At 53.3% G+C, this 69,937-nt stretch overlaps 1 protein-coding gene across 1 annotated transcript; it reads left to right on the top strand.

Annotated features, from left to right (window-relative positions):
* Nucleotides 1-16,328: 16,328 nt before the first annotated feature.
* On the top strand, nucleotides 16,329-69,723 carry FUBP3 (far upstream element binding protein 3; the record flags this gene model as incomplete). The annotated part of the gene is made up of 19 exons (XM_080709047.1): nucleotides 16,329-16,412; nucleotides 34,074-34,179; nucleotides 46,060-46,093; nucleotides 47,894-47,943; nucleotides 48,497-48,568; nucleotides 49,692-49,749; nucleotides 51,734-51,896; nucleotides 53,749-53,847; nucleotides 56,912-57,016; nucleotides 58,969-59,071; nucleotides 59,707-59,807; nucleotides 61,441-61,582; nucleotides 65,040-65,200; nucleotides 65,762-65,835; nucleotides 66,036-66,116; nucleotides 66,225-66,301; nucleotides 67,908-67,979; nucleotides 68,652-68,779; nucleotides 69,343-69,723. 19 exons carry the CDS (start codon nucleotides 16,329-16,331, stop codon nucleotides 69,349-69,351), a joined length of 1,719 nt encoding a protein of 572 aa, XP_080565173.1. The 3' UTR covers nucleotides 69,352-69,723.
* Between the last annotated feature and the right edge of the window lie 214 nt (nucleotides 69,724-69,937).

Raw genomic sequence — 69,937 nt, 5'->3', positions numbered from 1 at the left:
AGCATCGGAGCCTGCAGTGAGACACGGCCAGTGCTGGGGCCTCCTAACCCGGAAACGGAACCTGCCGAGGGGTTAGGCCGGTGCTGGGGCCAACAAGGCCAGCACTGGAGCCTGCCGTGAGGCTAGGCCGGTGCTGGGGCCTCCGAGGCCAGGATTGGAATCCTGCCAAGGGTTTAGGCCGGTGCAGGGGCCAATGGCCAGCATCGGAGCCTGGCGTGAGGCAAGTTCACTCCTGTGGCCTCCAAGGCCGGGACCAAAGCCAGCTTAGGGGTTAGACCGGTGCAGGGGCCAGCGAGACCAGAACTGGGGCCTCCCATGAGGCAAGGCCGCTGCTTGAGCCAGCGAGGTCTGGATCAGTCCACTGAGTAGCCAGGCCACTACTGGGACCATCAAGAGTGGGATCGGTACTTGCAACGCAGCATGCACAGAGAAATATCGCAGAAAATATAAATCAGACGCTTCTCTTAATCAGCAATAACTAGGAGGAAAAGGGCAACAGGAAGAGGTTGAGCTATAGAAAGGGCCCTATAGTGAAGCAACTAATGTGACCAATCAGAGGGTATGTAATACTGGAGGACGGAGCCTCTTTAAAACGCAGGAGGTACATAAACAAATGTATCAAAGTAAATCACCAAAGAAGCGTGGGATGGAGGGAGGGGGAGGGAATGGGATGGGGGCTGGAGGAGGGCTAATTGGATGATGTGTGCTTGTATATCCTCTCAAGTCTTGTACTCCAATGTGATTGATATATGACTACAATGCACCAATTTAAAAAATAAATTAATTTTTAAAAAAAACGATAAAGAGGCTCCATCCTCCCCTATTCCATACCCTCTGATTGGTCACCTTAATTGCTTCACTATAGGGCCCTTTCTATACCTCGACCACTTCCTGTTGCCTGTTTCCTCCTAGTTATTGCTGATTAGGGGAAGCATCTGGTTTTAATTTTCTGCGTTATTTCTCTGTGCATGCCGCGTTGCAAATACCGATCCCACTCTTGACGGCCCCAGTTGTGGCCTGGCTACCCGGTGACTGATCAGACCTCGCTGGCTCAAGCAGCGGCCTTGCCTCATGGGAGGTCCCGGTTCTGGCCTCGCTGGCCCCGACACTGACCTAACCCCTCAGCTGACTCCGATCCCGGCCTCGGAGGCCCCAGCACCGGCCTTGCCTCACAGCAGGCTCCGAAATTAGCCAATGGCCCCGGCATCGGCCTAACCCCTTAGCAGGCTCCGATCCAGGCCTCAGAGGCCTCAGTAGCAGCCTTGCCTCACGGAAGGCTCCGATGCTGGCCAGTGGCCCCGGCACCAGCCTAACCCCTTAGCAGGCTCTGATCCTGGCCTTGGAGGCCCCAGCATCGGCCTTCCTTGCGGCAGGCTTGGATCCTGGCCTTGCTGGCCCCAGCACCGGCCTAACCCCTTGGCAGGCTCCGATAACGGCCTTGCCTCACGGAAGGCTCCGATGCCGGCCATTGGTCCCAGCACTGGCCTAACCCCTTGGCAGGCTCCGATCCCGGCCTCGGAGGCCCCAGCACTGGCCTTGCCACACGGCAGGCTCCGATCCCGGCCACGCTGGCCCTGGCACCGGCCTAACCTCTCAGTAGGCTCTGATCCCGGCCTCGGAGGCCCCAGCACCAGCCTTGCCTCTCAGCAGGCTCTGTTCCTGGCCTCGGAGGCCCCAGCATCGGCCTTGCCTTGCGGTAGACTCCAATCCCGGCCTCACTGGCCCCAGCACCGGCCTAACCCCTTGGCAGGCTCCGATCCTGGCCTCGGAGGCCTCAATAATGGCCTTGCCTCACGGAAGGCTCTGATCCCAGCCTCGCTGGCCCCTGCACTGGCCTAACCCCTCAGCAGGCTCTGATCCCGGCCTCAGACGCCTCAATAGCGGCCTTGCCTCACGAAAGGCTCCGATGCCAGCCAGTGGCCCCGGCACCGGCCTAACCCCTCAGCAGGCTCTGAGCCCGGCCTCAGAGGCCCCAGCACCGGCCTTGCCTCACGGCAGGCTCCGATCCCAGCCTCGTTGGCCCCGGCACCGGCCTAACCCCTCGGCAGGCTCTAATCCCAGCCTCGGAGGCCCCAGAACCAGCCTTGCCTCGCAGCAGGCTCTGATCCCGGCCTCACTGGCCCCAGCACCGGCCTAACCCCTCGGCAGGCTCCAATCCCGGCCTCAGAGGCCTCAATAGCGGCCTTGCCTCACGAAAGGCTCCGATGCCGGCCAGTGGCCCCAGCACTGGCCTAACCCCCTCGGTAGGCTCTGATCCCGGCCTTGGAGGCCTCAATAACGGCCTTGCCTCACGGAAGGCTCCAATGCCAGCCATTGGCCCCGGCACTGCCCTAAAACCTCAGCAGGCTCCGATCCCGGTCTCGGAGGCCCCAGCACCGGCCTTGCCTCATGGCAGGCTCAGATCCCAGCTTTGCTGTGTCCGTCGCCGGCCTCACCTCTCGGCAGGCTCTAATCCAAGCACCCTCTTCGCCCAACTATTTGTCCCACGTTCTCGAGGGTGCATGGTGGCGGTAGCATTCTGCCTCTGGGGTCATTACTTCAAAGGTTCCAGGTGTAATGTATCAGATCTCTGCCTCCCCTGAGTACTGGCCACTGCCATTGCCACTGCCTCCACCATTTCCAATCTTTCCCAAGCTCTCTTTTCACTCTGAGTGTTGTCCAATTTTCCTAAGCATGCACGATGGTAGCATTCAACCTTTGGTGTAATTTCTCAAAAAAAAAAATAATAAATAAATAAATAAATAAATAAAGTTGGTAGGCTCCGATTTCTGCTTCTCCTGAATACAATTCTCCACCGCCAACGCGGAGACCTCTGTCAGCACCGCCTTTTTCCTTGGTCTCTGCTAAAGTCTCTCTCCTTACAGGTGATGTCCAAGATTCTTAACAATGTAGAGAAGAAGCAGTCCTCCTTAGCGGGGAATTTTTCCAATAATTCCAGTTCATTTGGATAATTTTTGTCTGCATCTCCAGTAACCTGGCATCCACCACCTCCTTGACCCCTCTCCGATATTTTCCTTTTTTCTTTCTTTTCCTTTCTTACAGGGTCCTTCCGGGTGGAGAGGGGGGTCGCCTAGGGGTGCCCCGCCAGTGCCTGCCCACCCGCCCAGGGTCGGGGGCCCAGGGTCCTTCCGGGTGGAGAGGGGGGTCGCCTAGGGGTGCCCCGCCAGTGCCTGCCCACCCGCCCAGGGTCGGGGCCCCGGGGTCCTTCCATATATTGTTTTTTTTATTATATATACATAGTCCTTGCTACTGTAGAGGCTGAGGTAGGAGGATAGCTTGAAGCCAGCTGCTTGCTTGAAGCCAGCCTGGACAATGCAGTAAGACTAGTCTCTAAACAAGGACAAAACACTGGGCGTGATGGTGCACACCACACCTGTAATCCCAGTACATTGGAGGCTGAGACGGGAGGATCTCAGATTTAAGGCCAGCCTCAGCAACTTGGGAAGACCCTGTTTATAAGTAAGAAATAAAAGGGGCCAGAGTGTATAGTTCAGAGGTAGAATTTCTCTGGGTTCTATCCCTAGCACCACAAAGAGAAGAAAAGAAAAGAAAAGAAAAGAAAAGAAAAGAAAAGAAAAGAAAAGAAAAGCCGGGCATGGTGGTGCAGGATTCTAATCCCCGCGCTTGGGAGGCGGAGACAGAAGGATTGGGCAGGTTCAAAGCCAGACACACTGGCTTAAGAGAACCTCTTTCCAAATGAAAAATATAAAGTAGGTCTTGGAGTATAGCCCAGAGGTAGAAGGGCTTCCAGGAACCCCAGTACCACCAAAAAAAAAAAAAAAAAAAAGCCAGGGATGGTGACACACACCTGTAATCCCAGTACCTGGGAGGCTGAGGATTACAGGTTTGAGGCTAGTCTCAGCAATTTAGGGAGGCCCTTTGCAATTTAGTGAGACCACGTTTCCAAAATAAATAAATAAATAAATAAATAAATAAATAAATAAATAAAATAATATAGGGCTGGGGTGTAGCTCAGAGTTAGTCTCCTGGGCTCAGTCCAATCTAGGAGTGAATTCCAGGTCTATCGTGGTGGTCCGAAGGCTCCCCACAGGGTCTTATTAGTTTGATGAGAGTGTCAGTACCTACTGAACGTCTCCTCGAACCTGTGGCCCTCCTGTCTCAGCCTCCGAGCACTGGGATCACGGAGCATGCGCCACTGCACTCAGCTTCTCCTACATTTGTTTGTTCACATGCAAAACAAGCGTGATCCCCTGATTCTCCCTTGCTGGAAAGAACCCCTGGGGCCGAGCGAGGCTGCACCGTGGAGGAGAGCAGGAAGCCCAGCCTCAGGACTCCCGGCTGGGCGGGCGGGTGCTCAGGAGCGCCCCCGGCAGGGCACGGGAATGGCCCGGGATGGACGCCCCTACCCCTGTCCCACTTTTTGCCTCTGTTTGATTGGAAAACAGACAAGGGCTGGGCTATGCAAAGCACATCCTGGGACTGGTTTCAGGACCCCGAGATTGCCCGGGAGTGGCAGAGGAGGCTCCTGGGAAGCGCTGATGGATGGAGCTGGGACCCGGATGCGGATGGCTGGCACCACAGCAGCCCCATCTGTGTTTTTGGGCTTCTACTGCCCCCAGAGGGGTCCAAAGCGAGACTGGGCAGAGAGCGCGGGGCTGGAGCCCTGACTACTGAGCAGCCTGCCTGGCGCGCCCCTCCTGGCCCAGCAGCCTTGGGGTGCTCCCCCACTTGGCCAGGGACTCCCTTGCTCTTCCTGTGGAGGGCACCCATGTGGCTCGCAGGAGGAACGTGAAACCCCAGGGAAGTGATACCCCAGAAGTGATCCTGGGCCAATGAGAGGCCAGCCCTTTATATTTATTTAGAAAAACAGGGTCTTGCTAATTTGCTGGGGCCGGCCTCCAACCTAGGACCCTCCTGTTTCAGCTTCCCAACTACGGGGACTACAGGCATGTGCCATCAGACCCGGCACAAACCATCATTTGGTGACCACTATAGATTTGCAGACCAGAAATTCAGGCTGAGCCAGGCGTGGTGGCGCACACTTGTAATCCCAGCATTCAGGAGGCTGAGACCGGAGGATCGCGGTTCATAGACGGCTTCTGCTACTTAGGCCCTCCGTAACTTAGTGAGACCCTGTTTCAACGTAAAAGAATAAAAACAAGGGCAGGGGGTGTAGCACAGAGATGGAATGCCCCTGGGTTCCATCCCCAGACACACACACACACACACACACACACACACACACACACACACACAAAAGAAATTCAGGCTAAGCCGGGCGTGGTAGAGCACGCTTGTAATCTCAGTACTTGGGAGGCTGAGACAGGAAGATTGTGGTTTGTGGACAGCCTCAGCTACTTAGTGAGCCCCTTTACAACTCAGTGAGACCCTGTTTCAAAATAAAGAATAAAAAATAGGGCTGGGGTGTCGCTCGGTGGTAGAATGCCCCCAGGTTCCATCTCCAGTACTGGAAAAAAAAAATAGGGTTGGAGGTGTAGCTTGGAGGTAGAATGCCCCTGGATTCCACCCCAGTACCACAAATAAATAAATAAATAAATAAATAAATAAATAAATAATAAAATTCAGGTTGAGTATAAAGCAGAGGCCTGTCTCTGCCCGGAACCCCGCTGGGACGACTCCGATGGTCAAGTCACAGGGATGGGAATCTTCTGGGCGCATCTAAGCTGACAAGTCTGGCCCTGAATCTGGGTGTTTCGAAGGCTCACCTCGGTGGGGATGCCCACTGCAGTGCCTACACGTGGCCTCTCCTTGTGGCTTGGGCTTTCTCTCTGCCTGGCGGCCCCTGGATCATCAAACTCCCAAATGGCCACCCAGGGATCCGGAGGGCAACCAGGAGCACCATCCTTCATGCCCTATCCTGAACCCAAAGCCACTCACTGTCACCAGATTCAAGAGGAGGGGACAGAACCCACCCCTTCAAGGACCTTGGGCAGGGGTCCTGTCCCTCCTCGCCCCTTCCCCTCGCTGCTTGCACCCGGCCTGCCTCGGGAATTCGTGGACTGTAAGTCTCTAACCGCTCCCAGGTTTGGTTTCCTCACCTAAACATTGCGGATCCTACGGGTCCTCCTGAGAGCCCGTGGGAGGATTAAACAGGGTGCTGGGCCGCAGAGACAGTGCTTGGTGCAGCAAGTCCTCGGGGAGATGAGCTTCCTTTTTCCTCTTGTAGAGGGTGCTGGTGAGGAGGTAGGAAGAAGTAAGCAGATAGGGGTGGAGGGCCACGGTGGAAAAGCTTCATTTCCTGAGAGGCAACGGGTGCCGACCTCCAGAACTCCTGGAAAGCCCAGACCTCCCGGATGTCATGTGATAAGGAGACTGAGCGCCCCCCCAGTGGCCCGTGCTCCACAAGACCCCGGTTGGTCCCGCTGAGAGGCAATCCCAGGAGATTCCCCGGAGGGTCCAGGAAACAGCATCTGGAACCCCAACCGAGAGGAGGACACCCAAAGGAGGACGCGCTGCAGGTCCCGGAGCTGCCTCTGAGGCCCGCCCGGAAGTGCGCAAGCCCTGGACCAGCCTCTCTAGTGGGCTCCCACGGGGGACCCTCCCTCTCGGGAGCTTCCCCCCCCCCTCTCTCCCAGGTCATGTTGGCTTTGAGAGAAAGCAGTGTTAGTTGATGGCGCTTGGCCAGGCAACTTTTGGGTAGCGACCAGAATGCCACTGCCGGACCCCAGGGTCCCACCGCCCCACTGCAAGGGTGTCCAGCCTCTTTTTCCCCTTCCCCGTTCTCGTTACAGCAAACTCTCCGCTCGCCTTTCTGTGGTCTCTGAGCGTCATTCTTCATACTTCATAGATAAGAACTTCAGAAAGGAAAACATCCCGTTCACTGGGATGGAACCCAGGACCTCGCACAGTGCTCTGCCACTGAGCTACGCCCCCAGCCCTATTTTATTGCTTATTTTGAGACAGGCTCTCACTAAATTGCTGAGGCTGGCCTCAAATCTGTGATCTTCCTGTCTCAGCCTCCCATGTACTGGTATTACAGGCATGCACCACCACCCCTGGTGGAAATCTTTTATTTATTTATTTATTTATTTATTTATATTTTTTTGCTGTACCAGAGATTGAGCTCAGGGTCATTTTACCTCTGAGCTACACCTCCAGCCCTATGTTTAACTTTTTTTTGCAGTACTGGCGATGGAACCCAGGGGCATTCTACCTCCGAGCTACACACCTAGCCCTATTTTTCATTCTTTACTTTGAAACAGGGTCTCTCTGAATTGCAAAGGGCCTCACTAAGTAGCTGAGGCTGTCCATGAACCGTGATTCTCCTGTCTTAGCCTCCCGAATGCTGGGATTACAAGCGTGCACCATTTCATATTTTGAAACAGCGTCTCACTGAGTTGTGGAGGGCCTCACTACGTAGCTGAGGCTGGCCACAAACCCGCGATCCTCCTGTCTCAGCCTCCCAAGAACTGGGATTATGAGTGTGTGCTGCCGTGCCTGGCTTGGAAATCTTCTTAAATTTTGATTTTTAATGATTAAAAATAAAAAATTAAACAATCAATAATTAATAGTTAACATTCTAAGTGATGCCCAAGTGCTCGCTACTTGTTTTAAAACCATTTTTATGGTGGTGGGTTAGGCTCAAGGCTCCTTTGGCCGCCTGTCCTACGTGCTCCCCCACGTCTGCGCGCCTCCCCTGACTCAGTGCAGAAGTCCGTTAGCATCTTGGGGCGTCTGCCTCCGGGGCCGCCACACAAGCACGCCTGTGCACTTGTAAGCCACGCGGTTTGCACACACACACACACACATTTGCTTTACTTTTATATAAAGCGGTCAGGCTGATCACGCCATTCTATGCTTTTCTTTAACTCATCAACACATCTTCCAGTTTACTCAGACAGGTTAAAAGAAAGGAGGAACAGGAGGGTGTTTTGGGTTCTGGAAGCCGAGAAGATGAGCTTCAGTACTGAACACCCAGCCGGGCGCGGCGGCACGCGCTTGTAATCCCAGGGCTTGGGAGGCGGAGACAGGGGGACTGCAGGTTTGTGCCAGCCTTAACCACTTAGTGAGGCCCTCCGCAACTTAGTGAGACCTTGTTTCAAAATAAAGAATAAAATAGGGCTGGGGGCATAACTCAGAGGTAGACTGCCCCTGGGTTCCATCCCCAGTACCACACACACAAGAAAAGACTGAACACCCACAACTCATAGCTGCTTCCCAATCCACAGGACACTGGCATCTGGGACATTATCCTTCCTCCCCTCAGTTTATCTTGTATGTATGTATGTATGTATGTATGTATGTATGTATGTATGTTATTTACTATACTGGGGCTGGAGCCCAGGGGCATTTGACCTCTGAGTTACACCCGCAGCCCTTTTTATTTTTCGCTGGATATAACAGGGTCTCACTAGGTTGCTGAGCCTCTCTGCAGCCGCAGCTGTCCTCAGACCTGTGATCCTCCTGACTCAGCCTCCCAAGTACTGGGGTTACAGGCATGCGACACCACTTCCAGCTATGGCTTATCTATATTATCTTCACCAAAAACATATATATTTATTTACACATAAATATATATGAACTGAATGTATATATAAATAATTGGTTTTCTGTTTAAATGACCCACAAGCTTCAGGGTCTCAAACATGGAACCCTGGTCTTTTCCCAGCTGCCTGCACCAGACACATCGCTGGGCTGTGTGTGTCGGGGTGTGTTTGTGGAGATTTCAGACTGCTCAGTGGCCGCCAGTCCCCAGGCCGTCCCTGCCCTGGCCCGAGACACTCTTCTTGAGCCCTGAGACCTTTGGAAGCTGGAAGGATCAACCAGAAAAACCAGAGAGGTGGTAAGGTTCATTTGACCCTTGGAGACATTCCAGGCACTGGCTTGCCCTAGAGGTGAGCTGGCCTTCACGGGGAGTGGCGTTTGGGGAGACGCAGGCAGGCCACTTCCTGCTGCCGTGTGGAGTGGCATTTTCTTTGGCAGCTCCACATTTCCCCTGCTCCGGGGCAGCCTGGCTCTAGTGACAGGGGGTTACTGCTCCTCTTCGCGCCTGGGGAACTGAGGTGCGTCAAACACAGTAGAGTCAATGCCGCGACAGAAGCCGGCCCTTGGCTGGCGGGACGGCACACACTTGTGACCCTGGTACTTGGGAGGCCGAGACGGGAGGGTTGCAGGTCCGTGGCCCGCCTCAGCAACTTAGTGAGCCGGTTTCAAAGTGCTCCCGGGTTCAGTCCCCAGTACCAACAAAGCAACAACCAAAGAGAAACCAGATCCCCAGATGAATCCAGGAGGCCAGGCCCCTGGGTGGCCCAGGGAGGAACGCTGCCTGCCTCTGCCATGCTGTCCGGGTGAGTCCTCAGCTCTGGCACTCGGGATGTGCAGGGTCCTGGCTAATGTGAGAGAAAAGACTCAGCACGTGCCAGCAGAGACACAGACAGAGGTTTATTTGTGGAAAGGGAAGAAATACACATTCAAGAGAGAATGCGGCCCTCAAGATGAGGAAGGCCTGGGGCAGTTCAGGGCCCTCTTCCTATAGGGACTTCAGTGAGGGTGAACTAGAGCAGGTGTGTGAGGATTCCCCCCATGGTCCTGTGCCCGAGGCAGTGTCTGGCGGTCTGGTGAGTTTTAGGGAGAATAATCTGTCTGATCATCCCCGAGGCACTTCCTGGTGGTCTGGCCAACCTTAGGGTCCTAGGCTGACTGGGGTCCTCTTTAGCTGATTGACAAGTAAGCTGGAGTGTCCTAAATTAGAGATTTCTCAAAATATCCTATCTTTCGCCGGGCGTGGTGGTGCACGCTTGTAATCCCCGCGCTTGGGAGGCGGAGACAGGAGGATTGTGCAGGTTCGAAGCCAGCCGCGCTGGCGTAAGAGACCCTGTCTCAAAAATATAAAAAAAATAGGTCTGGGAGTGTAGCCGAGAGGTAGAAGGGCTTCCAGGAACCCCAGAACCACCAAAAAAAAAAAAAAAAAAAAAAAAAAATATATATATATATATATATATATATATATATATATATATATATATATATATCTTGTTATCAACGCACAGGGCAATTATAGTTCCTTTTGGCTAACTCTAGGGTCTACAGGTTTCCCAGGAACTTGGGAGAGTCGGACCTGGGAAGGAGAACTGGTCTGAGGACTAGAGGCTGAAGCACTTCAGCTCCAGGGTTTTATACTAAAGTTCTATTTTGCGCCGGGCGTGGTGGCGCACGCTTGTCATCCCCACGCATGGGAGGCTGAGACAGGAGGATCGCACAGGTTCGAAGCCAGCCTCAGCTACTTAGTAAGGCTCTCAGCAACTTAGTGAGACCCTGTTTCCAAATAAAATATAAAATAGGGCTGGGAGTATAGCCCGGAGGTAGAAAAGCCCCTGGGTTCCGCCCCTGGTACCACCAAAAAAAAACCCCCAAAAACAAAAAAAAAAAAAACCTGTTCTATTTTAGTTTTCCTTCCTGTCTATCTCCTTTCTACCTACTTATTTCTTTTATCCTACATCAATTCCAGATACTTCCAACCTTGACCCAGTGCTCCACACCCCACACAATTTTGACTAAATCTCCAGGTTAGAGGACTAAAAGTCTTCCCATGTCCAGATCTTTAGAAATCTCTGAGCTCTGGAAAGCAAACAGAGCTTGTATTTGGTCAGTGTTCTAGAACCTTGGCTTGTTCTTCTCTCTCACTGTCTTTATGCTGTGATCATGTTGGCTCCCTCTGCTGCTGAGTCACCCCAAGGCCCATCTCGGGCACACCTTCTCTGTCAAGTCGTCTCTGATCTAGCTGCAGGCGTGTCGATGCACACCTGCAGTCCCAGTACTCGGGAGACAGATGGGAAGAGTGCAGGCTCCAGGCCACACTCAGCAACTTGGTAAGACCCACAGTAACCTAGCAAGACCCTGTTCCAACATAAAATAGGGCGGTGGTATACCTCAGAAGTAGAATACCTCTGTGTTCAATCCCCAGTATCAAGAAAAACATTTTCAAAGATCTTAAAATAGCTGGGCGTGGTGGTGCACACTTTAATCCCAGTACTCGGGAGGCTGAGACAGAATGCTTGCAGGTTCGCGGCCAGCCTCAGCTACTTAGTGAAGCTCTCTGCAACTTAGATCTGATTTCAATAAAAAATAAAAAATAGAGCTGGGGTGTAGCTGGAAGGTAGGGAGCCTCTAGGTTGAATCCCCAGTACCACAAAAAAATTTTTTCAATAAAAGCAGGTATAATTTTGTATGCAGAAAAACAAAACATGAATAATAATCAAAAGATGTTAAGAATGTTAAGACTCCAAAGTCAATGAATGAGTGGTTGTTTTCTCATTTCATTTTATTTACCTTTAAACTACACCCCTCCCCAGCCCTTTTTAATTTTTTTATGTTGAAGCAAGGTCTCGCTAAGTCGCTGAGGGGGTCTGGAACCTAAGATCCTCCTGTCTCATCCTCCCAAGTCCTGGGCGCACACTGAGCCCAGCCAATCAATTATTTTATTTTATATTTTATTTTGTACAGGGGATTGAACCCAGAGACATTCTACCTCTGGGCTACACCCCCAGCCCGGCTTTCTTTTTTTGGAAACAGGGTCTCACGAGGTTGCTGAGAGCCTCACTAAGTTGCCGAGGCTGGCTTTGAACCTGCAATCCTCCTGTCTCGGTCCAAGTACTGGGATCACAAGCATGTGCCACCACGCGGCAATGAACGCCTTTAGTAGCTTTCATTCCACGCCTCAGTGTCCAGCAATCTACTGTCATCTTGCCGCTTTGGGGTTTCCTCCCAGCGCTCCCTCCCTTCTCCTCTGTTTCATCCCGCTTCCAATTTTCTTCTCTTCTCGGAAACTCCCAGCCACCACTGGGGTAGCTAAGGTCGCCAGATTGGCGCATAAGAAGGGCGGCCTTTGCCTGCGCTCTTCTCTACTCCTGGCATAACCATGTCCTCCCGCTTTTCTCAGGACTCTCGTGGTTGGACAACTGAAAGTTCTACATCCCAGGAAACTGCTCATTCCAGGCAAACCTGAGTCACCGGCTACTCTGCCTACTCCATACCCCGCCAGTCCTCTAGCACACGAAAGAGGATCCTCTGTTGGCTGCTGTGATGGGCAGAAATTTAAGATGGCTCCGGGTTCCTGTCCCCTGAGCACGCCTCGTGCAGTGCGCTCACCTAGACGCAAGTGAGACCTGTGATGGACATTGAGTCAGTCACAGGTAAGATTATCCTGGGTGGGCCTGGCCCTATCAGGCGAGCCTTTAAGAGAAAGTGGCATAGCTGGGCGGGGTGGTGCACACTTGTAATGTAACCCCAATACTTGGGAGGCTGAGACAGGAGGATCACAGGATCTCGGCCAGCCTCAGCTACTTAATGAGGCCCTCCGCAACTTAGTGAGACCCTGCTTCAAAATAAAGAATATAAAAGGGCTGGGGCTGTAGGTCAGAGGTAGAACAGCCCTGGGTTCCATCCCTAGCACCAAAAAATAATAAAATAAAATAAAATAAAAAGTGCTATGTCAGAGAGATGTGATCTTGCTGGTCATAAACACCCAACTTCCATGACTTCTACAGCTAGGAAGGAGAAAATTCAGCCCAAACGCCTGTGACCCTGGACCCCAAGCTTCAGCTAAGTCCTGGGCCCCACAGAACACCCTCATTTCAGCGTGCTGAGATCCGAAGGAGAGAGTCCAGCTACTGACCTACATTTCTGGAGACTAGTATGTCTACACAAAAATAGAAATTGAAATACAATTTTTTAAGGTAACAACTCCAGCAGATATCTATACACCCCCGTTCCAGACAGCATTATTCACAACAATCAAGAGGCAGAAGGAACCCAGGTTTCATCAACAGATGAATGGGTGAAAGAGTGATGTGTTGCCAGGCATGGTGGCACATGCCCGTAATCCAAGTATTCAGGAGGCTGAGACGGGAGCCGGGCGTGGTGGCGCACGCTGGTAATCTCAGCATTTGGGAAACTGAGACCAGAGGATTGCGGTTCGCGGCCAGCCTCAGCTACTTAGCGAGGCCCTCTGCAACTCAGTGAGACCCTGTTTCAAAATAAAGAATAAAAAATAGGGCTGGGGTGTAGCTCGGAGGTCGAATGCCCCTGGGTCCCATCCCCAGCCCCGAAAAAAATAAACAAACAAATAAATAAATAAAAACAAAAAGGGCTGAACGTGTAGTTTGAAGATAGAACAGTCCTGGTTCCAATCCCTAGTACTGTGCCTGCACGTGGGCACACACACGTGTACACAATCCCCCCACACACTAGTATGTCCACACAGTGGAATATTATTCAGCCTTTAAAAGGAAAACTATTCTGACACTTGGTGCAACATGCATAGGCCTTGAAGGCATATGCTAAGTGCAATAAGCCCGATGGCACTGTGAGGCCGCGCACAACCACCCAGAGGTGCTGGATCCGTAGACACAGAAGGCAGAATGGTGGTCGCGAGGAGCGAAAATGACGGAGAATTAGCATTTAATATGTGCAGAGTTTTTGTTTTCTGAGATAAAAAATGTTCTGGAGACAGTGATGTTGACGGCAACGTTGTGCTTCTGCCTCCTCCTCCTTCTCCTCCTCTTCTTCTTCTTTCTTTCTTTCTTTTTTGCAGTACTGGGGATGGAACCCAGGGTCATTCCACATCCAATCTATACCCCCAGCCCTATTTTTATTCTTTATTTTGAGGCAGGTTTGACAGAGACAACCCCTCACACTTACAGAAAGTTGCTTTTTGCCACAGGTAAAATGAGACTGCTTTTTTGGTTTTTTTTTTGGGGGGGGTGGTGGTACTGGGGTTCCTGGAAGCCCTTCTACCTCCGGGCTACACTCCCAGACCTATTTTTACATTTTTTATTTGGAAACAGGGTCTCTTAAGCCAGTGAGGCTGGCTCCAAACCAGCGCGATCCTCCTGTCTCCGCCTCCCAAGCGCGGGGATTACAAGCGTGCGCCACCACGCCTGGCTATTTTGTATTTTGAAACAGGGTCTCACTAAGTTGCGGAGGGCCTCGCTAAGGAGCTGAGGCCGGCTATGAACCTGCGCAGTCCTCCAGTCTCAGCCTCCCAAGTAGTACTGGGATTACAATCATGTGCCACCATGTCCGGCTGTGGGAAAAATCATTCTTGTACATTCATTTCACAGATACGTGGGCCAACCAAATGCCAGGCATTGTGCTAGGTGCTGGGAAAGCAGGCCACATCTCAGCAGGGACTTTATTCCAGTGGAAGACAGCTGAGAAGCAAAGAGTTATACAGTGATATGCAAGAATTTGCTAAGTGCAAAGATGATGGAATTCAGGGTGTTAGAACAGAGGGCCTGACCAGGTCTGGGTCATCTTCCTCTTCTGTCTCCCAAGAGATAAGAGACCTGTCCAAAGATACTCAGCCAGAAAAAGAGGGGAAACCAGAACCCCATCTTTCTACTTAGTTGTTCAGTGATTATTTGGCCCAAACTTTGGAATACACCTTAAATTTGAGGCCTGGAGAGAGCCAGCGGAAATATGGATGAATCAATATCATCGCCTCTGAGATATATTTTAAAAATTCAAAACAGAAATACCACTAATGTTGGCTCAGCAGAGCTATCCTTGTTCAGGAAGGTTGATGCCAAAACCTTGATATTTTTTTCCCCCCTGCGGTATTGGGGTTGGAACCTAGGGGCATTCAACCTCCGAGCTACACCCCCAGCCCTATTTTTTATTCTTTACTTTGAAACAGGGTCTTACTGAGTTGCAAAGGGCCTCAGTAGCTGAGGCTGTCTGTGAACTGTGATCCTCCTGTCTCGGCCTTTGGACTGCTGGGATTACAAGCGTGTATGTGCCACCACTGCTGGCTAAAACCTAGATTTTTATAAGCATAACAAAGTTACAACATTCAACACCCGCAGGCAGGGCAACAAATATCTGTTGCCATGATCCTGTCTCAAGACTACACTGTAGCAATCAGAAATCACTGCACTTTGTTTTTGGCGGTACTGGGGATAGACCCAGGGTCATTCTACCTAGGAGCTACAACTCCAGCCCTATTTTTTATTTTTGAAACAGGGTTTCACTGAGTTGCGAAGGGCCTCACTAAGTAACTGCGAGCGTTCGTGAACCCGATCCCCCCACCCCTCTCAGCCTCCCAAATGTTGGGATTACAAGCGTGCGCCACCACGCCCGGCAGAAATCACTGCACTTTCCTACATGGATTGAAACATTCCGTCTGAAGATGGTCACCTTCCATCATGCCGTTTGCCCAAATTCTTTTATTTTGCCACTAGGGAGGGACGGTTTCAATTTGGCACTATTCAGTTCAAAAGAAATGTCTTAAGCACCTACTACATGCCAAACTCTAGGAATATAGGTAAAAATGAGTGCTCTAAAACTCAGAGCCTAGCCAAGTCATTAACAAATAATGAACCGCCTGTGCTTCAAGTAGGGGTAGGGCTGTCATCAAGCGCGGCCACGCTGGATTGTTCGTCTCTCCGTATTCATCTTCTAACTTCAAGAAAGGCATAAAAAGCTCTCTTAAATCCAACTCCTTGGCACCGTGGGGCATGGGAAATATCCCAATATGGGTAGCTCTGCTGGACCTAAGGCTAATAAAGTGTGTGGAGGCCATGGTCTCCTTACTTTTCTGAAGGTTTTGCTTGCTCCTTTACAAGAAGACCCAGCCCAAAGGATCAAGTGTATCCCGGCCCTAAGATGCCTTTCTTGCTTCGAAAAGTCTGTACCTAGGCACAGCCAACACATGTTTTTTTCATGACACAGTATTCCGAGAAGCCCTCTGTTAATAGGGTTTGGAACCTGCCGCGCTTAGCAAGGATGGTCCAGTGGTATTTCCTGCGCCCCCGCCCAGTGCCAGAGCTCAGGAAAGAATGTGTAAGATGACACCACGCGGGCTTCGCGGCCGGACAGTCCCTCCAAAGTGGGGTCGCCCAGCAACCCCAGGGAGAGGTGGTGCCACCCCATCCTCGCGCAAACCGATTAGCGAGAGGCGAGGCCCGGGACTCGTGCAAACGCGGCGCCGCCCCTGGCCCTCCGCGCCGCACTCTGGCCTCACGGTACCATTGCAAGGTGCTCAGTCCCAACAGGTGAGCCCAATGGCCGTTTCAGGATGGGGATGCCAGGGTCAGGCTCTCCGTGGGCCCTGACTGCTGGGGCCGTCCGGGGTTCGGGCCCCGGTCTTCGACGGCGCGGGACCCCACGCGCGGCGGGCGGACGCGGAGCGCACCTGGCCCCCACGCCGCGCGGCCCCGCCCACTTCCGGGCGGGTCACGTGGCCGCCCCGCCCCGCCCCGCAGACGCGGCTCCCTCGCGCCGCGCCCCGCCTCCCTTCCGCCGGAAGTGCGGCGGCTTTCCCTTTCCGGCTACGGGTCCCCGAGCGGAGCGGAGCGGAGCGGGAGGCCGGGCCCGGGAGCCGAGCGGCGGCGGCGGCGGCGGCGGTAATGGCGGAGCTGGTGCAGGGGCAGAGCGCTCCGGTGGGCATGAAGGCCGAGGGCTTCGTGGACGCCCTGCACCGGGTCCGGCAGGTAGGGGCGCGGCCGGCCAGGCGGGGCGGGGAGGGGTCGGCCCGGGGGCGGGAGGCAGCCGGGCCGCCGCCTGGGCTGGGCCGGGCCGTGCGGGGCGCGGGGCTCCCCCAGCCGGGGCAGCGGGGCGGGAGGCGCCGCCGCGAGGCCCGGGTCCAGCCTGCCGGCCGGGCCTCCCAGGTGCTGGGGCCCGGGGAAGGGCTTGGCCCCGGGCTGGCCCCCATGGCGTCCGCGCCCGGGCTGAGCCCGCAGGGCAGCCAGCGGGGGGTTCCGGGGTTCGCGGGGGGAGGGGACTAGGACAATGTGGGTCTAGGTGCGAGGCAGCCATCTCACGCCCAGTCAGAGCATCGCCCAGCCCTGGGAGACATCTCTGGGCTTTCTCTATTTCGAGGGTGGAGTGGTAGGAGCTCAGGGGTATTTTCTTTTAGTGGGTACTCTTTGGGCGAGCAGAGAGGGGGAGGTGTTAAGTGGGTGGTCCCCAAGAGGTACGAGTTCCTTGTGGCCGTGGTTTCCCCTCATTTCTGGGGAGAACGTGCTACGGACGCCTTCTGCCAGTGAAACTTTGCCATCTGACAGCATCGTGCATTTTGTCAGCTAAGCTGGTTCTTAAGAGGTCGCGGGCTTTCCTGGAGAATGGCTCTGGGGCCTGCCAGAAATAATCGCTGGCTTCTGGCACGGTGCTTAGAATGAAAGCGGCCTAATGTGTCTAAAACTTACTGACAAGTTAGCCCTAACACTTAAACTTCTTCTGCTGAGTGTCTTATGTCCACGGTCTCTCTCTGTGTCATTGTAAACGCACTGATGCTTTGAACGTTGGGCTGTAACTAATGATTGCTTGATTCCTAACAGATAGCCACAGGACTCAGTTGTATTAGAAGAAGGCCACCACTCCAACCCGGGCGCTTGAAGATGTGGTCTTTCCATCTCTTTCCAGTATGCCAAGGGAGGCATCCTGCCTCTCTCCCCGATCCTGGCTTTTCATGTAGACATTATATCGGATCCCAGAACTTTTCCAAACCTGTGGTTCCACCTAAAATTTTGTCTGATGCCTTATTTGCAGCCTAGGTGCCAACCAGTACAGTAGTGCGTATTCATCTTACTTAGACTTCAGAGCTATCCACTGCTATGCTGGCTGCGCAGCCATCACGCCCGCCTCCACCGCTCTGCTCGCTGGCCGGGCACAGTGCTCTCCTCCACAGTGTCCTGGACCTTGTTTCTCACTGGCTACTAATATGTAATGGCTTTCACTCTGTGCTGACATGTGACAGTCACCTTGTTGGCCTTCTGTGTCCAGGAAGAATTAGAGTCACTACCTAAAAGAGCTCAGAGCCTCAGTTGGCAGAAGGCCTGTAGTTGAACGTAAAATGAATTTTGAACCATTGCGAAGACTTTCTGCTTCTCTTGAGCCAGTGGTTGAACTCATATTCTTGGACAACCTGCTCAAGAGGGAGACCCTCTTAAGTGCTGGTCTGATGTGGATTGTTGGAGCAGTGGTGTTTACTACTAGCAGTGAAAACTTCATTGGAATTGTTCTCAGCTCTGAGATGCATCATTGACTGGAACGGTAATGAGCCCGGTGGAGCCAGGGCTGTGTGTTCCTTCTGAACGTTAACAGCTGGAGGTCCATACTTACTATCTCCAAGGATGTGATGGCCTTTAAAAACTAAAGAAAAAACAGGTTTGTGGGTAATTTTAGGTTTCTTTTATAGATTTGTATTGGACAAGAGTGGAACATTAGAAACCTATAATATTGTTTGCTTCTAGTAAAGCTGACCTCAGAGGGATCTCCTGTTATCTGGGCATCTGGATAGACACGGTTCTCCTCCTTCACTGGATACACAGCATGTTACAGAGTTGTGACTTTCCCCTCCAGAAATGGAAAAATAAGACAGTGTATTTCTTTATGTAAATTAGTGCCGTGTCCCCCGCCCCTGTATCCTCATAAATACCAGCAGCGGTCTGTGAGGCTCTTAGAAGTTTGTTAGAAAGCCATAAACTATCTTATGCTTAGTTTTTCTAGCAAGTCATAATAGAGTGGGTTGATCCTGCTGGAATTTGAGTCTAATTTCTGTTAAGTCTGGGATGTGGAGTCCAGCATCTAATCCACTGAGCTTCCCTTCTGGCATCTCGAATCGAAGCCGCCTTGTCTGTTCTTTGGGCTCTTTCCAGCAAAATGAACCAGGGGTTGTAGTTAGTTGACGTGAGCATGGTATTCTTCGATCAAAAGGGGATCTCTGAGGGTGTCATAAAATGTAAATGTTTTCTCAGTAGTGGGAGGTCCAGTGGGTTAATAATGTTGGGCGCAAACGGATAATTTACCTCCGTTCTAAAGGGTAGTAGAAATGTGATTGGTTCACTGCTATTGATGACGGTACAAAACAGCTGGGTATTAAAAACATGGCTCGTTCCCCCAAGTCTTCAGCAAAAATTGATCGTTTCTTCAACTACTTTAGAGAGGGTGGGATCCTGGTTAGCAAAAATTAAGTATCTAGCCAGGTGTGGTGCTCACCTATAACCCCAGTACTTGGGATGTTGAGACTGGAAGATCACAGATTCGAGGATAGCCTCCACAGCTTAGTGGGATCTTGTTTCAGAATAAAACATAAGCCGGGCGTGGTGGCGCACGCTTGTAGTCCCAGCATTCGGGAGGCTGAGACAGGAGGATTGCACAGGTTCGAAGCCAGCCTCAGCTTCTTAGGGAGGCTCTTAGCAACTTAGTGAAACCCTGTTTCCAAATAAAATGTAAAATAGGTCTGGGAGTGTAGCCCAGAGGTAGAAAGCCCAGAGGTACTGGGTGGTTCCACCCCAGTACCACCAAAAAACAAACAAAAACCATAGTCACATGCTTGTAATCCCAGCATTTGGGAGGCTGAGATGAGAGGATTGCAGTTGGTGGACAGCCTCAGCTACTTAGGCCCTTTGCAACTCAGTGAGACTTTGTTTCCAAAAAAAGAATAAAAGAGGGCTAGGGGGTGTAGCTGGAAGGTAGATGCTTCAATCCTCAGTAACACACACACACAGAGTATTCCGTAACTAGTTGAGAGAGGGCAGGATCCTATTAAAGGTGGGCTGTGAACTCAAAGCATGGGTGGGTCATCTTATTCCACGGCTCTACTTCATACCTCTGTCCTGAGAGTTTGTCTAGGTTACAAAGGGACCTCACTGCAGCTGGGCGTGGTGGCGCACGCCTGTAGTCCCAGCATTTGGGAGGCTGAGACGGGGATCTTTCAGGTTCGAAGTCAGCCTCAGCTACTTAGTGAGGCCTTTGCAACTCACTGAGACCCTGTTTCAAAATAAAGAATAAAAAAATACCGCTGGGAGTGTCGCTCGGAGGTAGAATGCTCCTGGGTTCCATCTCCAGTACTGCAAAAACAAAAAGCAAAGGGATCTCACTGAGATGATGGATCAGTAGATAAAAGTCTGTTTTATTTTGTTGGGCTTTTCTCGGGATATTTTTTAAATGTCTCCAGAAAGTGCACTGATGGTTCAGTAGCATCTGCCATCAAGTACAAGCGATCACCATGTTGACAGATCACCATGTTGACAGGGTAGTGTTCACCGCTGTTACAAAACTCCAAGCAGCCTCCCACAGGCAGCAGCTACAGAAAAGAGGTTCTCTTGCCAACCGCTGAAGCTCTCTAGGACTTGAAGCTCCAGTTCTGGTGAAGAGGCGCCACTCAGTGCCTCTGCGTCGCGGATTCTCTCCATACCACGTGCAGTGGAAACACGCTTCAGAGACCTGAGCATCGCGGTGGCCCTGCACGCAGTCAGTGCGACCAGCCCTTAGACAGTCGATGCAAGGAAAGGTTTGGGGCTGGAAACCCACTCTTTATTGGAACCTTTTGGGGGGCTGGGGCTGCGGAAATGTTGATTAGCTGTGACCTCAGAAGCTCCACGGTTTTCCAGAAAATGTCTTCTTGTGAGGCCGTTTTCCACGTTGAGCCTGAGTGGTAAGTCGTTTCAAATGCATGCCATTAACCTGGGCCGATTGGGGGCTTCCGTGCTTTATGATGCTGGCTCTTAGGCCAGTACCAAGTTTCCTTTAAGAACACTGTGCGTCCACCATGAAAGGAAAAAGCCATTCGTTGGCTCTTAGATATGCCTTGAGAGATTATGCCTTTGCTCATTTAGTATGTTTTTGACTCATGGCAGAGTCTAACGTGTTGACCACTGACGCGCTCCGAGTTGTGTTCCACTGAGACTGTCTTACACGTGTCCAGTGGTCGAGTCGCTCAGCTCAGCACTTTATAGAGAGCTGGCTGCCGCCTGAAACTCATTTTAGCTCTCGCAAACACTTGGAGGAAGCCAGCGCCTGCAGGACCTCCTGGGCCGCGCCTGTGGCTGTTCTTGGGGGCACCCGTGGAGCAGCCCACAAAGAAGTCCAAGGGTTTTGTGCTGTCCCTGAGCCCGTGCGGGTCACCACATATTAACGGACGTGCCGAGCTTCCTGTCGGGTATTGAAAAGTAGATGGCACGGGGCTGATCCTGCCTCCTGCCTGCCCGAGACAGTCTCACTCTCACCCGAGACTTCTCTGTATTTCACATCGGATAGCTTTGTGTATCGACAGACTGCTTCCTCTGAAGTCCAGTTAGCGTGTAGATGACCTTGACCTCAGCTCTCAGGCTCCAGTGGGTTAGGGGAGACTGAAGGGCCCGTCGGCATGCCTTGTCTGACCCACACAGTCCAACACTTAGAAACCAGAGCACGTTCACATGGAAAGGGAGGCTTCCAGCTTCTCTAGGAAAGACCCGGTGTGCGCTCCCATCTTGCATTCCACACTGGCGGCCTGCCTGCCCACCTCCTCCTGCGGACACCGCCGCACCCTGCCCACTGGGGCTCCTTGCCGACAGCTTCCCCCCTTCGTGAGACCCCTGTGGTACTAGGGCTAGAACCCAGTGCCTCGCCCAGGCCAGGCCCGCACGCTATGACTGAGCTAGCCCCAGCTCTGTTTATTTTGAAACGGTTTCATCACGTTTTTGAGGATTCTACCGAGTTGCTGAGGCTGCCCTACAACCTGTGATCCTCCTGTCTCAGCTGCCCATGGCCTGGGATTACAGGTATGCACCACTGTTCCTGCTCTCTCTCTCTAAAGGCTCTCTACCTCCAAGATGCATCCCAGCCCTATTTTTTATTTATTATTTTGAATCAAGGTCTCACTGAGTTGCAAAGGGCCTCACTAAGTAGCTGCGGCTGGCCGCGAGCCGCGGTCCTCGTCGCTGCCTGGGCTGGCCTTGAGATTGGGGTCCTTCTGCCTCGGCCTTCTGAGTCGCTGGGATTCCAGGCGTGCACCACAGCACCCAGTATAGTGAGAAGGGCTGGACTCCTTTTCAGGGAGAGTTGGGGAGTTTTCCATCCCAGTAAGCTGACATAAAAGAGAGGGAGAGAAAGAATGAATGCACGAGTGAGTTGTACTGGGGATGGAACCCAGATTCTCCTGCATGCCAGGCAAACGCTCTGTCACTGAGCTATAGCCCTCCGCCTTTTATTTTGAGACAGTCTTAAGTTGCCCAGGCTGGCCTCGAACTTGCTCCAGCTTCCAGAGTAGCCAGGATTACAAGTGTGTGCCACCGTGCCTGGTAATAGCAGTCTTTGAACAGAACATTGAAGGGCTGCTGGTGGGATTTGGTTGGGAGGAGAGAATACCCGGGCCTGTCATCCTTCAGCCCACTTGGCTCAGCATTTCCGCCTAGAACCCCAGCTGATCATCTTGGTGTGTTACCTGTAGATGGGCTTCTCCTTACCCACCTTAAATTTGCATTTTTAATGAGCACATTCTGTGTGCCAGGCACTTCTCTAAGCATCGAGGAAGGTGCCCTTTAATTTTTTCAGAACACGGACCTTTTTGAGGCTTCTGAGAACTTTGGGTTTAGCTGGGCACTGTGGCACACGCCTGTAATCCAAGTACTTAGCTGGCTAAGACAGGCCCGCAGGTGGGAAGCCAGCTGGTGGTAACTTAGCGAGACCCTGTTTCCAAGTGAAAAGGGTAAGCCAGGCCGGGTGGAGTGTGCCTGCAATCCCAGTGACTCGGAAAGGTGAGGTAGGCTTGCAGATTTGAGGACAGCCTCAGCAGGTAGTTAGACGCTAATCAACTAACAAAACCCTGTTTCTCAACATAAAATACAACTGGAAGTGTAGCTCAGAGGTAGAATGCCTCTGCGTTTGATTCTAGTAGCACGGGGGCGGGGGGGGGGGAGGGCTGGGAGCACACGCAGTGGGAGAGCCCCCTGGGCTCTGTTTATAGTACTTCCTCCCCGCACACCCTTGAACCTTACCTGAAAAATATCTAAATATCAGGAAGTTTATGGTTTCTGTAAGGTTATATCCTAGAGTTCTAGTTAAGAACTTTTGTTCCCAGTTAACCTGGTGCCTAGGGTACCAGGATGACTAGGACAGGCCACCCCTCAGAGAGCTCTGTAGAGTGGAGACAGTATAATCTGTAAACTCCCTTATGCGATTGAAAGGTAGGTTGTCTGACAAGCACATGGTTTGTGTGTGTGTGTGGGGGGGGGTGTGTGCTGTGAATCGAACCAGAGGCATTCTACCTCTAAGCTATACCCCAAACCGATTTTATTTCTTAATGTGGAGAGAGCCTCACTAAATTGCTGAGGCTGTCCTCGAGCCTACAATCCTCCTGTCTCAGCCTCCCCAGTGCTAGGATCACAAGTGAGCGCCACCACGGCCGGCTCAGATAGGCGCTTACTTAACTGCCCGGTGTGGGTGGGATGGCGTCCTCAGGAGAAGCCCCTGTGGCCTGATGTCCTGCTCCACTGGCATGGAGTTCCTGTTTGGCTAAGCCGGGCCCCATCTCTGATGACAGTACGCATCTCGAAGCCCACGTGCTGGGTGCCGGGCGAGGAGCCTGGCTGGGCTTTCTCATTTGACGGTCACGAGTTCCCGAGGAGCAGCAGTGTTGTGAGGTGGCTGTCAGAGGGCAGACCCGGTTCTGGTTTTGACTCTTAGGCGCCATGATGACCTTGGACAAGGTAATTAACTTCAGTACGCCTCTGCTCTTACCTAAAAATGGAAACGTTGATGGTATTTTTTATTCTTTATTTTGAAACAGGGTCTCACTGAGTTGCAAAGGGCCTCGCTAAGTAGCTGAGTCTGTCCATGAACCACGATCCTCCCATCCCACCCAGCCTTAGAAAAAAATTTAAATAGTAGTTAATACTAAGAGGCAGCCCTAGCCAGGCGTGGTGGCTCACGCTTGTAATCCCCGAGCTTGGGAGGCTGAGACAGGAGGATCGCGCAGGTTTGAAGCCAGCCTCAGCTGGCTTAAGAGACCCTGTTTCCAAGTAAAATATAAGATAGGTCTGGGAGTGTAGCCCGGAGATAGAAGGCCCCTGGGTTCCATCCCCAGTACCACACACACACACACACACACACACACACACACACACACACACAAAGTGGCGCTAGTTGGAGGGGAGTGCCTGCTGAAGGGGAAGGTGCAGGTTTCTCAACTGGTGGTAACATCTCTCTTTTCTTTCTTTCCCTTCTTGGGATGGAGCCGGGTCGCGTCCTGTGTCTTCGCCTGGATGCTGGTTACGTAGGCAGCTTAGTTGTGAAGATACAGTGAGCTGTAGACGCACGGTCCGTTGCTTTCCTGTAGTATCATCATGCTCCATAAGAGGCCAGAGTGGACGGCGTTGCAGGTTCCTCGCCGGGCCCGCAGTGCCGTGGGCGTTCTGCGTGGTTGTCGTTATCCCCGCAGGCTCAGTCCTGGGCAAACTGGCTGCAGCTTCCCAGCACCAAGCGTAGTGGCTCTAGGCAGGCCCAGGCAGGCGCTGAATCGCACACCTTGGGGTCAGTATCAGGGAACGCGATGTGGCCAGGGCTGTAGACCTCCTCGGGCTCACTCCTGCCATGGAAGCAGAGAGCTCTCCAGGCAGGCCACGCTGGGGTGAGCGCGCGGGTCTGCAAGCAGGTCTCGCTTCCCTGTGTGCTGGCTCTGAGGAGCTGTAGTCCCTAGAGTTAGTGAGGAGCTGTAGTCCCTAGAGTTAGTGAGGAGCTGTAGTCCCTAGAGTTAGTGAGGAGCTGCAGTCCCTAGAGTTAGTGAGGAGCTGTAGTCCCTAGAGTTAGTGAGGAGCTGTAGTCCCTAGAGTTAGTGAGGAGCTGTAGTCCCTAGAGTTCGTGAGGAGCTGTAGTCCCTAGAGTTCGTGAGGAGCTGTAGTCCCTAGTTAGTGGCACAGACCTACCACTGGCATGTGGGTGGTCTCCCCTGCTCCAAGTCAGTGTAAAGGTCTGAGAAGTAGGAAGTTGTGGAGGTAGTAATAGCTTCCGGCTGTGTTGGTAAGGTAAACTACTTGGTGACCCAGAATGCAGTTGTATATGGGGTGCTGGGAATTGGACCCAGGGCATTTCTACCTCTGAGCTATACTCCAGTCATTTTATTTTATTTATTTATTTATTTATTTATTTTGGTGGTACTGGGGTTCCTGGAAGCCCTTCTACCTCGGGGCTACACTCCCAGACCTATTTTTACATTTTCATTTTGGAAACAGGGTCTCCTAAGCTAGCGCGCGCGGCTGGCTTCGAATCTGCGCGATCCTCCTGTCTCCGCCTCCCCAGCGCGGGGATGACAAGCGTGCGCCACCACGCCCGGCTGTCGTTTTATTTTTTTTAAGCAAGGTCTTGAGTTGGGCGTGGTGGCGCACGCTTGTCATCCCAGTATTCGGGAGGCTGAGACAGGAGGATCAGTTTGCGGACAGCCTCAGCTACTTAGTGAGGCCCTTTGCAACTCAGTGAGACCCTGTTTCAAAATGAAGAATAAAATACGGGCTGGAAAGCCCGGCGTGGAGGCGCACGCGTGTAATCCCCGTGCTTAGGAGGCTGAGACAGGAGGATCGCCAGGTTCGAAGCCAGCCTCGGCTACTGAGTGAGGCTCTAAGCAACTTCTTTCTTTCTTTCTTTCTTTCTTTCTTTCTTTCTTTCTTTCTCTCTCTCTCTCTTTTTTTTTTTTTTTTTTTTGTGGTACTGGGGTTCCTGGAAACCCTTCTACCTCTGGGCTACACTCCCAGACCTATTTTATAATTTTATTTGGAAACAGGGTCTCTTAAGCCAGCGCGGCTGGCTTCAGCCTGCACGATCCTCCTGTCTCCGCCTCCCAAGTGCGGGGATTACAAGCGTGCGCCACCATAGCCGGTGGCTCTAAGCAACTTAGTGAGACCCTGTTTCCAAATAAAATATAAAATAGGTATGGGAGTATAGCCCAGAGATAGAAAGCCTCCGGGTTCCACCCCCAGTAACACACACACACACACACAAAGGGCTGGGGGTGTAGCTTGGAGGTAGAATGCCCCTGGGTTCCATCCCCATACTGCAAATAATAATAATAATAATAATAATAATAATAATAATAATAATAAACAAAGAATAAAAAATAGGCCTGGGGATGTAGCTTGGAGATAGACTTCCCCTGGGTTCAATTCCTGGTACCATCAAAAAAAAAAAAAAAGGCAGGGTCTCCATAAATTGCAGATGGCCTTGCTAAAGTGCTGAGGCTGGCCTTGAACCTGCAGTCCTCTCAGCCTCCGGAGTACTGGGGTTACAAAGCATGCACCTCCATGCCTGGCTTAATGTTAATGTTTCAATGCGAACTAGGAGTAATTAATTGCTGTTTCCTAACTTTTTGGTGATGTTTATACCACCTTTATGATTTTGCCATATCAGTGAGCTCTCATTCATGCTCTTTACACAATAAAATGGAAAACTTCCCTGCATTGGCAGGAACTACGACCAGAGGTAGAAGTTTAAAGATGTTGATCTGAGCCGGGCGTGGTGGTGGACGCTGGTAATCCCAGTACCTGGGAGGCTGAGACAGGAGGATCTGAGTTGACTGCCAGCCCCAGCTACTTAGGCCTTCTGCAACTCAGTGAGACCCTGTTTCAAAAATCAAACTGGGGGTGGAGCTCAGGGGTAGAAAGCTCCTGGGTTCAATCCCCAGCACCACACACACACACAAAAAAAAAATACTTGGTCCGTGTACCTTGCAGGATGGCCTTGTTTGCTCTTTGGCGAACACTGGGTTAGAGCACCCTGCATTTTACAGGCAGAGGCGCTGAGGATGGCCACACACAGGAGAGCCCACCGGGACACCCAGGAAGGGCTCTGCGCTGTTCTGGGGTGGCGCTCCCCTCCCCACTTCCGCTGTTTCCAGTAGAGGTTAAATGTCTACAGCATCCATTTATTTTTCATCTATCACTGTGCTTAATATAGCCCAAGTAGAGAGAGAACCCATCTGTTTGCCCCAAGTGAGGGCGAATGGCTTGTGTGGTAGATTACTAACAGAGTCTGCCCAAGGCCATGCTTGCAGATAAGGACTAGAGTGGCCTTGGATTTGCTCAGGATCCTGGCTGCAGGGACTTTTGCTTTTTCTTTCTTTCTTTTTTTTTTTTTTGGTACTGGGAATTTAACCTAGAGATGTTCTACCTTCTGAGATACGTCCCAGCACAATTTTATTTTTATTTTCAAACAGTGTCTCACTAGGTTGCTGAGAGATTCACTACTTGCTAGTGCAGTCTTCAAACCTCCGCTCCTCCTGTCTCAGCCTCCCAAGTAGTAGGATTACAGGCGTGTGCCCGCCACACCCAGTTCTCCAGGAGCTTGGTGTGCTGCCCCGCACCATTCTGAGCTGAAGGCTGCCCCCACTTCCCAAGCCTGTAAGCAATCGCCCGAGGTCTGTGCTAAGCATCAGGTGGAAAAGAGGAAGGCAGCCTACTGGTGAGCCTGGGCCTCAGCTGGTGCCAGGGAGGCCCAGGTTTAAGTCCCATTTCTGCCACTTCTAAGGTGCGTGACCTTGAACAGGCCACTTAGCTCCCCTGAACCTCAGCAGTTTTCCCTGTGTGTATGTGTGCATGTTTATTAAAATTGAGAATAATAAGCCGCGTGGTGGTACATGCTTGTGAACTTGGGAGGCTGAGACAGGAGGATTGCAGGTTCATGGTGAGCCTCAGCAACTTAGCAAGGCCCCCTGCTGAAAGGAGATAGTACCGATTTTCCTGGAGAATCATCGTGAGGAATAAATGAGAGAATATTTAAGGTACTCAAGCTGAGTGCCTACCAGATAGTAAACACTCAATAAATTTAAATTTATTATGTCTATTGGACATTAAAGCAGTTTCTTGGAACAATATTGTACTTCTATTAATATTAAAAGAAATGTTACAGCCAGGTATGGTGGCTCACTTTATAATCCAAGTACTGGGGAGACTGAGACAAGGATCCCAGATTTGCAGCTAACCTTAGAAACATAGTGAGGCTTTAGTTAGACCATGTTTCAAAGTAAGATATAAAATGGGACTTGAGGTATAACTCAGAGAAAGAATGCCCTGCACCCACAGAAAAGAAAGGAAGGAAGGAAGGTTGTTTTTTTACAGTGTTGTGATGTGCAACATAATATTAATGTTAGTTATAGCTTAGTACTGAAATGTTGAACTCATATGTAACGTTTGGATAGCCAGAACTGGAATGTACTCTATTAGCTTTTGTGCTGTTCCTTTTAACTATTATACTACTCTCTTGGTGGATATTTCCCAAATTATAAATAACTGAAGCAGGCACAAATTTAGAACCAATCTGAGCTGGGTATGGTGGCACACACCTGTAAGTAACCCCAGTACCTGGGGGGCTGAGATGGGGGTCGCAGAGTCAAGGCCAGCCTTCTGCAGCATAATGAGACTTAGCAACCTAGTGAGATGCTATTCAAAAACAAAACAGAAAGGGCTGGGGGTGTGCCTCAGCGTTCAATTCAATTCCCCAGTTACACACACACACACACACACACACACACACACACACACACACACACACACAATCTGAGGGCCTCACTAAAGAGCTGTTGTTGGCTATGAACCTGCGCTATCCTCCTATCTCAGCCTCCCAAGTACTGGGATTGCAAGCATGCACCACCAAGCCCAGCTTTTAGTCACATTTTAGAAGGGTGCTTGTTGATTTAATCAACACTAGTTAGGATCCGGGTATTGTGGCGCACTCTTGTAATCCCAGTACTTGGGAGGCTGAGACCGGAGGATTGAGGGTTCATAGATAGCCTCAGCTACTTAGGCCCTCTGCAACTCTGTGAGACCTTGCTTCAAAATAAAGAATAAAGCCGGGCGTGGTGGCACACGCTTGTAATCCCAGCATTTGGGAGGCTGAGACAGGAGGATCACATGGGTTCGAAGCCAGCCTCAGCTACTTAGTGAGGCTCTCAGCAACTTAGTGAAACCCTGTTTCCAAATAAAATATAAAAAAGGTCTGGGCGTATAGCCAGGAGGTAGAAAGCCTCTGGGTTCCACCCCCAGTACCACACACACACACACAAAAATAATAATAATAATAAATAAATAATAAAGCTGCGTGTGGGGGGCGCACGCTTGTAATCCCAGCATTTGGGAGGCTGAGACTGGAGGATCGCAGTTCGCAGACAGCCTCAGCTATTCAGGGAGGGAGGCCCTCTGCAACTTAGACCACGTTTCAAATTTAAAAGAATAAAAAATAGGGCAGGGGACTCAGGAACCCCAGCCCTATTTTTTATTCTATATTTTGGAACAGGGTCTCACTGAGTTGCAAAGGGCCTCTCCAAGTAGTGGCTGAGGCTGTCCACGAACCGCGATCCTCCTGTCTCAGCCTCCCAAATGCTGGGATCACAAGTGTGCGTCACCACGCCCAGTTTACATGTCAGCTTTGGATGGAAAGTGACGTTCCAGGAACATGAAGCTACTGTGTGAATTATGTGGAACTGGGGATGGAACCCAGGGGCATTCTACCTCTAAGCTACACCCCAGCCCTATTTTTTATTCTTTATTTTGAAACAGGGTGTCACTGAGTTGCAAAGGGCCTCACTAAGTAGCTGAGGCTGTCCACGAACCACGATCCTCCTGTCTCAGCCTCCTAAATGCTGGGATGACAAGTGTGTGCCACCACGCCCGGTTTACACGGCAGCTTTGGATGGAAAGTGACGTTCCAAAAATATGAAGCTACTGTGTGAATTATAAAGAAGGCCAAGAACACATTATAGCTACTTTATTTTTATTTACTTATTTATGTGGTACTGGGGATGGAACCCAGGGGCATTCTACCTACAAGCTACAGCCCTCTTTTTTATTCTTTATTTGGAAACTGGGACTCTGCAGAGGGCTTCACTAAGTAGCTGAGGCTGTCTGCGAACCATGATCCTCCTGTCTCAGCCTCCCAAGTGCTGGGGTTACTAGCGTGTACCACCACGCCCTCATTTTAGCCACCTTAGAAGAGAGGGAAAGGTTGGGGAAGGCGGGAGCATCTCCAGGGCGGGAGAGTGGCCGCATGCCCCTGGCTGGCAGGATGGCCCTGCGCATCCTGGTGCCTCCTCCCCTTTTCAGTTTTGAGTCAGCTTCACTGTGCTGGGAGTGTTTAGGGCTCCCTCCCCCCTGTCCTCCCACTGCAAGGGATTAAATTTCGGGCTTCACTCTACGTGCTCAGCAAGTGCTCTTACCAGTGAGCAGCACCCCATGTGGTGCTGGGGGATCAACCCAGATCTTGACCTTTGAGCTGTACCCCCAGCCCTATTTTATTTATTTGGAAACGGTTTTGCTGATGAGAGTCTCACTACTTGCTGAGGCTGACCTTGAACCTGCAAACCTCCTGACTCAGTCTCCCAAGTATTGGGATTACAAGTGTGCGTCATACAGCCCGCTATCCCATTTCATTTCATTTTATTTTATTTTGAGAAAGGGTCTCAGTGAGTTGCCCAGGCTAGTCTTGAACTTGTGATCCTTCTGCCTTAACCTCTTGAGTCACTGGGATCACAGGTGTGCACTGCTGGGCCTGGTTGGGGCCATCTCTGGGTATATTGGGGTGGGGGTACTCGGGATTAAATCCAGGGATATTAGTTATACCCCAGACCCATTTTCTTTGTTGTTTGTTTGTTTACTGTGGTACTGGGGTGGAACCCAGAGGCTTTCTACCTCCGGGTTACACACCCAGACCTATTTTATACTTTATTTGGAAACAGGGTCTCACTGAGTTGCTGAGGGCCTCACTAAGTAGCTGAGGCTGGCTTTGAACCTGTGAGAACTTCCTGTCTCAGTCCCAAACGCTGGAATTACAAGCATGCGCCACCACACCTGGATATTTTCTTTTTTATTTTGACACAGGTTTTTGCCAAATTGCCAAGGGTAGTCTCAAACGTGACTATCTTGTTACTTCAACCTCCCAAGTACTGGGAGGATAGGCATGCATCATCACACTTGGCTTGGAACCATCTTAAAAAGCAACTGAGGGAGGCTCAGACAAGAGGATTGCAGGTTCAAGGTCACCCTCAGCTACTTAGACCTTGTTTCAAAATGTATGCGTGCACGCGCGCGCGCACACACACACACACACACACACACACAATAATCTTGACAGCCCAGCACTAGCCATTTAGTGCTCGCTTTGAAAGGGTCTCCACAGAGCACAGGCACTGAAGTGTTCCCTTGTTGATTTTCCAACCAGGCCTCAGGTAGCTTTTGCTTCTTGGTGAGTGGTAAACCCCACATTCAAAACAGACTTGGGGGCCGGAGGTTCAGGCCAGGGGCAGAGTGCTTCTAGGCAGGACTCATAGGGTTTGTTATACAGCAAATAGCCCCTTGTTGAGAGTTGGTTTTATGAGATGGGGTTTCTTAGTATTTTATTTATCGGAGAAAAAAGTTGGTTTTGGTGGGGAGCAAGTACTGGGGATGGAACCCAAAGGCATTCTGTCTCTGAACGATTATACCCCAGACCAGTTTTAGTTCATATTTGGAAATGGGCTCCCTAGGTTGCTAAGGGCCTCACTACATTGCTGAGGCTGGCTTCGAACCTACAGCCTCCCGCGTACTGAGATGACAGCTGTGTGCCATCATGCCCAGCAAAAAAAAAAGTGTCTTAAGCAAGCGCCCAATCCAGGCTGCCAATCATTTCTAGCTGAGGTGGGTCAACAAACTTTCTCTTTAAGGGCACATGTAGTAAACGTGTACAGGCTTTGCACGATCTGTGTCACTGTGGTGCAAAGGTGACTGTTGATGGTGTGTGAGTAAATGAGTGATTGTACTCCAGTAAGCAGGTGGTTCACCCGTCTGAGTTCACTGGTGCTCTGTGTAGGCTGCAGTGGCACCTCCTGAATGGCCTTCCTAGCCTTATTTAGTGGTTTTTCTTGTATAGTCAAAGAAATTTACATTGTTACTTATTTATTTGCAGAACTGGAGATGGAGCCCAGGGATATTCTACCTCTGATCTACACCCCAGCCCTAGTTTTTATTCTTTACTTTGAAACAGGGCCTCACTAAATTGTAGAGGGCCTCACTAAGTTGCTGAGGCTAGCTGCAAATCCGCGATCTTACTGTCCCAGCCTCTCAAATACTGGGATTACAAGTGTGCATCACCATGCCTGGCTCAGAATTTGTTTTTAAAATATAAGTTAGTGGGATTGCCCAGCTCAGAATTTATGTTTTTAAAACATAAGTTAGTGGGACACCCCCCCCCCCAATTGAAACATCTAGTAACTTCCATCAGCCTTTCTGTAAAACCCAAGTTCCTTACCAAGACCTGTATGGCCCTGCAACTAGCCACCCCTTGGAACGCAGTGACGCTGACCTCTCTGCTCCAGGGGTATCCCTACCAAGCCAGTGCCCCCTCAGGACTTCCCACAGGATGTGGCCTCTGCCAGGCATTCTCCCTGACTCTGGCCAGCCCTCATCACATAGGTCTCAGGTCAGGACACCTCTCATGCGGCCCTTCCCTGGTAGCCTCAGAGCGGCCCTCCTGGCCCTCTGGATGGCACCTCACAGTGCTCACTGCGGGCTCGGCAGTCTATTGACTGCCTTGCACGCCTGCACGCCCCTGGCTGCTCGCTCCAGGAGAGGGGCCCACAGCAGCCCCGGTGCCTCGAACATCCCATCGTGCGTTGATGGAGGAGTCGTCTTGCCACTTGGTATTTGCCAAGTATTTCTAGTACTCAGAGCTCCTTTGTTGAAGATACTTAAGTATATTTCAGAAACCATGAGGTCAGTAGCATTCTACCCTGGGGGTCTTAGGCGGAGAGTAAAGAGACTTGGTCCGCAGCACAGGACTAGCAGATGGAGGGAGGAGACCAGCGTCCACCTGGCCCAGAGCCCCTGGGTGGCGTTTCAAGTCCTGCGTTTCTTCTTTGTAGTGTCCTGATTGTCTTGGGTCATTTGTGTGTTTAAGGTTGTTTATCTTTGTGTGGGTCCCCAAAGGCCTCAGGCTTGCGGGTCCTCTGACTAGCTTAGTGACCAGTGCGATCTTTGCTGGCCGCCCCTCCCGCCCTGCTGAGTAAGGTGACCTGAGGGGCCAGCCATCCCCAGGCTTATCAGTTTTCAGATGGGAACCAAGTAGATGAGAACTTCTGCATCCCTTTGTTTCCAGAGGGAACATGAGCTGTGCTCTGTTTTTTCACTAGTGACTAGCATGAACCGCTGACATAAGTCCCAGAGCTTGCTTCTCTTTCTCTGGTGCAGGGCGCCTTCTGAAATTGTCTGGACACCCCAGCGAGGAGGAGAAGCTTACATTTTATGTCTCTATGGCTTGTACCATTGGTTTACAGATGGCAGATTGAGTGGAATGGATTTAGTTGTACAGAGTTGTCTGTGTGGGGGGGGTTCTGGGGATGAAACCCAAGGGCCTTCTATCTCAGGTGATACTCCCAGACCTAGTTCACATTTTATTTGGAGACAGGGTCTCACTCACTAAGTAGCTGAGGCTGGCTTCGAACCTGTTTGATCTTTGTGTGTCAGCCTCCAAGTACTGGGATTCCAAACATGCGCCACCATGCCTGGCTCAAGAGTTGTCATTAGCCACAAGATCTTTTAAATATTCGTGGGAAGCCGGGCGTGGTGGCGCACGCTTGTAATCCCAGCATTCGGGAAACTGAGACCTGGAGGATCGCAGTTCGCAGACAGCCTCAGCTACTTAGTGGGGCCCTCTGCAACTCAGCGAGACCCGGTTTCAAAATAAAGAATAAAAAATAGGGCAGGGGTGTAGCTCGGAGGTCAAATGCCCCTGGGTTCCACCCCCAGACCCGCAAAAAAAAAAAAAAATATATACATACACACACACACACACACACACACACTCTCTCTCTCTCTCTCTCTCTCTCTCTCTCTCTCTCTCTCTCGGGAATTAGTTGCCTAACAAAAGAAAGGGAACACTGATAGAACAGTGTTTTGAACAGAGTTCTTCGTAGTCTCCACCTGGTTTTCTTTTTCATTCATTCTATCTCTGAGCTACACCCAGAACTTGTTTTAGTTTTTTGTTTTGATACAGGGTGTCACTAATTGCTGAGGCCGGCCACAAGCCTGTGAGCCTCCTGTCTCGCCCTCCTAAGTTACTGGATTAGAGAGCCGCGCCACCGTGCCCGGCTTGCTTTGTGTCCTTGAGGACGCGGCTTACGTGTGTACTAAATGACTTTAAAATGCTGACTTGCTTGTAGAAGACACATTTGGGGGAAGAATTTTATTTCTGAAGACCTGTTATTATTAGGACCAAAATAAAATACAGTTCACAGAGAAAAGTACTTGTCTTCTCATGACAGTACATTAATTCAGGTAGGGAGAAGTGGGTAACGGCGCCTTAAAGGAGACTTGTCTTTCTCCCAAAAGTGTAGCTTTGATTTGTTACTGAGTATTTAAATCTGATTCTCTCTGTAGATTGCTGCTAAAATTGATTCACTTCCTCACTTGAATAACTCCACGCCCCTCGTGGACCCCTCCGTGTATGGATATGGCGTACAAAAGCGGCCTCTGGATGATGGAGGTAAGTTGCTGTGAAAGCCCTGCCTTTCAGACGGGGTGAACCTGCAGTTACGTGGGACTGTCAGCCATTTCCTTAACGGCTCTCCCCAGCGTCGCTCTTGTAAGAGGAGCAGCGGAGGGAAAGTATTTAGGATGATTTTTCTCGGCAATTCTCTAGCATTTGAGCTCCTATTTGCCTTGATAAGACAGGAAATGTTTCAGCTGGGCTCCGCGCTACAGACTTGGCCTTGGGCCTCTGCCCCAAGTCATTTGACGTGTTTGAGAATTCTGAATCAGCCATCGGTTCTCCTCGTGCCTGGGTGGCATTTTCTCCAAAGAAAAGCTAAGCTTTTGCGTGTGGCTCTGAGGAAGCTGTGGCTGCTCTTGACCTCCAAGAAGAGGAAGGAGGACGAAGGCCCTCTTGTAGCCTCTCTGCTCGGTCTTACTGCCCCCGTTGGCGACAGGCTCTTTGTAGAAATAGCCTTCACGCGTTCACTGTCTTGCCGGTCTGTTTATACTCCCTGCTCTCCCCCAGGAGGAGTTTGAGGCCGCTCAGAGCCCATCACCGGCCCGTTGGCGGAGCGTCTTTCGGGGTGCTTCTGCAGCGCGCTCGGCCCCTTCACCACGTGTGTCTTGCCGCGGAGCGTGTCCGCATGGGCGGAGCGCGCAGGGCGTCGGGGCCAGGGGCTTCGCAGCTGCCCTTTTGCTGGTCTGCCTGGGGTCCAGTTGTGGACACATGTCTTTCTCTGATATGAGTAAAAAAAAAAAAAAAAGCAAGGTGTAAAACTATCAAGTGATCTTTTCCCGAAAAAGTACATTTTTATATACAAAACTAGCTTGTTGTGACTGATTTCTCTGGTGTTTTCAGGAATTCTAAAGAAGAGAAGGCCATCATTTTTCTAGCGGTGGAAAGTTGTTTGAAATACTTGTATAGACAAATGGGAATATTTTGAGGGCGCAGCATTCATTTCAGTGTGAGGTTCTTTTCTATTTAGGACACTTTTATGATCGCACATGCAGAAAACACACCCCAAGGCCATTGACACTGAGGTGGCCGTTTATGCTGCTGCTCCAGGTGGCGTCCTTTGGGTCTTTATATTTGACTGGGGTTTGTGATCTCTTGGGCCAGATCGGACTGGTTATGTTTTCTGCAGCTTTGCCTTAGCTAGTAGCTTCAGTGCAAAGTAATCTCCTTACCTTCCCGGGGTGTTCACGCTTTGAATGGCCGGCGATGCCCTACTGTGTTGCCTGGCTCTGAGCGCTGCTCTTGCTAACGGGCAGTGTCTCTCCGGCCCAGTGTTCCAGAAATCGGGATGAATACATTCCACAGCTCGCTCACCTTTCCTGCCACTCAGCGTAGCTTTCAGTGGAGTTGAAGCGTTACACCTGTTATCTGGGATAGGTGCAGTGCGCGGTAGGAACCACTTACACGTGTGCTAATGAGGCGCACGCTCTGCCGCTGCAGGCATTTTTCTCCCCCAGTTCACGTGAGAGGAATCCGTAGAAGGTTCTGTTTATTGACGGAACTGGGCAGCAGGCAGGTGGAGCTGACTGAGCCAGGATCACCTACCCAGGAAACCAGACTCTCACGTAGAGCCCCAGTTCATTCTAGCAGGTATTCTCACCTCCTCTTTGGAGATCCTCATAAGTAGAAAATGAATGGGCGATTCTTCTGGCTACATACTAAGCCTCGTAGTGGCAAAGACCCAGAAAGGACCTTTTTTTGTGTGTGTGGTATTGGGGATGGAACCCAGAAGCTTTCTACTTCCGGGCCCTACTCCCCGACCTATTTTATATTTTATTTGGAAACAGGGTCTCACTAAGTTGCTGAGAGCCTCACTAAGTAGCTGAGGCTGGCTTCGAACCCGTGTGATCCTCCTGTCTCAGCCTCCCAAGTGCGGGGATTACAAGCGTGCGCCACCACGCCCGGCCCAGAAAGAATTTTGGTGGCCGTGCCAGATCCCCCGGCGTGTCCCGCGCCTGGTCTCCATATGCCTGGGGTCCTGTCACAAGAGACCGTGTTTGAAGAATGAGCCGTTTCCCGCAGGCTCCTTGCCTTCTGCATCACAGTGTGATAAGTTAATCCTCTTCTTGATGTTTGTCAAATAACAGAGTTACACAGTGCTTTCTTTTGGTCTCCACATGAAGAATCTGAGTTTGCTGATGAGCTTGCCCAGAACCCTGCAAGCCCTGGCCTTTGGGGCCTGCCATGGCCGCTCCAGCCAGTGCCAGCTGCCTTCTGGTGGGAAGAAGCCGGTGGGCCAGTCTGGTTCTCTCAGGAGAGCAGGGCATGGGGAGACGCCCTCAGGTATCGGCGTCTTCACACGCGCCCTTGCTTTCAGAACAGCGCAGGTTGAGAAGAGGCCAGAGGCCGGGGAGAAGCAGGAAGCTCGGTGCTCGCGTTTGCTGTTTGGCTTGGCTGGGTGGTGGTGGTGGTTTTTTTTTTTTTTTTTTTTTTTTTTTTTTTGGACAAGCTCAACAGATTGCTTCTTTAGCAATGTGAACTTTCTAACTTTATTTTGAAGCAGGGTTTTTAACCTTTAGGAGGTTGAAGTTCAGTCCCATAAAACGTTTTGGAGGTGTTATTCAGGTCTGTATGAAACACTTCAGCTATTCATTTAACTAGAAAGAACATTAAGGTAGTGTTTATTTGGGACAGTGAGATTTGAAGGCAAATACGTGACCTGGAAGGTGAAGGACGCTGAGCAGGGCAGCAAGGCCACATTGCTTGGGGTTTTTTTTTGTTTGTTTGTTTGTTTGTTTTTGTTTGTTTGGTTTTTTTTTTTTGGCAGTATGGGGTTGGAACCCAGGGGCGTTCTACCTCTGAGCTATGTCCCAGCCCTATTTTTTATTCTTTATTTTGAGACTGGGTCTCACTGAGTTGCAAAGGGCCTCATTAAGTAGCTGAGGCTGGCCATGAACCGTGATCCTCCTGTCTCAGCCTCCCGAGTGCTGGGATTACAAGCGTGTCCACCACGCCCGGCTCACAGCTTTGTTTTGCGTGTGAGCTGTTCATGAGATTGCTGGTCTGGGAGCCTGCTTGGAACCCAGCAAGAGAAATTCTACACTGGGCGTGACGGCCTGCCTACATGCCCTTCCTTACCAAGGGCAGCCATCCCGCCTGCCTCTTTGCCACCGGCCCCTTCTGTCTTGACAGCCACACGCTGTGTGTGTGCGTGGGCATCTTACCAGTTCAGGAGCCCCGCTCTGGCCTTCCTGTGCGGCCTCCAGCACGGGGCTCTCCATGCCGCGGGAGGTGGGAGTGGAGAGGTCCGTGTCTCCCCAGCCAGCGCCGCCTCCCTCCCAGTTTCCTTCCCTGTCACGCACTCCGCACTGCAGCCCGGCCATCCATCCCCCATTTGCTCTTCCTAAAACATACCCCACTCCAGCTACCGGGCATCTCCCGACTCACCTTTAGGGGTCAGAATTGATGTGACTAATTCTGAGACAGGGTCTTGCTAGGTTACTGAGGCTGGTCTTGCACATGCAATCCTCCTGCCAAGTCCCTGGAACGACAGGTGTGCAGCACCACGTGTGGCTGCAGGCCCTGTGCCCGCTCATCTACCTGTGGAGCTCAGAGCAGCCTCAGGTGATAGAGGTCCAGAAACAGCGAGCGGGCGTGGCTGTCTAGGAGCGCGGCGCTTACAAAAGTAGGCAGCTGCTCCCGAGTAGTTTGCCAGCCTCTGATCTGAGTGGACCTCATCAAACAGCTCTAACACATCCAGATTCTTCAGTTAGGGACGTACACCGTTGCCCCCCAAGCCCTCATTTCCTTAACTAGCCCCTCTGCCCTGGCGTCTCCTGGCTGACCCTGGCTGACCCGGAGCTGGCTGTCAGGTGGAGAAACCACTGTCTTCCCCTCTGCGTCCCTGTGGTCAAGGAGTGCAGCCTCTGGTTTCCTACCCCAGGGGACTTCAGGGACTCTGCCCTCTGGAACTTTAACGGAACTGGACGGCCTCCGGTTCCTAGCTTCTGTGGAGGTGGACAAAGCTCTGTTCTTGCAGTAGGATGGGGGAGAAGGCCTTGCAGCGACTAAAATAGGCCTGCCTTTCCTACCCAAGACAGATGTGTGTGTGTGTGTGTGTGTGTGTGTGTGTGTGTGTGTGTGTTATCTTTTTCTATAGTACTGTGTATGGTGTGGCAGGAGAATTCTGGGGTTTGAACCCAGGAACATTCTACCTCTGAGCTATACCCTGAGCCCCATTTTATTTTTGCGGTACTGGGGATGGAACCTAGGCCATTCTACCTCCAAGCTACACCTCCAGCCCTGTTTTTTTATTCTTTATTTTGAAACAGGGCCTCACTGAGTTGTAAAGGGCCTCACTTAAGTATCTGAGGCTGTCAGCAAACTGCAATCCTCCTGTCTCAGCCTCCCAAATGCTGGGGTTACAGGTGTGTGCCACCACACCCAACTTATTTTTTTATTTTGAAACAGGGTCTTGCTAAGTTGCTGAGGGCCTCACTAAGCTGAGGCTAGGTTTGAACTTGTGATCCTCCTGTCTCAGCCTCCCTGGTCCTGGCATGTCGAGCGTGAGCCACCACATCCGGCATTCTTACACCTCTGGTTTTGTGAAGGAAGATTTCTTAGGTGTACCTAGCCAATGAATGAATCACAGGATGACTGGGAGAGCATATTTTTATGATCCTTTCTGAATTTAGTTTCTGCACTGTGGCACAGGGCAGGAGCAGGAGAAGGACGTGAGTGAAGAGGAAAGCTTCTTTCCGTGCCTGACTTTGCGGAGTGGTGAGGACTGGAGAAGCTGGAGCCGGGGTGGTGAGGGCCAGGCGCTGCTCTCAGAGAGAAAAGTGAAAGTAAAAAAGGAACCAGCTATGCCGATAGTGTCCCCGGAGAGGGTTACCGCGGACGCCGAGGGGCGGCGCGCCAGTACTGAGACCTGCCGAGAGTGGTGGGGCCGCCTTCCGGGAGGTGAGGTTGCGGGGCCTTGTCTGGCTGTGGCCGTGGCTGCTGTGTGAAGGTGCCCGCAGCCCGCTGGGCGGCCTGGACAGGCCTGGAGGAGCCCTGCCAGCGCTGCCACTTCCTGCTTCCCAGGTGGCTCTCACCGTGTCTGCGCCTAGGGAGAGCTCCACGGCCCTCCTCGTCTCCCTCCTCCTTGTGATCCATCCTCACCGGGGGTGGTAAATCCTCAGGGAGAAGAGTCAGTGATTCAGAATGGGGGCCCTGTAACAGCGCAGAGCCTTGGTAAGGGGCATTGGAAGGCAGAGGCTGAGTCACCCAGGCCAGGCTCGCCCAGAGGCCCAAGCCTGCCCTGTCCAGCCCCTGCTCCTCCCTCCCTGCCCCTCCGCTCCTCCTCCTCAGGGTGCTGCTCGGGAGCAAGGTCTGGGCACGTGGGTGGGTGGTACAGGGAAGCAAGGTGTTCTGGCAGAGTAAGCGTCCACTGGCTGCTTGACAGTTGGCTTGGCCGGCCGGGCGCCACAGACATTTTCACAGAATAAATGCACTAAGTGCGGCACGCAGGTCGGGACTGCCTGTAACGGAGACTCACGTTACCTAGTGCCTGTGACATTCTTTGCATCCATTAAGCTGGGGGGGATCAGATGTCAAAGTAAAAGAGGGTTCCTAGTTTTTCAAAGTCTTTTTAGGGAATGTGTTATCCAGAGTGTCTTCCAACCCCGGCTAGACATCAGAGTCACTCGAGGAACTTTTAAATGACTTACCTTAGCTGGGTGTGGTGGCACATGCCTGAAATCCTAGTACTTGGGAGGTTGAGACAGCAAGATTGCAGGTTCAAAGCCAGCCTCAGGAATTTAGTGAAACCCTGTTTCAAAGTAAAAATTAAAATAGGTTCAAAGTGTAGTTTGAAGAAAGAATACCCCTGGGTTCAGTCTCCAGTACCACAAAAACAAATAAAAAAACTTACAGTATAGGCACTCTAGAAAATAAGTATTATAGTCATAAAATTAAACATGTTGGGAGGCTAAGACAGGAGGATCGCAGGTTCACAGCTAGCCAGTGACTTAGTGAGACCCTATTTCACACAAAAAAACAGGCCGGGCGTGGTGGCACACGCTTGTAATTCCCACTCTTGGGAGGCGGAGACAGGAGGATCGCGCAGGTTTGAAGCCAGCCACGCTGACTTAAGAGATCCTTTTCAAATAAAAAGATAAAAATAGGTCTGGGAGTGTAGCCGAGAGGTAGTAGGGTTTCCAGGAACCCCAGTACCACCAAAAAAAAAAAAAAAAAAGGAAGCTAGGCGTGGTGGCACATGCTTGTAATCCCAGCATTTGGGAGACTGAGACAGGAGGATTGCGGTTCGTGGATAGCCTCAGCCACTACTTAGATCGTTTGCAACTCAGTGAGACCCTGTTTCAAAATAAAGAATAAAAATAGGGCTGGGGGTGTAGCTTGTAGATAAAATGTTCCTTAGTTCCATTTCCAATACTGCAATAAATAAATTTTAAAAGATAAAAATAGAGCCGGGCGTGGTGGCGCATGCTTGTCATCCCAGCACTCGGGAGGCTGAGACCGGAGGATCATGATTCATGGACAGCCTCAGCTACTTAGTGAGGTCCTCCACAACTTAGTGAGACCCTGTTTCAAAATAAAGAATAAAAAATATGGCAGGGGGTGTAGCTCAGAGGTCAAATGCGCCCGGGTTCCATCCCCAGACCCGCAAAAGAAAAATAACATAAAAATAAAAAACTGGGCTGGGGGTTGCAGTTCATAGGCAGAATGCACCCAAGTTCAATTCCCCATATGCCCCCAGACAAACAAACAAGCGCGCGCTTAGCATACAGCCCACAGTTGCACTCCTGGACATTTATTTCCTAGAAATAAAAATTTGAAAAAGCCCCAAACAGAAGAGCCCAGATGTCCTTCAGCGGGTGAAGGGTTAAACGCACTCCACACGTGGGTCCTCACCCTCCGTGGGATGTGATTTCATAGAGGCCGCCCGCAGTGGGCACACGGGACAGTGTGGACACCCCAGGGAACGGTGTCAAGGACAGGGAGCTGGGCCCCAAGATTATGCAGTGTATTCCCTTTATATAATATTTTTGGAGTGGATAATAGTGATTGCCAGGGGATTAGGAATTGAGCGTTAGAGGAGGCCTGTAATCCCAGTACTTCGGAAGCTGAGGCCGGAGGACCACGGGTTCAAGGGCAGCTTCAGCAATTTCGTGAGCCTCTGCTTCAGAATAAGAAATAGCACATGCCTGTCATCCCAGTACTTGGGAGGCTGAGACAGGAGGCTTGCAGGTTTGCAGCCAGCCCCGACAACCTCACAAGACCAAACCTGTTTCCAAATCAAAAATAAGATAGAGCTAGGGTTGTAGCTCGGAGGAGAGGCATACCCCAGCCCAATTTTTTTTTTTATTTTTTTTTTTCTTGTGGTACTAGGGATGGAACCCAGGGGCTTTCTACCCCCGAGATACACCCCAAGACCTATTTTATATTTTATTTGGAAACAGGGTCTCACTAAATTGCTGAGAGCCTCAGTAAGTAGCTGAGGCTGGCTTTGAACCTACTCAGTCTTCCTGTCTCAGCCTCCCAAGTGTGGGGATTACAAGTGCGCACCACCACGCCCGGCATTTTAAATTCTGTATTTTGAAACAAGGTCTCAGTAAGTTGCAGAGGGCCTCACTGAGTAGCCGGGGCTGGCGAGAACCTGGATCCTCCTGTCTCAGCCTCCTAAGTATTGGGATTATAAGCATGCACCACCACACCCAGCTAGCCCTTTTTATTTTGAAACGGTCTAAGTTCCTGAGGCTAGCTAGCATCAAATCTTCACTTTTCTCAGCCTTCTGAGCACTGGGATTATAGGCAAGCATCTTGTGTTTTGTGCAGGTCTGGGGTTGGAACCTAGGGGCATTCAACCTCCGAGCTACATCTTCTGTCCTATTTTTTATTCTTTTTTTTATTTTTTTATTTTTTTTTTTTTGTGGTACTGGGGTTCCTGGAAACCCTTCTACCTCCGGGCTACACTCCCAGACACCTATTTTTCATATATATACATATACATGTATATATATAGACACACACATATATATATTTATTTGTTGTTGTTTTTTTAATTTGGACCGCCTCCCAAGCGCGGGGATTACAAGCGTGTGCCACCACGCCAGGCTTATTCTTTATTTTGAAACAGGGTCTCACTGAGTTGCAGAGGGCCTCACTAAGTAGCTGAACCCATGATCCTCCTGTCTCCGCCTCCCGAATGCTGGGATTATAAGTGTGAGCAAACATGGCTGGCTGTGTTTGGGTTTATCCCCATATCGATCTCATGGACCCCAGGCTTAAATGGAAGCAAGGCGTAGTGAATGTACTCTCACAGAGTCACTGTTCCTCCTGATGGCACTCTGTTGCCCCGGGTCGGCCTTGTGCACACTGGTTCTGGGGGGGTGTGCAGGCCTAGTGTGTCCTCCCCGTGGCGGCCGTGGTGGTCCCTGACCGCCCAGCCTGCTCCCCACGCTGGCTGGAAGCTCTCACGGCTGAAGATTTACTTTGCTTGCTGTTTGGTCCCCAGGGCCTCGCGGGCTTCAGCACCCGAAGACATGGCTTTGTAGGCAGAAGAACAGCACCACGTTAACGTGGCACAGATGCCGCAGGCAGGCTCCCTGTGTGGCGACCAGCGGCCATCTTTCCCACTCTCAAAAGCACAGTGGAATTATAAGTAAGAGTCAGAGTGTGTGTGTGTGTGTGTTAGGGGATTGAACCCAGAGGCATTTCCCCCTCTGAGCTATGCCTCCAGCCTCCGTTTTTCAATTTTGTTTGAAATCTGGTCTCGCTAGGTTGCTGAGGCAGTCCTCAAATCTGCAGTCCTCCCAGCTCAGCCTCCCAAGTATTGGGATTAAAGGTGCACACCATCATGCCGAGTTTTCACTCTTACTTTTTAAAAAGTTTGTGAAAGTAGTGAGAGGTTACTTGTCAAGGTCCTTTCAGCTGAGCTCTGCGAGGCCGAGTTCTGTGGCCCCGGGTGAGAGCGGCTGCCGGGACACAGGAAGCCTTTGTATAGCCGTGGAGCTGGGCGTTGCCGCCGTGGCTGGAGCCTGGGAAAGCCCTGACCAGGGTCAGGAGAGCCACGCAGCCGGCGCACGGGGCCGAGGCAGGCGGGTTGCAGAGGGAGGAGAAGGCTCGTGTGTTCGGCTTGCCAGCACAGAGGCTGTCGATGCCCCTGTCCTCCCCCAGCCACCCACCCACCGCCTGTGCGCGGTGCGAGCCAGGCTGCCCGAGCCGTCACCAGGGGTAATTGGGACTTTTGTTCCTTGAGGGTTTGGGGTAAGAACGGCATCAAACTCATGCCTGTTATGAAGTCAGGTTTGTTGCTCAGTGGTACTTTGTTAGGATTTCTTTTGGGGGAGAAGAATGACCCTTTTTTTCCTCCTCACTAACAGGAAAGAGTATGTCTGGCCACCCTGCCTTTTTTTCTTTTCTAAGAGTATTATTGCAGTATCTGCCTCCTTTCTGTGAGAAGTTCGTTTTTCCATAAGTAACCGGGCAGCTTCCTCTTAAGTAGTGTGTAAATAAGTGAGAGCTGCCCGTGGGTGCAGCGTGCGGAGCCGAGCTCAGGGAACTTCTGAGCACGATGCGGCGGCGGAGGCGAGTGGCGTGCGCCATTAGCAGGAAATAGGACTGATTTTATTCAGCGTTTTTCCTTCTTTACAGTGAAATGACTGTACTTACTGCTAAATTGAACTTGATAGGCACTCCCGTCGGCCTCCCTGGCGACCCTCCTCATGGTGACGGCGAGGAGAGGCCCTGCTCCCTGTGCTGGGCCTGCCAGGGTTTCCTGAGTGCCCGGTGTCCTTCGTCCCATGGCCGGCCTTCCCTTTTCGGCACCAGATGGGAGCAGAGCTTTGAATTGAGCGTTTCAGCCTCGGGCTGCAGCACTGCGTGGAGGAAGGAGAGGGTTTGCCTTGTCCAGCCCCTGCCCTCTCGCTGGCTCGCTGGAGTGGGCTCTCCTCCAGGGTGGTGTGGCCCGGAGCGGCCCCTCTCCCAGGAGCCGATGCTGTGCGGTTCTGTTGCCCTGTGAGCGCCTCTGCCAGTCAGCAGCACTTGTCAGGAAGGACACCGTGCCGTGGCATCTACAACATGTACTTTGGCAACAAAAGGTGATTTCATTTTTTGGTGAGCCCAAAATTTTGAATGGCTTTGACCGGAAGCCCCTGAGCGCTCTGGGCAGCCCCAGGCCTGTCTGTGGCAGCGTTGCCCTTTGCTCTTTTGCCGTGCCACTCGCAGGTGGACCTGAAGATCACGGCCTTTGTGTCCTGAGCCAGCAGCACTGTGGGCTCTCTCTTGGGCGTTCTCACTTCAGGCCGTTCCGTGCCCATCCTCAGCGGCATCTTTCCCTCCCGAGACGAGTTCTTGGTGACTGGGGAGGCGGAGGTGACCCCTGTGCAGGCGCCCTCGTGGGGATTGCGCCCCTGCTGCCTCAGTGGCGAGCATTCTCTCGCCATGCAGTGAATCTAGGAAGATCCGCTCCCAAAGAAGAGCGCGTGTCACATGCAGACTGACACGCAGGCGACGTTCTGAGAGTGAATTCAAAAACAGCTCTGCCAGGCGCGGTGGGCGCTGCAATCCCCGCACTTGGGAGGCAGAGACAGGAGGATCGCGCAGGTTCGAAGCCAGCCGCGCTGGCTTAAGAGACCCTGTTTCCAAATAAAAATATAAAATAGGCCTGGGAGTGTAGCCTGGAAGTAAAATTCACTGTCCCTGAGATAAGCAGAGTAACAGTAGAGAGTGTCAATATTTTGGCTGCAGGCCATTATCTCGCTATTGATCCAGAAGAAATACAATGTGTGGATCAATAGTTTGACGAGCTCCGTGGTTTTGTTTACTTCTGGGTAGCACTGCCTCCCTGTGCTTTTCTCCTTTCCAAGTGTCCTGATCCAGGCTCTTGCCGTGTCTTTGTGCCCAGCTGTTGTTGAGGCCGAGCGGGAGCGGCAGGGTCAGGCGTGGACAGGAAGAGAGCGGTGGCGTCTGTACGTAGACACGAGCCTTCCGCTTTGTCCTGAAGTCGGTGCAGTTGACCCTTTCCCACTTACCTCATCCATGTCCGCAGTAACTTTCCCCAGAGACAGGCGTTCGAATGCTCTTTTGAGCATCTTGGAAGGTACGGTCAGTTCTTTGTAGTATATTTGGGGTTTACACTTTTTCACTGTCTGCTAGCTGTATTTCCTGAGCTGCGTTTTCCAAAAGAGACACACCACAGATCGTTTGTGCTGATGGTTGGTGAAGGAGGCACTCGTCAGTAGCTGAAAGATTAGAAACTGGAACAAAAAGCTAAAGTGGTTTAGTGGGGCTGTGATCACAGCATCGGCTTTAATAATGACGGCTGCTTGGCGCTGTCGACTCTGACATGGCTTGAGCGGCGGCGAGCCTTCCTGGCCCTGCAGCACCGTTCCTTCGTTAGTTGTTTGGGTGGCAGTGCTGGGCCGGGGAAGAGGCTGATCCTCTCCCGGAACTGCTGCCCTCTTGGGACGCGGGGAGCCACGGGGACATATGCGCGTGTTCTTCGTGACTGCAGCTGCCCGGGAGCAGTCCTTAACAATGCTTCCGGGGAGGCTAAATCTTCTCATTTGTTTTTAAAAGAGAGAGAAGGAACCCTTTCTGTCTTGACATTGAGTTTAGCTGCAGAGCAGGAGGGAGGTGGGAAGTTGGAGGGATTTAGGCAGGCAGGATTTCTCCCAGGCCTCTCAGCATGGGGACACAGATCAATCTCTTATCCTGCGTTCAGCTGGGCACGGGCTGGAGACTGTTGATCGAGACGTCCCCTCCTGTTTCATATCATGTAACGCATTCATTTCAGCCACTGAGCCTAAATTACTGTTTGCTTTCTTTCTGCCTTCTTTTCTCCCCCTGAAATGGTAAGAACTCGTGTGAGGGTGAAGTTAGTTTATCCGTGCTAATGCTTTGATTTTTCTTTTCTCTTTCTCTTTGCCACAGTAGGTAACCAGTTAGGGGCCTTGGTACATCAAAGGTAAGCAGTGGGTTATGTTTTATTATTTATTGATCATTTCTAATTGTTTATTGATCCACCATCTGTACTGGAGTGTTAGAAAGTCAGAGGTTGGGAGTGAGGAACCACGGGCAAGCTCTCCTTAAGATGCAGGGTTTTTGCCAGTCCTTCCAAGATAGTGTCAGCCCAAGGGATGAACTGATGGAGGATGCTAGGAACCCGCCCCTGCTGTATGTAAACTTAGAGCATGTTGGGGTGGCCCTTTCTTCCAACATGTTTAATTTAAAAAGAAAGAAAGTGAAGTTGTCCTGCCTTGTTTCGTGGTTTCCCGGTATGTACGAGCCTCTAGCCTCTTTACTCGGGAAGACGGCGAGGTGTTGGGCTCACGGAGAATGTTGCTGGTGCGCAGGCGGGGGAGGCCAGAAGCCCGGCTTCCACCAGCACCAGGCCTGGCGAGAGGCCCCTGCTCCGCGCCCACTCTGTTCTCTGCCCGTTTCCCCTCAGAGCCTTCTGTGAAGGGTTGAGTGTTTAGAGAGCTGGAAAGACCTCCAGACCTGCAGGATATTTGTGCTTACATGTTATCCTTAAAAAGGGGAAGTGCAGAAGAAGCTAAGTCCCAGTTTCTCTTTAGTGAGAATCTCACTGGAACACAGTATCCTTAACCTGTGCTCCTGCACACCCTCCCCTCTGTCCTGCCTGAAAGTTGGGGAGTTTCCAGAACCAAGAACATTTACCCTGAGTTTTCCTATTTATTTGCTTTCATTATTTGTTAATGAGTTAAAATAATTTAAGTGAGGTTTGTGTTAGTGTACAACGCTGCTTTCCTATGCAAGCATACTTAGGATATTTCCTTGCAGAACGTTTATCTCGATGCATTAGGCAGTTTTCAGCCTTGCATTTAGAAAAGAATCTTTATTCCCAGAAGCCTAAAGCAGCTCGGCCCGGCGCACTCCCTCCCCAGAGGGCGCAGAGGCCTGACGCCGGCCCTCTAGGCAGCCCTCGCCTCGGCTTTTGGAGGAGACGGCGTGTGCATCCTTACTGGCAGCTGTGGACAGCCTGGCGGCTGGCAGCCGCAGGGTGTCAGGCCAGTGAGAGGCCGACTTCCCATCCAGGGCTGCTGATCAGGAGACCGCGGCCCCAGCGCCGCCAGTGGTCGGTGGCAAGTGCTGTCCACGCCGCTGCGCTCCCGCTAAGTGCCGCGCTCTGTCGCTCCTTTGCGAGATAAAACCCAGCTGTGTGAGAGGGCTAAAAATGCTTCCCTTTTTTTTAAACTACTTGCATTTAGCTTCTTCCCAAAGTGAATGTTTAGATTTAATTGCTTTCTGGGGTGTCAGGCAAATTGGATATTGTCCAAAATAAACTGTGGCAGATGCACAGTCTTGTTGAAGGAGTGGGGACAGCCGTTTAACAGCGAGAGCACGGTAATGGACGGAGCCGCGCTGGCGAGTGAGGTGCTGTCCTCGTCAGCACGGATTGGGCCTCTGCTGGGTCCTGCTCCTCCTGGGCTCCCACCTGAAGAGACAGGCGAGTTGGAGGGAAGCCAGAAAGCGTAGAGAGGCGGGGAACCACGGTATCGGATAGCAGCCGAATGCCTTCTCGCCTAGCGGACGCAGCAATGGGGCCAGCCCTCTCCACACCCAGAGCCGCCTCGGGTCCTGGGAGTGGGCCTCTGGCCGCTGCTCTGTGGACGATTAGGGTTTCTCGGCCTGACGGGCACTATTTATTTTAAGCCTTGCAACATTGCTAACATGGGGACTTGGAGAGTCTAAAATGGCTGGGAAGTCCTGTTTTGTATTTTTCTAAAACATTCTTTGTTTTTAGGACAGTAATAACAGAAGAATTCAAAGTGCCTGATAAAATGGTTGGATTTAGTAAGTGCGCACATTATCTACTTTTTTCTTAATTCCTGTCTGTTTTCTGTTTTCTTTTCTCATTTTAATGTCTCATGTGTCACCGGTAGTAGAATATTTCTCGTGCATGTTCTCCACACACACACACCACACCACACCGTTCTCCTAGATACTACCCTGTATCTGTCTGCTGTGTGGCCCTGTGGATTTGGGGGTGGTTACTGGGGATTAAGCCCAGGGTCACTCTTTCTGAGCTATCTCCCAGCCCTGTTTTAGTTTTATTTGGAAACAGGATCTCACTAAGCTGTGGAAGGCCTTCCTAAGTTGCTGAGGCTGGCCACAAGCCTGTGATTCTGCTCTTAGCCTCCCAGATCCGGGGTTCCAGTGAGCCCACCACCACTCCTGGCTCACGTGTGGTTTCTGCTGTGGCGTCCAGAGATGAGATGGCTCACAGAGGCAACTTGGGCTCTAGTGCGCTGTGAGCGAGTGTAAATGTCTATTGAGTTCATCAGGTTGTTCGCGCATGGTTAAACATGGGATGGAGGCACATTCTGACCCTGTCCGTTTGTTTCAGTTATCGGCAGGGGAGGTGAGCAGATTTCACGGATTCAAGCAGAATCTGGTTGCAAAATTCAGATTGCCTCAGGTAAGGGCTTCTCTCTAACAGAAATCAGTTTGATAGAAATAAGTATTGTGCAAAGTTTTCCAGAGTCTGTAGCTTTGCTTGTTGCTTAGGTTTGGGGCTTGGGTAAGTATACGTGACTGCTGTCTCCCTTGCATTGCTGGAATGGGACTCGCATCGGCACCGGAGCGGAGGCCAGGCCAGAGACGGAGCCCGCATCTGGCTTCCCGGGCGGCTCCTCCGCCAGCTGTGGCTCCCTCCTAACACCTGCTGTTCAAGACCTGCGTTTTCTGCACCAGAATGTTTCTAGAGGGGCTGCTCACGGGCACCCCGGGATGAGACCGTCCCTTTTCTTGGTAGAAAGAGGACAGCTGGGTGTTCTGGCTGAACCGGCATCCGTCAGACATGTTCCAAGACCTATCCCAGCAGGGTCAGTGTTGACCATGGAGTGTGGAGAGAGACCACTGAGGAACGGTCGTTATCTTAACGCACCTCTTTCCGTGGGGGAGGGGCATCTAGAGGACGGTCAACTGAAGAAATGCTTGTCGCTTAAGAAGAGGCCATTACAGTGTCTCGAAGGCAGTAGCTGCTGTTGGCTGTTTCTTTTTCAAGTTCTCGAGGGATTTTAAGAAGCAGTCTTAGGGCTGAACTGAAGCGTTACATGTGTTGGAGAGGGCCACGGCCCTGCTGTCGGGTGGCCAGGACCAGTCCACACGACTGACACTGGCCTCTGGAGATACTTACGCCACGCCAGTGACGCTCCTGACGCTCGTCATGCGGTTTCAGAGCCATTCACAAACATGGCATTGAAGTGCTCTGCGAGTAGAGAGACCGAGACCGCGGGGTAGGGATTCGCGTGGTCAGCAGCTGGCAGGTGGCTCGGAAGTGAGGCTGAGGCGAGGGGCTGGCCCGAGTCGTGACCTCTGCTGTGTCCGCCCAGCTACCCGGGGACCTGCTGCTACTTTGAGAAATGGGGGTGGGCAACCAGCTTGAAGTCCTGTCCCCGAGCAAAGCAGGCTGTCTTTGGGGAGCCGGGGCCTCTGTGGGGCTGGCATAGGCACCAGCTGCGCAGAGACAGTGCACACAGAGGCAAAGGCTCGGTGGCCTGAGCCACCAACACACCTCATCTTCTTGGTTCTTCTTGTAGAGAGTTCTGGGATTCCAGAGAGGCCCTGTGTACTTACCGGAACCCCAGAAAGTATTGAGTAAGTTTATTTTATTTACTTTTTCCTTTCATTCTTCTTCCTTCTTCCCCAGATGGGGAGAAGTGGAAGGGCAAAGGCGTCACTGAACACTGCCGGTCTGTGCTGCGGTCCAGACCGAGCACACGCTCCTGTAGGAACTGGGCCTGGGCGGGCGCCACACCAGGGAGCGTTTTCGTTCCCGAGACACGCGGTCTCTTCCCAGATGCTGCAGAACACTGCACAGCCGTCAGCATTTTCATGAAGCAGGGCTAGGAGTGGATACTCACCCACCTGAAAGAGCCGGTCCACGGCTTCTCGTTAATACCCCTTGTACCCGGGCAGGTCCAGAGGAGAGGGCCTGTCGTGAGCCACCCAGGCCTGCACCTGGGCTCGTCCACCTTAGCCTGCTGGAATTATGAACCGAGTCAGTCCCTTTTCTGGGGCCTTTGCTCCACTCAGCAGGCTGTGTGGACCAGACGGAGGGTATCTTGACTGCGGGGCCCTGGAACAGCCCCCACACAGCGCTGCTGCTTTCCCGTCCTGGTGCACGTGTGCTCAGCCCCAGGCCAGATGTGGGCCTCGTAAGGGCAGGCGCCGTGTCGGCAGAGGAGGTGTGCGGGCTGCGGGCTTCTCTTCTCTTCTCTGAGCTACTGAGGAGCGTTGCGTATGGGGATGGGGCGCGAAGATTACTCCTGGCTCACTAGGTAGAGTTGTTTTGTTTCCATTTCTTAGGGAGTTTAGATGAGTTTCAATTCTCTTGTTCTGCCGTGACGCTGCAAGTGGTGACCAGAATAAACGTGCTGGCAGGTGTGCATACGGGCAAGCTGGGCGCTTTTGCTGGGGTCCAGGCAGTTTTCTTCCAGTACAGGTTAATCTGGTACACCAGCGAACTACTAAAAAGCTGCTGCGACCGAGAAGGCAGCGCCCTGCACACAGAGGCTGGAGCAAGGCGGCGCCGGCCCTTCCCTCCTTGCCTCGGCTCTTCTGGCCTTTCCAGCGCTCTCGGGGAGCATGCGTGGTCTCCGGTGAGCCAGACAGCCAGCCTGCTCGGCAGCTTCTCTGTCTGAGGATCCAAGACGTAGAGGCGTGTGGTGTTCAGGGGAGAGTCCTGCAGGTGCAGCTAGGGAGGATTCTGGTGCAGAAAAGGAAGACATTGGCCAACGGGGTGACACTAGTGGGCAGGGCCGTGGTCTCGCGCACCTCGGTCCCTCCCCCATGACAAGCAGCCCAGCACAAATCCCACGGCGGGGAGAGTGTGGCTCCTGCACGGCGCGGGGCCCGCGCGAGAGCAGTCTGTGGCCGAGGGGTCTGGGGGCCCAGGGGACTAACCCGCGGGGAGCGAGAGCAGTCTGTTGGCCGAGGGTCTGGGGGTCCAGGGGACCAACCCACAGGGAGTGAGAGCAGTCTGTTGGCCGAGGGTCTGGGGGTCCAGGGGACCAACCCGCGGGGAGTGAGAGCAGTCTGTTGGCCAAGGGGTCTGGGGGTCCAGGGGACCAACCCGCGGGGAGTGAGAGCAGTCTGTTGGCCGAGGGTCTGGGGGTCCCGGGGACTAACCCGCGCTTGCTTGCTTTCTGTCCTTCTTGCTGCTCGTTCTCTCTCTTTCCTGCCGTTATTTAACAAATGCGCACCGAGCATTTACCACGAGAGGGTGATGCTGATTGGGACGCCGAGGGGTGGCAGAGGGCCGAGGCGGTCCCTGCCGCCATAGTCCCCGGCATTCAGGAGGAGCAGAGCGTGTCGGAGGCACGCAGGTGCAGCGGGCGGACACAGCGCACCTGGCTGCAGCCCGCCCACCAAGGCTCGGTCGGACGGCGGTGTCGTGGTGGCCTTGCTTTGAAATTCCAGCCTGCTGGTGTGGCGGACGGCAGAGACCTCCGGGTTGTGGGACAGGAGCTGGAGCTGGAAGGCGGGCTGCCTTGACTCCTGTGCTCCCGGTGCTGTCCCCTCCTGGCCCCTAGAGCCTTCCTTTAATGCCCGTCCTATGTGGTTCTTCTCCCTCCCAAAGACAAGCCAAACGACTCCTGGGGCAGATTGTGGACCGCTGTCGCAACGGACCCGGCTTTCACACTGACACAGACAGCAGCAGCACGATCCAGGAGATTCTCATCCCTGCGTCCAAAGTGGGCCTGGTCATCGGCAGAGGAGGGGACACGATCAGGCAGCTGCAGGTACGCGGGCCGCAGTGGCAGTAGGCGGGCGGGCTGCAGCCAGGCTGGTGCAAAGCGTGCTGCCAAAGGTCAGGGCCATGCGCTCGGCAGTTAGGTTGGCTTTTGTCTCAAGGTTAAAAGGAGTGTGTAAGCCGGGCGTGGTGGCGCACACTTCCGGAGGATCGCGGTTCGAGACAGCCTCGGCTACTTAGGCCCTCCGCAACTCAGTGAGACTCTGTTTCAAAATAAAGAATAAAAAATTGGGCAGGGGTGCAGGTTCCAGACCCACCAAAAAAAAAAAAAAAGGATTGTGAGTTGGGCCCTCTTTAACACTGCCCCCGCATTCCTTCTGTGCTCTTAGGTACGGTCATTTACTTTATTTTTTATTTTTTATTTTTTTTGGCAGTACCTGGGATGGAGCCCAGGGGCTTTCTACCTCCGGGCTATACTCCAGACCTATTCTATATTTTTATTTGGAAACAGGGTCCCACTGAGTTGCTGAGAGCCTCACTCAGTAGCTGAGGCTGGCTTCAAACCTGTGTGATCCTCCTGTCTCGGCCTCCCAAGTGCTGGGGTTACAAGTATGCGCCACCACGCCTGGCCCCAGCCCTATTTTTTTATTCTTCATTTGAAACAGGGTCTCACTGTTTTTTTCACTGTGGTCTCACTTCATTTACCACCTTCATTTCCTTTTTGGAAGTTCACAGTTGGGCCTTGTCTGTGAAAGAGGAAAGTGCTGGACTTGTGCTCATGAAGCTGAAATGATGTATATTCTTCTGTTTTTATGTAAGAGTCGATTACTGAACAGGTGCTCTGAAAAATGGCTAGAGTTGGCTTCAGAGTTTCCCTTCCGAGACACCTGTGTTTTTCAGAATTTAACATTCAGCAAGTTCTGGGCAGCACCCTAATTCCATGCATGTTTTTGCATCTGAACCTCGTAAGTCACATTCGTTGAGAAAAGGGCTGGAAATAAATGAGTTGTGTGTGCGTTGCTGAGGGTTGAGCCCAGGGGCGTTTTGTTTCTCAGCTTCGTCCCCAGCCTTTTCTGTTTTCTTTTGGAACAGCGCCTGGCTGGGCTGCTGACGGTCTGGCTCCGTCGCGCAGGCTGTCCCTGAAGTAGCGATCCTCCCGTCTCAGCCTCCTGTACTGGGGTTACAGGTGTGCAGCACTCTGCCCAGCTCTGAGTTCATTTCTAACACTGCCCTGTTAGTTATAAATAAACTTTTAAACCAGGCCTGGTGGTACTAGCTTGTAGTGCCGGTACTTGGAAGGCCGAGACGGGAGAATCGCAGGTTCGTGGCCATCGTGAACTTGTGAGGCCCTCTGCAACTTAGTAAGAGACTCTATGTCAAAATAAAAATAAACACCGGGCTGGGGGTGGAGCTCAGACATAGTTGCCCTGGGTTTCATCCCCTCTGAGCTTGGACACTTGCCTTTGTGGGTAAAGAGTGTGACTTGACTTGTGTGCGCTCTCACAACCCAGGCCTTTGACTGTGGACGGTGTCCTGCAGAGTCGTGTAGAAGAGGTGCAGTGTGGGGCACAGCACCTGGCACGACCTGCTTGTTTCCCTGTCGGAGCCGCTCGGAGAGGCCTGGGTCAGAGGCCATGCCGTGGCAGGGGACACGGGCTTAGCGCATTGCCGCGGCCTGGCCCTGTCTCCTTTCTGTAGCATCCTGCATTCTTTTTATTTTTTAACTACAGTGATTGATAATTAGAGTTGATTGTTTTATTTACTTATGTTTTGGTGGTCCTGGGGGGTTGAACCTGGCACCTCACACATGCTAAGCAGTGCTCTTCCGCCGAGCTCCATCCCCAGCCCTGCGTCCTGCACTCTCAAGACAGTGATGGCTGTGCTGGTGTGTATTCCTCCAGGAGCGGACGGGTGTGAAGATGGTCATGATCCAGGACGGGCCGCTGCCCACGGGAGCCGACAAGCCTCTGCGCATCACTGGTGACCCATTTAAAGTGCAGGTGGGTCCTACCTGGGGCTGGCACCTGGGAGAGCCTGGAGCTTTTCTCTTGCTCCAGTCATTTTAAAACAACCTTGCGCTCCTTTAATTGGGGTAAGCTGAAGAGATTGGTGGTGAACCCAGGCTGGTCCTGCCCAGTGGTGAGGCCCCTGGTTTCGTGCAGCGCTGAAGTGGATTCTAGCTTCAGGAGAATTCGGTCTGCTTCCGCTGGCCATGTCAAGCGCTCGCAGCAGGGCGTCCGTGGAGACGCAGGCGCGCAGAGCGTGTTTCCTGGCAGCCGGGGTCCTGTTGGCGCCAGCTGCTCGGGTGGGGTTAGGATGCGCACCTGGGTCGCTAGGATGCGGCGCTCAGCTTTCTCTGCTGTCCCTCGCACTCTGGCCCTTTGCTGGCTCTGGCGGTGAGCACAGGTACCGGAGTCATGGGCACCTATGTCCCTGAGACGGGCGGGCAAGGCGCAGGCTTCACTGCCTGGGGGCCTCCACTCTTTGCTCCTCCACGAATGAGAGGGACTGCGGGCCACTCCTGGTGACAGGAATGTTCTCCCTGGCCCCCGGGGCCTGTCTTGCTGTCGCTTCTAGAGTGGCTCCAGGGCGAGGGCTCAGGTCCAGGCCACCAAGAACCATCACCCCTCTTGAGGGCTCTGGTTTTTTGGGGTTTTTTTTGTTTGTTTGTTTTTGGTGGTACTGGGGGTGGAACCCAGGGTCTTTCTACCTCCGGGCTATACTTCCAGACCTATTTTATACTTTATATTTTTATTTGGAAACAGGGTCTCACTAAGTTGCTGAGAGCCTCACTAAGTAGCTAACGCTGGCTTCAAACCTGTGTGATCCTCCTGTCTCAGCCTCCCAAGCGTGCGCCTGGCGAGGGCTCTGGGTTTTTGACCCAGTGAGGGCACCGGTCCTTCCCTTCTCGGCCAGCCTGCTCAGTGCACTTGTAAAGTACTAGTTGGGCTGGAATGCAGGCCAGGGATGAGCATGATCTGTCCTCGGGCTCTAGGCTCTAGGCCCCTCGCTCTTCGTCCTCCCCAGAGCATCCAGGCATCATTAAGTAAGGGGAGCTTTATAAAGAGTCGGGATGCACCTAGCCCTCATGCGCCCAGTGACTGAGCACTGAGCTGAACACAGCACGCCGGCTTTGCAGCCGCCCTCCGCACCTTCCCTGGCAGCCGGCATGGAGCCGCTGGCTGGAGAGGGGCGCTCTTAAACAGCGTGCCTTGATGCTCCGTAAACTTGCAGAAACCATTATAACTTGAGGTTTTTAGCATTTTTAAATTGTAAAACTATTCCACAATCTTTTATTTGCAAGACGCAGTTGGCTGTATTTAGGGTAAATTGTTGCTTTTCTCTCTACACCTTTTCTTTTCTTTTTTTTCTTTTCTGTGTTAGGGATTGAACCCAGGGGCATTCTACCTCCAAAGTACACCCCCAGCCCTAGTTTAGTCTTTATTTTGAAGCAGGATCTCACTAAGTTGCAGAGGGCCTCACTAAGAGGCTGGGGCTGGCCATGAACCTGCATCCTCCTGTCTCAGCCTCCCAAGGACTTGGATTACAAATGTACACTACCACTCCCAGCTCTTTTTTTTTCCTATGCTGGGAATTGAGCCCAACGGATATTCTGCTTCAGAACTATATCCCCTGGCCTAGTTTTTTTTTTTTTTTTTTTTTTTTTGGTGGTACTGGGGTTCCTGGAAGCCCTTCTACCTCCAGGCTACACTCCCAGACCTATTTTTACATTTTCATTTTAGAAACAGGGTCTCCTAAGCCAGCGCACGGCTGGCTTCGAACCTGCGCGATCCTCCTGTCTCTGCCTCCCAAGCGTGGGGATTACAAGCGTGCGCCACCACGCCCGGCATTAATCTGGAAACATCTCAATAAGTTTCTGGGGCTGGCTTCAAACCTGTGATCTTCCTAAGCCCCCAAGAACTGGAATTACCAGGGTGTGTGTACCACCACACCCAGCTCTCCCCACCCTTATTTTGTTTGTTTGTTTGTTTGTTTGTTTGTTTGTTTTAGTACTGGAGATGGCACCCAGGGGCATTCTATCTCAGAGCTATGCCCCCTGCCCTCTTTCTTTTTTTTTTTTTTTTTTTTTTGAAACAAGGTCTCACTAAATTGTGGAGGGCCTCACAAGTTGCTGAGGCTGGCCACAAGTATGCAATCCTTCTCTTTGGCCTCCCAAGTACTGGGATTATTGGTGTATGCCAACGTGCTCAGCTCTCCCCACCTTTTTATTGTGAAAATTTTGAAATATCCAAGAAAATAGCAAAGGTATTACAGTGCGCAGCTCTCTGCCCAGCCTTTTGCAGCACGTGTGTAGAGTTCTTTCTTTACATCCATTCGTAAGAGGCATATTTCACGACCCTCCACGCCCACGACCTTCGGCGTGTATCCAGGAATGGCCAGGCCAGGAGACAGCAGCCGTTCCTTGGCATCGTCTGCTCTCCATCCATGTTCTGACTTCTCCAAACACCTAAGACTCTGCTTGCTCTCTGGGGCCGGCTGGTTTGGGGTTTCCCAGCACCAGGAGTCAGTCTTGGTCCCCTTATCACCTGGCATTGTTACGCATAGTAGGTCCTGAGAGCAGCTTCCTATGGACTGGCAGGCAGAAGTGGTCCTACTAAGTCTCAAGTACAGTCAGAGCCATGAGGCAGTCGTCAGAACATTTAGCCAGGAAACAAGGATTCTGAGTCCCCGAGCAGCTTGCTGGAGTGCTGTGTGGGAGCCCTGCTTGATCTCTCCTCCCCGGGGTGCCTTCAGTCGAGTGCTGCTGGGCCTGCCCTCCGCAGCGGAAGACTAGAGGCCGTAGGGATGCGTTTCGGCTGTACTCCGCGGCTGTGGCTGGCGGGCTGCTGCTTACCTGTGGGCCTTGTGCCAGAAGGGCGGTGTAATTTAAGATTGGTGTTTCCCTCACCGACAGCCCGCTTCGCCGTTAGTAGTGAGTCCTACAGCTGGGCGCCTTCTGAGTCTCGAGGCACATGTTGAGAGGGTTCGGTGGTGAAACTTCACCTGGCACAGTCTTTCTTCCAGGAATTTTTCCCATGATGCCTTTCTTTTGCATCTCTGCAGCAAGCAAGAGAAATGGTGCTAGAGATCATCCGAGAAAAGGACCAGGCCGACTTCCGAGGCGTGCGTGGAGACTTCGGCTCCCGAGCGGGAGGCGGCAGTATAGAGGTATGCCTGCCCTGCAGGTCGGCTGGCAGATGAGCCCGGGGTCCCGGTGGCTAGTCGCACTTTTCTTAACCCCTTAACCTTGCGCGGGTGACTTGACTTTTGTCTCGGAAACCTCAAGAGTGCATCCCCTGCCCAAGCATGTGAGGGCGATGGGACTGTGGGGCCCAGCCGCAGTGCAGGTTGTGGGGCTCGGGTTTTGCTTTAAAGGTCCACTTGCTGCCCGGTGAAGACCAGAGTCCAGGCTTTCTCGGTGCTCCGGGCTGTGATACCAGACCTGGAAGCCTGCTTTTGAGTGTGGTTGGGCCTCGTAGGCAGGTGCTCAGTGCAGAGAGCGTGGTGCAGAGGACAGGAAGAGGCAGGTAGTAACAGGCAGGCGCGGGGGGGAGCGAAGAGGGGCTGCAGGGCCACAGGTACAGGGCCACTTAACAAGGTGGGTGGGTCTGACGCCACGGGATTGTTCACTTACAAGTGAGCGAACGATCGTATGATGTCATGGGGATTCTACTACATTAAAGAAAAGGTGTGGGTGGGTGTGTGTGTGTGTGTGTGACTGGAGATTGAACCCAAGGACATTCTACCTCTGAGTTACACCCCCTCCCACCTACCCCCAATTGTTTTTTTTTAAACAGGTCTCTAGGTTGATGAGTCTCACTGCTTGCTGAGCCTGTCCTTGAACTTGCGGTCCTCCTGTCTCGGCTTTCCAAATACTGGCATTATAGGTGTGAACCACCACGCCTGGCTAAAAGATATATCTTATAGGACCACTGGTAGCCAGACATGACAGTGCGTGCCTGTAACCCCAGGACTTAGGAGTATGAGACAGGAGAAGCGCAGGTTTGAGGACATCCTCAGCAATGGAGCGAGACCCTTGGCAACCTACTGGCACTCTGTTTCAAAGCAAAATCTAAGTTAGGGCAGGGGGTACAGCTTGGCGTTAAAACACTCCTGGGTTCAGTCCCCAATACCGTACCAAAGCCAAAAAAGGACCACTGGTATAATCAGTGTGGGTATATAAACACATCTGTACTCACTTAATAGAATCTGAAATATAATTTGATCATTTTAATCTTTCATTTTCTGTAAGATCATCTTTGTTTTTATTGACTTTTAAAAAATCAAATCTTAGACTTATTTGATACTTTTTTTAAGAATACAGTAATTAAGTGTGTGCTTGTTGGCACACACTTGTAATCCCAGAACTTGAGAGGCTAAGACAGGAGGATCACGGTTCACAGACAGCCTGCACTCCTTAGTGAGGCCTTCCACAACTTAGTGAGACCTTGTTTCAAAATAAAGCACAAGCGTCAGGTGTGGTGGCGCACACTTGTAATCTCAGCATTCAGGAGGCAGAGACCGTGGATTGCCGTTCGCAGACAGCCTCAGCTACTTGGCGGGGCCCTCGAAACTCAGTGAGACCTTGTTTCAAAAAAGAAAAGGACTGAAAAATAGGGCTGTGGGTGTAGTCAGAGGTACAGTACCCCTGGGTTCCATCCCCAGTGCCGCAAAAAAAAAAAAAAAAAAAAAAAAAAAAAAAAACAATAAAAATAACAACAAAAAATGGGGTTGAGGGTGTAGCTCAGGATTGGGATGCCCCTAGGCTCCATTCCCAGTATTGCAAAAAAAGACCCAGCCAGGCACGGTGGTGCATGCTGTAATCCCAGTACTTCGAAGGCTGAGACAGGAGGATCACAGTGGGTAGCCAGCCTCAGCTACTTAGTGAGGCCCTGTTTTGAAATAATAAAAAATAGGGCTGGGGGTGTAGCTCGGAGATAGAATGCCCCTGGGTTTAATCCTCAGTACCACAAAAGAAACAATAGAGTAAAATGAAAAGTGCTGGGAGTTTAGCTCAGTGATAGGGCACTTGACTAGCATGTATGAGGCCGATTCCATCCGTAGTACCAAAAAACCGAACTTGCAAAGGCTCTGATGAGGTTTCCTCTCTCTGTGACTAGGTGTCTGTGCCTAGGTTTGCTGTTGGGATTGTAATAGGACGCAACGGGGAGATGATCAAAAAGATCCAGAATGATGCTGGTGTGAGGATTCAGTTCAAACCAGGTTGGTCGTCCTGATTCTCAGAGTCCTTAGTGTTACGCACCTGCGCCACGGGCTGTCAGCCGCGCACCGTGCTCCTGGAGTGCTCCTCTTGCCCGTCGTCATGGTGCTCCCTCGCTCCCTGGACGCCTGCTGGCTCCTCACACCCTGCCTTTTGTCCTCCTTTTCTTGGACTAGGACAGTGAAGTGCACAGCATCTTCAGCATGTGGCTTTGCTGAGCAAGCTTTTAAAAAGTCACCATCTGTTACTCTGATTTGTAGTGGAGATCATTTAAAACTGTAACAAATGATAAACATTTCAGAGGGTACTTCTGTAAGTTTACCTCTGTGAGCACAGCTTTCTACACCGTTCCCTGGTCTCTCCACACGCGGCTGACTTTTGGAGATTGCTGCCATAACTTCATTCTATTTTCTTGGCCTCCCTTCCCGTTTCGTTTCTCTGATGACATCTTCTCAAAATGCCTGTTCTTGTATAAGAACTGAGTCTTGACCTGAAACGTGCAGAAGGTATAGTCATGCGTCTTTCCCTGTCAACTAAACCACTCCACAAGAGCCCATGGCGAGAGTGCTGACGGGGACTTGGCTTCACCTCGGTCTCCCCTCGCCGCGGGCTCACCCGTCCTCGCCTGCTTCCACAGACGATGGCGTCAGTCCCGAAAGAGCGGCGCAGGTCATGGGCCCTCCGGATCGGTGTCAGCACGCAGCGCACGTCATCGGCGAGCTCATCCTCACGGCACAGGTGGGTCCCACTCCCTGCCGTCACGGCCAGTGCTGGGGAGGCTGAGACAGGAGGAGTGCGGGTGTGAGGCCAGCCCCAGCACTAGCGAGACCCTGTTTCAAAGTAAAATGGGGCTGAGGGCGTAGCTCGGAGGTAGAAAGAAGCAGAGGATGCCCCGCCAGCTCCTGGAGCGGCCGCCGTGTCCTCTGGTGGGAGCAGCGACTCTTCTGCGTCTGCTTCTTTATGACTGCCTTCTACTCAGAGTCTGGAGTTTCTTTACACGACAACTTCCCAACTGTTTAAACTATTTGGGGGAGTACTAAGGACATTGCCTTTTCTAGCAGCACACTGTGTGGAGCCTCCGCTCTGCTGCTCACCCGGTTCACTTGCAGTGGACAGGAGCAGGCTTTGCTAAACGTTTCTTCACCGCATCGAGTAGCTGTCGGGCCTGAGGCAGCTCGGCCAGGTTCCCCTGGGCGTTCAGGAGACGGGGTCCCGGCTCCAGAGTGCTTGGCGGCGTGGTTGGGATGTGGCCTGCCCAGGAGGGGGGCTCTGGCGGTCAGAGGCGAGTGCAGTGGGGACGGTGCACAGGCACCTGTGGCCACACCACGGCGGCCTGGCCCTGAAGGAGCCGAGTGGCCACTCGAGCAAATTGCTGCTTTTTCCTGTGGACAAGACACCCGTGTTATCTCGTCAACCCTCTTTTTTTTTTTTTTTTTTTTTTTTTTTTTTTATCTTTGTAGTACTAGGGATTTTTTTTTTTTTTCCCTCTCTTTCAGTACTTGAGATAGAACCCAGGGGCATTTTACCTCTGAGCTACACGTCCAGCCCTATTTTTTTATTCTTTATTTTGAAACAGGGTCTCACTGAGTTGCAGAGAGCCTCCTAAGTAACTGAGGCTGTCTGAACAGTGATGCTACTGTCTCAGCCTCTCAAATGCTGGGGTTGCAAGTGTGCAGCACCATGCCCAGCTCCTACTAGGGATTTACCCCCGGGGCATTCTACCTCCGAGCAACATCCCCAGTCCTGTTTTTATTTTTTATCTGCAAACAAGATCTCACTAGGTTGATGCGAGTCTCACTGCTTGCTGAGGCTGTCTTCAAACCTGTGATCAGCCTGTCTCAGCCTCCCAGGTCCTGGGATTACAGGCTTGTGCCATCAGGCCCGGCTCTCCTCCTTTCTGCTGGTTGGAGCACCAAGTGTTCGGTGATTGGCGTTTCATAGTGGCCTGGTCCCAGAAGGCTCAGGAGCCACGCGCTGCCACCCACTGTGTCACCATCAAGGACCCAGAGCTCTTGAGCACACGCGTTAGGCTCCGCCAGGCCCGGCACGTGCCGGCCGCAGGAAGGAGCAGCGGGAGCTGCGTGCTTGTGGTCAGGGCCTGCCGGGAGCCCCCGCTCCAGGGCTCCTGTCTGAGGCCAGGAGCTTCCCTCCACCTGGCCGCTCTCCCTGGCTGTGTCCGTGCTGCTTAGTGACCATGTGCGCTGACCTGCGCGTCCTGGGTGCACCTGTGGTTTGTGTCGATTCTGAACAAGCACTTCCGCAGCTGGGCAAGGAAAGGAGCTGCATTCTAGTGGACATGTCGACCTCATCCGTCACTTAACCTCCCCAGAGAAGACGAGGAAAGCATCACTAGAGCCCGTTTTCTTCCCAGGAAAGAGATGGCTTTGGAGGCCTGGCGGTGGCCAGGGGGAGGGGCCGTGGCCGAGGTGACTGGAGCGTGGGAACCCCTGGCGGTGTCCAGGAAATAACGTACACAGTGCCGGCAGATAAGTGTGGCCTCGTCATCGGCAAAGGTAAGAAGCCACTGCTGGCTCCCATCCCCGCCAGCCTTTGCCTCAGGGAAGACAGGCCCCACGGGTGCGGCCCACCAAGGTGGCCAGGGCAGTGGCAGCCCTGCCTGCGCAGGTCCCCTCGGGTCCGTGGAATGACCTTCTTGACGGGGTGAAGCAGATTGGCGAGTATGAGCAGAGAAAGTGGGTCCACTCCTGCTGGGTGGCTCAGGCTGAGGAAGGGAGGCCTGCAGGAGGCGCGGCCGAGAGTGCCTGTCCTGTGCCCGGGGTCACTCACTCTGCGCCAGGGTCGCGAGCCGCCAGGTCCTCAGCGAGGGCGCCTTCAGGCCGCTCCCCTCTGGATCGGTGTTTGGCCTTTATTATCCACACAGCAGTGAAGGCTGCTATTTCAGTGGCATGTTGACCCTGGGAGGGAGGCAGGGCTGTTCCCCGTCACATGGGGACGGCAGGTGGAGACCCCGTTCAGGCCTCAGGGATGGGAGAGGGAGCTGGCAGAGTTTGGGGCTGTCCGCTGCTCCTCTGGGCTCCCTGCTGGCTGTGGGCCTGCTGGCGGCAGCAGCAGGGTGGCCTTCCGGGGAGTGCTCAGCCACGCTTCGGCCGGCGGGGCCTTCCATTTGGCGTGGGGCTAGTGTTTGCCTTTGTCCATTTGACAGCATATGGAGGAGATAAAGACTGCCTTCTCCCCAGAGTTTCTCAGGTTTCTTCAGTCACCAAATATCTCTCGGCTGTCTGGGGGTGCTCGTGTGGTGGGAAAGAGGCTCGAGCAGCCCCAAGGTGCGCCAGCAGCGTGCCCCGGCGTGGGGAGGGCGTTTGCTCCCCGGGGCCCTGCTTCAGGACAGTTGTGCGCTCTCTCTCGGTGTGTGTCTCCTGCCGCCCCTGGTGTTTCGGATCGCTGACCACGCGCAGTTGCACCTGCTGCCAAGTGTGTCACGGCGTTGGCAGCTGCTCTGAAGGCCGTGGTGGGCACACGCCTCCCCCAGGCTGGCGCTCGTGCCTGTAGGTGGCGGGTCAGCTGGGTGTCTCGGCCTTTGGAGAACCTCTGTCAGGTTTCCCCTTGAGCGAGGACCTGCCGTGGCTGGCCGCCGCAGAAACACAGCAGACGCCTCGTTGGGCGTGGGGAGCAGCCTTCCCTCTCGCGCCGTGGCTGAGGGAGGAAGAGGAGCCGCAGGCAGCCCTGGCTCCTCTGCCCTGGGCGGACGCAGAGCCTCCCGGGGCCCCTCTGGATTTCCATGCTAAACACAGCACGCTGACAGATAGCGGGGCCAGCCCTGCTCTTGTCAAGCAGGCCTTTTAGCGGGTTTGATTAATTGCTTTACGATTTCACGTCTAGCCGGGGGCCACTGCTGGGTCGCTTCTGCCCCCCATCAGGTGGAAGAATGGAACGGGCTACTCAATGAGCCGGTAGACAGCCGCCCTGTGCCAGGCTGGTGACCTCATTCTGAAGGAAGATGAACTTAAATTAACTCCTTCCGGCCCGTGCAGCGTGGCGCCTCCGCCTCATTAGCATGCTCGGGCGGAGGCCGCGGGGAGGTCCTTGGTCTCACACTCGCCCGCCCTGCGCAGTCGCCTCCAGAGCAGGTGGCGGCTGCGTGAAGGCTGCGGGCCGGTGTGGGAGTGCTTGCGGAAATGGACCCTGGGTCTGTTTGCGCCTCGTTGCTCCCCAAAAGTTGCCTGGGAGTGAAGCTGCCTTTTCATAAAGTCCATGATCTCAGCAGAGGGCCCAGCAGGGCTGGCGCTGCCCACGGGCTCTGTGTTGCCCTGGATGTCACCAGGTCGCACGTGTCTGCTCTCAGAGTGCGTTTCTGAAATTCACATGGAACTTCAGGAGAACCATGAACATAAGATTTTGTTTTGTTGGCTCATTTTAATTTTATATTTTAAATGGCCCTAACTAGCCGGGCGTGGTAGTCCCAGCCTTCAAGAGGCTGAGACCGGAGGATTGCGGTTCAGGGACAGCCTCAGCTACTTAGGCCCTTTGCAACTCAGCAAGACCCTGTTTCAAAATAAAGAATAAAAAATAGGGCCAGGCATGATGGCACACACTTGTAATCCCTGCACTTGGGAGGCAGAGACAGGAGGACCTCACAGGTTCGAAGCCAGCAGCACTGGCTTAAGAGACCCTGTTTCCAAATAAAAAAGTATAAAAATAGGTCTGGGAGTGTAGCCCAGAGGTAGGAGGGTTTCCAGGAACCCTAGTACCCCCCAAAAAAGAACAAAAAATAGGGCTGGGGATGTAGCTCAGAGGTAGAGTGCCCCTGGGTTCCATGCCTACTACCACAAAAAAATAAAATGGCCCTAACTAGAGTGACACTGCTAGAGCCCAGGATGGTGATGAGCGCGCCCTTGGGCAGAGCCTGCCTCGGAGGCCCCAGACCCCTGAGCCCCTGCCCCTGCCTGCCTGGGCTGGGGCTGCCGCTCCAGCAGCAGGGCCTGCAGCCGGGTGCTGGGGTGCTGGGGTGGGGATGCGGCGGGATGCGGCAGCCACGTGGCGCAGGGCGGCGCTGGCGCCCTCTTCACTCTTCACACTTGGCTTTGGGCTCTCTGCTCCCAGACTGCGCTTCAGCCTGTGTCTCTCGAGTTTGTGAAGCGCAGTGCTTTAGCTCAGTGCTTTTGCTCGGTGCTGTAGCGCAGTGCTTTAGCGCGGTGCTTTTGCTCGGTGCTTTAGCGCGGTGCTTTTGCTCGGTGCTGTAGCGTGGTGCTTTTGCTCAGTGCTTTAGCGCAGTGCTTTAGCGCAGTGCTTTTGCTCGGTGCTTTAGTGCGGTGCTTTAGCTCAGTGCTGTAGCGCGGTGCTTTAGCGCGGTGCTTTAGCGCAGTGCTTTTGCTCAGTGCTTTTGCTCTTCCTTGTGTTCTGGCTCCTCCTACTGACCTCCCAGCCCGGTAGAGCAGAGCAGATCTGTAAGTTCTGTGAGATTTCAAAAGAAGAATTGGACCATTGTTACACCATGGGTCTTTTGTTACGCAAATTTCATTAAGAGACTGGGACTCTCACAGGTTTTTCAAAGACTCCAACTAAATTTTCATTAGCTGGCTCCACCCAGGCCCCGTGGCCCCCTTCCGTGGACCACCTCTGTCTAGACCATCCCCCACAGAGGCAGCAGGGAGGGAAGCCTGGCGGGCTCAGACGGCGCTGGGTCAGGTGCTCCAGTTGACCCGCGGAGGGCGATGGCGTGGCCCACGCCCAGGCTGAAGGCGCCCGCTGTACGCGGTGCGGGCCTCCGGGTGGCCCTTGGCGTCGCCTCCGGGCGAGCTCTGCCTGCGCGCCTGAGGGGAGGCCAGCCTCACTCCAGAGCTGGTTTTGCAGACAAGAGCCCCGGGCTGTGTTGGAGTCATCCTCTAGAAAGTAGAAAGCACGTGTCTCTGGGCAGGAGGCGACGGTCAGCGCTTGCCCGCATCTCCTGGCCAAAGCGCGGCAGCCATGCAGGTGGCCACGCAGCCTTCACCTCCTCCTGTCTCCTCGCAGGGGGCGAGAACATCAAGAGCATCAACCAGCAGTCGGGCGCCCACGTGGAGCTGCAGCGGAACCCGCCGCCCGGCACCGACCCCGGCCTGCGCGTCTTCACCATCAGGGGCGCCCCGCAGCAGATCGAGCTGGCCAGGCACCTCATAGACGAGAAAGTCGGTGTACGTACCAGACGCCGCCTCGGCACTGGCTGGGTTGTCCCGTGCCACCCAGCGGTCTGTGTCCCCAGAACCTTGCGCCTCCCGCGCCTTTCTGCCCTCCAGTCACGTGGGTGTACCCCTTGCTTTGCCGAGGGGAAGGCTGAGCCCCAGGGAGTGCCAGGCCAGGAGCAGTGAAGGCAGGAGCCCCGTGACGCGCGTGGCGTGCGGCCGCGGCAGCCTTCCCCGCCCGCCGCCCGCCCTGCGCGCTGCCCCGGCCCAGCCCGCAGGCAGCGTTCATTGACTCTGGCTTTAGTTTCAGGCACCTCAAAGCAGATAAAGAAAGGGAGTGTTGATGGAGGACAGAGGGGCCACTGCTCACCTCACTGGGGCCGTAGATGGCAGAGAGCCCTGGGCCAGCCTAAGTTGACGGGAGAGTCGAGCAGGTTGGTCCTCCCCAGGGCGACGCCAGGGCAGGTGTGGCGCAGGCTAGTGTGAGCGCAGACTGTCCTCGGGCGGGCTTCGCCCAGGGCGGGGCCTGCCGTCGCTGGCAGGAGTGAGAGAGAGCCCTCTGTGCCCACACAGGGTCCCAGCCTCGGCGCCCCTGCCGCCTTCGGACAGAGCCCCTTCAGCCAGCCGCCCGCCGCCCCGCACCAAAAGTGAGTCTCTGCGTGTGCCCTGCCTGGCCGGCCTCGCCCGACCTCCCGTCCGCAGCTGGGGCGCCTGAGGCCGGCAGTGGTGCCTGTTTGCCTCCTCTCCCCGTGACCCTTCCGGCCACCTGTCCTCCAGGACGGGCTCCCGCAGGGCCGCGGCCCCGCCCTCGCGCTCAGCCGAGCCCTGCTTGCTCTCCTTCCTGCAGCACTTTCCCCCCCAGGAGCTCGGGGTGCTTCCCCAACATGGCTGCTAAAGTGAACGGAAACCCCCACAGCACCCCTGTGAGGTAGGCGAGCCCCTGCCAATGGGCACTGGGTGCTCTGCTGGGGGTGGGTGGGAGGGAGGACGACGGGCGTGACCCACGGCGGCACAAGTGACCCTCTGTCCTCCACAGCGGTCCTCCGGCCTTCCTGACCCAGGGCTGGGGCAGCACCTACCAGGCCTGGCAGCAGCCCGCCCAGCAGGTCCCAAGTAAGTGAGCGGAGGGGCGGCGGGGCAGCCACGCCGGGGCAGAGACCTGGGGAAACTGCGGCCCTGGGGGCAGCGCTGGGGCTGGCCTCCCGCACAGGAGGCGGCAGTGTGGCTCTGCCCCGCCACACCCATCGTCCAGGCCGCCCCTGCTTCCTGGGCCCTTCCCAGCCTCTCCATAGAACTACCTTTTCCTCTCCTCGCCATCTTCTAAGGAAGGAGCTGTTTCTGTTTCCCGAGCTTTTCAGAAAGTAAACAAATAGAGAAATATCTTTGCTGAGTGACACCTCCCCAGGAATACTGGTTGTGAAGAGAAAGTACTTGCTTGGGAGGGTCACAGGTTCCAGGCCAGCCTGGGCAACTTAATACTGTGTTGCAAAATCAAAATAGAGCTGGGGTCATCGCTCAGTGGTCCTATGGTAATATGCCTCTTGATTCAGTCCCCAGTACCGAAAAGAAAAAAGCACTTGGGTGGGGTCGGGCCCGCCCACCCCAGGCTGGGCGTGCGGGTTCTGCTGCGCGCTGGCCCGCCTTGCTCAGAGCCTCAGCAGACAGAATCCTCGCCTTAGCAGGCTCCAGGCCCTTTGCGCTGAGGTTCTCGTGTCTGTCTGGAACGTTTGGGGCAGCTGCAGGTCCCCGCAGCACCCAGGCTGCTGGAAGGTATCCCGCCCTTTCCTCTGGAGCAGAACGTGGAGGCCGCGCCGAGGGGCCTTCCTGGGCTCCCCTTCTGTCGACTGTGAAATGCCTGCTCCCCCCTTCCCCTATGCTATCACACAGCGCTGCAGTCCAGGGGGCTCCTGGCACCGCTGCACCCCGCCCTCCACTCCCCAGACCGCAGGGCGAGGGTCGTGCCCTCCTGTGTCCGGGGGTGCCCAGAGGCCCTGGGACAGGCCCTAGATGTGGGGATCCCGAGGCCTGAGAGGCCCGGCACTGGCTGAGGCGGTGGGTCGCGGGCACCAGATGAGGCCGCCTCTGCCTCGCCTCCTGCGCACGGCTTCCCGCCTTGTGTGTTCCTGGAGTTTGCAAGCAGAGGGTTTTAGTCCCGCTCCCGCCCCGCGGCTTGTGCCCACGCTCCTTGCCCTTTGTGGCTTTCTCAGGCCCCTTCTCCCGCCCACAGCCTGCACGCTCAGGGCCACCTCTTCCTCAGCCCTGGGCTGAGGCGCGCTTAGTGGCCTGCTGCTGCTGCACACTGGAGTGCTCATAGAAGGGAAGGTTTGGAGGGGCCTCTGTGGGCAGGCGGACGCTGAGCCAGCTCTGATCCTGCTAAAAGGAAGGACCCTCGTGCAGCCAGTGCTGGGTACGCTGCTCCGTCCCCGCGCAGAGCGTCCTTCACCCCTCCTGGGGGGCAGAGGCCAGCTGGTGGCCAGGTGCCTGTGGCTGCCCCGGCTGCCTGGCTTCGGGGTCTGCAGGGCCCCCAGGCTGCCCATGTGGTGCCAGCCTGCCCAGAGGTGCACTGCCGGTCGTTGGACAGTGAGCTGGGCAGAGAGGCAGCGGGTAGCACGTGTCCTGGCCCAAGGCCTCCTCCTAGGCTGGGGCCGAGGGAGCAGAGGGATTGCAGACGGCGCCGGCAGGGAGGCGCAGCGCTGACGGCTTCTTGTTGCTCGCACAGGCCAGCAGAGCCAGCCGCAGAGCAGCCAGCCTGACTACAGCAAGGCCTGGGAAGACTACTACAAGAAGCAGAGTGAGTGGCGCCTCGCTCGGTGCCGCTGGGTCACCAGTGAGCACTGGCTGCGCCCCAGGCGGCGGTCCAGTCCTGCTCGTCCCCTGCTGGGCGCTGAGGGTGTGGAGCCGGTGCTGCCGGCTGGCACAGCCCAGTGGTGTCTCGCCTGGCAGCCATTTGGGGCAGTTAAAGGAGAAGGCGGCGCCGGGGGAGGAGCCTGAAGAGCACCGGGTGCTCGGCGCTCACTCCTCACCAGGGACTGGAGCGGGCTCTCTGCGCGTGAGCAACCCTCTGCTGAATGAGGCCGCCAGCCTGAGCCCGCGTGCCCGGGTGCCCTGGCTGAGGGCCGGGCGTGTCTGGGGAGCTCTCGCCCTGAGTGATTGCTCACTGGGGCACTCGGGCAGCGGCTGGCAGAGCCCGGTGCGCCCTGCCCTTGGTTTTCCCCAGGCTGACGCCTCCCGGGGCTGGGGTGGGGTGTCGGGATCCTCGTTGCCGGAGACCTGGGGCCGGTTCCGATGCCCTTCTTCCCCAAGGGCCTGTGCGCGGCCCTCCAGGCTCTCCCAGAGCTCCCAGGGTGTGGCGCTGAGGCCCGCCCTACCACAGCACTGAATGCGGTGTCCATCCCGGGCCTAGGAACGGGGAGCCGCCTCCAGTGTGTCCAGTTCAAGTGACCCCGGCTGCCTTTGTCCACAGGTCACGCCGCCAGCGCTGCTCCCCAGGCCAGCTCCCCACCGGACTACACCATGGCCTGGGCCGAGTATTACAGACAGCAGGTGGCTTTCTACGGGCAGACGTTAGGACAAGCACAAGCCCACAGCCAGGTGTGTGGACGCTTCTACACCAGCCCTGCCTCCTGACCCTCTGCTTGTCGGAAGCCAGGGTGCGGCACTGGGCCTCAGTTTCCCTAACTGAAAGCACACGCCTGGCTTAGGCCTGGTGCTGTGTGGCAGGACTTAGAGCACGCTCCTGCTGCTGGCCCTGAGGAGGGTGTGATCGGCTGCGGCCTCCCTGGGCAGGCGCCGTGCCAGCTGGTCTCCGGGCACGAGGGCCAAAAACGGATGGCTCGTTAAAGTAGGAAAGAAGGCAAGTGCCCCCCCGGGGCAGATTTCAGGTGACCTGCTGCCAGTCAGGTGTCCACGGACAGCGCCGCTCGCCCCAGCCCGCATCTCACTGCCTGCTGGCCATCTGGGCTGGGGAGCGGGTGCGAGGGCCACCGGCGGCCAGGGAGGAACGGCGCCCACCCTGCCCTCGCCCCGCAGAGTCCTCAGCAGAGAGGCCCCAGATCTCGCCTCACGGGGGCGCTTCCTTGGGGCCCGAGGCCTGCCGGCCTTGCGCCTGTCACCTCCTGGGGGCTGCGTCCACTAACCCTCTCCTTCCTCCCCAGGAGCAGTAGAGCGCATCCCTGCGGCCGGCAGTTCCCCTCGAAGTCAGCGTGGAAGGCAACCTGTGTGTGACAGAGGTTTTGATCTGCGGACCTTTTGATGAAGAGCCTTGGTTTTGCTCTGTGAAACACTATATTTAGATTAACAGAATTTTTCTAAGAATCGGGGAAATTAGTTACTAAAAATTGCTGATAATTTTGTTTCATTATTTTGTTGTTTTTTTTTTTTCAAATGTGTAAGCTCTGGGATTCTTTTTGGAACAATCCTGCAAATTCAGGTGCCAGAATGTGCCTCAGAGCAGTGACATTTCAACATGGTGTTTTTGTTTCGTTTTGTTTTCGTGTCTTTTTATTTACAGTTTTTTCTGTTGGGACAGAAAATGGCTTGGAAGTCTTAGGTGGTATGTAACAAATTCTTTAAAAAAATTTTTAAACAGTATTTAAATATTCTTAAATGTGTAAATTCATTAAGTGTTTTAATTTCTTGTACCTTGGCTGTCTGGTTTTATTGCATTTTTTAAAAAACTGAACTATTATGTATTGTAATTAATTATGTGAATTCTGAAATAAGACAGATAATTGTATTGCTGTCCGGCAG

This window comes from Muscardinus avellanarius (assembly GCF_963383645.1).
Source record: "Muscardinus avellanarius genome assembly, chromosome: 13".
Lineage (NCBI taxonomy): Eukaryota > Metazoa > Chordata > Mammalia > Rodentia > Gliridae > Muscardinus > Muscardinus avellanarius.
Note: the sequence above shows the minus strand (reverse complement) of the source record. Positions and strands in the feature narration are given on the sequence as shown.